This window comes from Muscardinus avellanarius (genome assembly GCF_963383645.1).
Source record: "Muscardinus avellanarius genome assembly, chromosome: 20".
Taxonomy (NCBI): domain Eukaryota; kingdom Metazoa; phylum Chordata; class Mammalia; order Rodentia; family Gliridae; genus Muscardinus; species Muscardinus avellanarius.
Window position 1 is genome coordinate 13,989,668 of NC_137806.1, and position 72,089 is coordinate 14,061,756.

The 72,089-nt window shown below is 40.5% G+C and overlaps 2 protein-coding genes and 1 pseudogene across 3 annotated transcripts; 1 reads left to right on the plus strand and 2 right to left on the minus strand.

Moving 5' to 3' along the window:
- Positions 1-27,117: 27,117 nt before the first annotated feature.
- On the minus strand, positions 27,118-28,050 carry LOC308277803 (vomeronasal type-1 receptor 90-like; the record flags this gene model as incomplete). The annotated part of the gene is made up of 1 exon (XM_080717197.1): positions 27,118-28,050. One exon carries the CDS (start codon positions 28,048-28,050, stop codon positions 27,118-27,120), a length of 933 nt encoding a protein of 310 aa, XP_080573323.1.
- Positions 28,051-41,614: 13,564 nt separating this feature from the next.
- On the plus strand, positions 41,615-42,544 carry LOC308277804 (vomeronasal type-1 receptor 90-like; annotated as a pseudogene). Its single transcript has one exon. The product of its transcript is annotated as a vomeronasal type-1 receptor 90-like (transcript).
- Positions 42,545-69,600: 27,056 nt separating this feature from the next.
- Positions 69,601-70,623, minus strand: LOC308277805 (vomeronasal type-1 receptor 90-like; the record flags this gene model as incomplete). Its single annotated transcript, XM_080717198.1, has 1 exon — positions 69,601-70,623. One exon carries the CDS (start codon positions 70,621-70,623, stop codon positions 69,601-69,603), a length of 1,023 nt encoding a protein of 340 aa, XP_080573324.1.
- Positions 70,624-72,089: the final 1,466 nt, after the last annotated feature.

Genomic DNA, 72,089 nt, shown 5'->3' on the forward strand with positions numbered 1-72,089 from the left:
GCTTGCCTTCTCTCACCTTTGCACACCTTCCCCAATTCAATGAAGCTAGAGAAACCAGTACTCAACAGGGCACCTAGCTCCTGGGAGGCTCTCTGGAGTCAGCAGTTGTATGAAAACAATGTCAAAGAACACTGCTTTTCCCCACCCTGAAACTCAGAGAGGGGACTCCCTTCACAAGGAGCTCTTGAGGTCCCACACATCTTCCCTCTGTGGCTCTCGGGGAGGCATAGCAGGAGGCCCTTTCCTGGGGCAACTTGCCTTGGCAAAAGAGGAGGCTGCTCTGCTGACACAAGAACCATGACACCTGGCCACTGAGAGTTCACTGATGGAGGGGCCACTCCAAGCTACATGGGTAGTAAAACCACGGGCATCAATGAGATGCAGAATGGAGTGCCAGCTGGTGGAGAGGGTGGAAAACCTTCTCAAAGGGCAAAATACAGGATGCCATCTAGGCAATGGCTCAGAGCCTCTCTTTAATGCTGGACTGGACTTAATTCTGGATGTAGAGAGCCAGCTAAGGTGCATTTTAATTTATCAGTTAATTTTGTTGGTGGTACTGAGGATGAATCTCAGTGGCATTCTTCCTCTGAGATTCAGCCCCTATCCTAATTTATTTATTAATTAATTTATTCATTCATTTATTTTTGTGCTACTGGGGACAAAACCTAGGGGCATTCCATCTCCACGCTATACTCCCAGACCTATTTCTTATTCTTTTTGAAACAGGGTCTTGCTGAGTTGCAAAGGGCCTCACTAAGTAACTTAGGCTGTCTGAAAACCCCAATTCTCCTGTCTCAGCCTCCCAAATGCTGGGATTACAAGCTTGTGCCACATGCCCAACTTTGGTTTACATTTGCTTAACATGATCATCAGGCTTATGTCTTCCTGATTAGAGGTCATTAAATTATAAATGATGCACCAGATGGAGCCACAGATGATGGCCCTGGAAAAGTCTCCCAGCCCCTTTGAACTTCTGAGCCCTGACAGCCTGTTTACTGGACCCTAGCTGTCCTTTCTCCTCATTGAGCCTTCTCGGAAGCAGCTGGAGCAGCCATTACTCCTATTTCCTACAGGCAGTTAGGAATACCAGTACAATTTGGGTGGTACTGATAAAGGTTGAAGGGTGGTCAGAGCAGGAGTAAGGCTGGGGCCACAGCTCCCCTGACTTCTAGGACAAGACTAAGTGGGGGTTCCAAAAAGAGATTGAAAATGGACCAATTAGAGTCCAGCTCTAAGGTCCAAACAGAGCCCAGATCTAATGACCAATCAGGAAAGTTGCCAGGCTATATAAGAGAGCCTCCTACCTGCCACTTAGAAACAGGAGAGAAGTAAAGCAGTAGCACCCAGGAGGACTGAAGCAGAGCCTGCACTACCTGCTGGGTGGGAGAGGAAAGGCAGTGTTGGCTGAAAACACTAGCACATGCAGAGTTGTGGCACTGGAAAACACAGTTCACAATCGATTTGACTGTGCCTTCTTGTAGTAGTGGTGGCCCAGGCCTACCATGAGCTCCTGGACACAGCGACTCTCTCAGACCTTCTCAGGCTCCTCCACATGCACAAGATCTCTGAGGCACCAGAGATCATGGTGTGACACCAGGCTAGGTTTCTGCATGTCCCTTTGAGTTGTCCATGTTTCCCTACGTGAAGCTTGCTTACACACCGCCCCCCAGTCCCATGAGGCCAGAGAACCCAGGATGCAACAGAGCACTTACTTAGCTTCTGGAAGGATGTCCTTACTAGCAGTTGTATGAAAAAAAATACTTCAAAAGTACTGCTTTTTCCCATCCTGAAACTCAGAGAGGGGATTCCCTTCCCCGAAAGGTCTGGAGGTCCCCCATCTCTGCCCACTGTAGCTCTCAGGGTGGCAGAGCAGGAGGCCCTCACCTAGGGCACACCACTTTGGCAAAAGAGGAGGCTGCTCTGCAGACACAGAGGCCAAGAAGCCTGTGCACTGCAATAGCTCGCTGAGGGAGAGTCTGCTCCAGGCTACAGTAGCAGTGAAGCTATGAACAGTGAAAAGAGGCAGAATGGAGTGCCAGTTGGTGAAGAGAACAGAAAACCTCAAAGGGCAAAATACGGGATGCCATCCAAACAATGGCTCTCAGGGCCACTCTTTTTTATTTATTTATTTATTTATTTATTTATTTATTTATTTATTTGCATGTCTGGGGATGGAACCCAGGGGCATTCGACCTCTGAGCTACACCCCCTGCCCTATTTTTTAATTATTTATTATGAAACAGGGTCTCACTGAGTTGCAAAGGGCTTCACTAATTAACTTAGGCTGTCTTTGAACCCTGATCCTCCTGTCTTAGCCTCATAAATGCTGGGATTACAAACGTGTGCCACACACCAAGCTGTGGTTCATCTTGCCTTAACATGATTGTCAGGCTTATGTCTTTCCACTTAGATGTGATTAAATTATAAATGATGTGCCAGAAGGAGCCACACATGACAGCCCCAGACAAGTCTCTCAGCCCCCTTGAACTTCTGAGCCCTTACAGCCTGTCTATTGACCCTAGCTGTCCTTCCACCTCATCAAACTTTCTCAGAAGGAAACAGCTGAAGCAGCCATTGCTCCTGTTCCCTATGGGCAGTTAGGAATACCAGTACAATTTGGGGAGTGCTGATAAAAGATGAAGGGTGGTAGGGGCAGGAGTAAGGCTGTGGCTACAGCTCCCCTGACCTCTAGAACAAGACTAAGTAAGGATTCCAAAAAGAGATTGAAAATGGACCAATCAGTACCCAGCTCGATGTATCAATCAGAGCCCAGCTCTAAGGACCAATAAAGAGAGTTACCAGGCTATATAAGACAGTTTCCTGCCTGCAAATTAGATGTAGGAGGGATGTAGGACAGTAGCGCCCAGAAGACTGAAGCAGTACCTGGACTAGCTACTGGTGGGAGAAGAAAGGAAGGGGTGGCTGAAGATGCCGACAAATGCAGAGTCATGGCACTGGAAAGAACTCGCAATGGATTTGACTGTTCGTCCTCTGCAGTGGTGGCAGCACAGGCCCACCATGAGCTCCAGGACACAGCTACCCTGTCAGACTTTCTCAGGTTCCTCCACATGTACAGGATTTTGGAGCCACCAGAGATCATGATGAACTACCAGGTTCATCTTCTACATGTTCCTTTGAATTGTTCATCTTTTCCTGCTGCAGACTGGCTCAGCCAGGAATAATAAATCCGGCACTGAATAAGGCCACTGAGTCCACTCGAGATCGATTTTCTCAGAAAGATGGGTAAGGATTCAGGTGCAGTTCTGCAGTCACTTATCTGCAGCGATTTTTTCCCTTTTTATGAAATAAATTGCCTTAAGTTCCTGTTTACAGAATGGAAAAAATCTGACATGGACCAATGCTTCTTGTGCAATCAACGACTTTATTCTAGACACAAGATTTTTTATATTTTCCTATTTCCCCGTGATTCCCTAGTAAAAAAAAAGTAAGTGCGAACACCCAAAATACAATAGTGAGATAAACATGTAAATCACCAACCCTGAACAAGACAAAAGTAAGGCCTGTGACATCACAGGTCCTTGTGATTGAAATCAATTCCATGACCCTACAGGTGGGTCTTGTGCTTCGAGTAAGCCCCTTTGGCCTTGCAGCTGCAGAGGCTTTTAGTGGGCAAATTCCAGAAGAACAAAAGTTACACCCAAAATCACTTGAAGAATCCAGTTTTTAAGAGTTTTCTTTAACCCTTTCGGAGCTTTTCATTCCTAGGGCTTAGTCCATATGGCAGGCATGGGGAGATATGGCGATCCAGGGGGATGTGATGGAGGTCTCCCAGGTTTCATCTGCATTATCTTCTAAAGTCTGAAAGCTTAAGCAAGCTCATAACACAGTTTAGCAGGTAAACACCAAGAAATACATGAAGTTTTTAGATTTAGTTGTCAGATGTAGTTCTCTAGCAGCTGAGCACTTTTCCTCAAATGATAGGCTTATTAGAAGCCTATTCCTCTTTTAATAATCTATTTCCACACCACTATCCTTCTGCAACCTGCTTTTAATCTTTCTAATTCCTTTCTTTCCCATTTGGGACAATCTTAGAATAAGCTTCTCTTCATACAAAAATGCTTTCTTATTCTCACCATATTTCCTTTCTTTCACACTTACACATCGATTATATCTGTCCTTTGTTCTGACAAAGCTATTTTAACCAGGTGGTGTCGCACTGTCTCCAGGCAGCGCTATCACTAGGTGCAAAGGTCGAGATTCCTTCTAGCCCTTGGCTCTATTGTAATGATTAGAATGAGGGTCAATAGGGAGGAATTCTGCATTTGTAATTGCAGTAGCAGGAATGCTTCCACAATATCTGAATTCTGACTAGATTTACATCTTTGAGCAAAGCCAAGGGTGTTTAGAGGCTTAGACAAATTACTAGAAAAAAAAATTTTTTTGTTTGTTCTTAGCTTATCTTTTTTTTTTTTTAAAGGGGTTCTTTTTTTTTTTTTTTTTTTTTTTTTGGAACCGGGGATCGAACCCAGAGCGCTACACCTGCAAAGCAGGCACTTTGCCACTGAGCTACATCCCGGCCCCTACTAGAAAATTTTCCACAGACTCAGTCCACAGTCCTAATCTTACATCACCAGAGCAATTCGTGTGGAAAGTTGAAAGAATCATTACCAAAAGAATAATAGTTATGAAAGAATATCTAAGAGTGGGGGAGTACTTTGGCCAGAGGCAAGGCTCCCTCGGCTTCTCCTTGAAATGCTACTCAGTCATGCGTGGAAGCACATGCAGACATCAAGGAAAGTGGGCCGTGGCATTTTCCCAAACAAGGCTTGCTTCCTCCAGAGTCCTTTGAGACCAGAAAACCCAGGACTCAATAGGCACCTGGCTTCCATGAGGATCCCCAGAGTCAGCAGTTGTATGAAAAAAGTTAAGTCAAAGAGCCCCACTTCTCCCCACCCTGAAACTTAGAGTGGGAACTCCCTTCCCTGAGAGCCCTTAAGGTCCTCCACCTCTCCGCACTGTGGCTCTCAGGGGGGCAGACCATGAGGCCCTCACCAGGACACCCTGCTTTGGCAAAGGAGGAGGCTGCTCTGCAGACACAGAGACCATGAAGCGTGACCACTGGCAGAACTCACTCCAGGTTACAGGGGCGGTGAATCCATGAGCAGCAAATTTGTGCAGAATGAAATGCCACTGAGTGGAGAGTGTAGAAAACCTTCTCAAAGGGCAAAATATGGGATGCCATCCAGACAACAGCTCTCAGGGCCTCACTTTAATACCCAACTGGACTTTTTCTGGACTTGGAGAGGTAGTAAGATGCATTTTAATTAATTAGGTTTATTTGTGGTACTGGGGATGGATCCCAGTGGCATGCTAAATATGAGCTTAACCCCCAATCCTGAATGTTGGGTGTGGTGGCACACAATTTAATCCTGGTGCTTGGGAAGCTGAGACAGGAGGGTCACACAGATTCAATATCAGCCTCAGCTAATTAGGCTCTCAGCAACTTAGTGAAACTCTGTTTCCAAGTTAAAATATAAAATAGGTCTGGGAGTATAGTCCAGAGGTAGAAAACCCCCCTGGGTTCCACCACAAGTACCATAAAAATAAAAAAATAAAAAATAACCCCACAATCCTAATTTATTACTTATTTATTCATTTATTTATTTATTTTTCTACTACTGGTGGTGAAACCCAGGGATATTCTGCCTTGCGCTACACCCTCAGCTGTATTTTTCATTCTTTATTTTGTTTTTTTTATTTTTTATTTTTATTTATGTTATTTTTTTCTATTAACAATTTTTTATTGAACATAAATAGTATACATTTAAACTATATTTGGTGCGCTCTCCCTCCCACCCCCATTTTCCCTTCCCCCCTCCCACCAATGGTTGTCCAGGTTAACCATGTCTTATGCATAATTTTACACATGCTCCAATGTAGACCCTCATTAATCAAGATAGGCCTTCCTCCTCTCCTATCTTTCCATTCAAACGTGGCTGGTATTTCCTCTCCATTATCTGGAGTCCCACTGGTATCCTTTGTGTTTCCTAGTTTGGGCATATTAGAGGAAACATATGTACCTTCTTCTGTGCTTGGCTGATCTCACTTAATATAATGTTCTCCAGGGCTTTCCATCTTCTTGCAAATGATATAATTTTGTTTTTCTTTATGGCTGAATAGAATTCCATTGTGTGTATTTCCCACAGTTTTGCTATCCATTCATCTGTTGATGGTGATCTGGGTTGGTTCCATATTTTGGCTATTACAAATTGTGCTGCTATGAACATAGGTATGCATATGTTGCTGTATTTCTCTGAATTCAACCTCTTTGGAAAGATACCCAGGAGTGGTATAGCTGGATCATATGGTGGATCTATTCCCACCTTTCTTAGGAATCTCCACACAGATCTCCATAGTGGCTGAACTAGTTTGCACTCCCACCAAAAGTGTAAAAGAGTTGCTCTTTCCCCACATCCTCGCCAGCATTTGTTGTTGTTTGATTTCCTTATGCTTGCCATTCTGACTGGGTTTAGATGGAATCTCAGTGTAGTTTTGATTTGCATCTCCCTGATGGCCAGTGATGTAGAACATCTTTTCATGTATCTATTGGCCCTTTGTATCTCTTCTTTTGTGAAGTGTCTATTTAGTTCATTTGCCCATTTCTTGATTGGGTTGTTTGTTTTGCTAGTGTAGAGTTTTTTGAGCTCTTTGTATATTCTGGATATTAGCCCCCTATCAGAATGGTGGCTGGTAAAGATCCTTTCCCATTCTGTAGGCTTCCTCTTTAGGTTATTGATAGTTTCCTTTGATGAGAAGAAACTTTTTAGTTTGATGTTATCCCACTTGTTTATTCTTGCTTTAATTTCCTGAGCTTTGGGGGTTTTGTTGAGAAAGTTACTGCCTGTGCCAATATTTTGTAGTGTTGAACCTATGCTCTCCTCTACTAACTTCACAGTCTCACGTCTAATTTCTAAGTCTTTGATCCATCTTGAGTTGATTCCTGTGTTTGTTGAGATATAGGGGTTTAGATTCAACTTTTTACAAATGGTTAGCCAGTTCTCCCAGCACCACTTGTTGAAAAGGCTGTCCTTTCTCCAGCATATGTGTTTGGCCCCTTTGTCAAAGATTAATTGACTAAAGATGTGTGGGTTTGTTTCTGTATCTTCTATTCTAATCCACTGGTCAGTATATCTGTTATTGTGCCAGTACCATGCTGTTTTTACTACTATTGCTCTATAGTATAGTTTGAAGTCTGGGATTGTAATGCCTCCTGCATGTTTCTTATTGCTGAGAATTGCTTTGGCTATTCTGGGTCTTTTCTTTCTCCATATGAAGTTCATGATTGATTTTTCTAGGTCTCTGAAGAATGTCACTGGTATTTTAATGGGAATTGCATTGAACCTATAGATCATTTTTGGCAGAATGGCCATTTTGATGATATTTATTCTGCCTATCCATGAGCATGGGAGATCTTTCCATCTTCCAAGGTCTTCTTCAATTTCTTTCTTTAATGTTTTATAGTTTTTGTTGTAGAGGTCTTTTACATCTTTGGATAAGTTTATTCCAAGGTATTTTATTGGTTTTGAGGTTATAGTCAATGGAATTGTTTTCTTTGTTTCTTTCATTGTGGATTAGTTGTTGGCATAAAGAAAAGCCACTGATTTCTTTAGGTTGATTTTGTAACCTGCGACTTTGCTGAATTTGTCAATCAGCTCCAGAACCCTTTTGGTTGAGTTCTTTGGGTCTTCCAGATAAAGGATCATGTTATCCGTGAATAAGGATAATTTTAATTCCTCTCTTCTGATGTGAATTCCTTTGATTTCCTTCTCTTGTCTGATTGCTGCAGCAAGAGTCTCAAGGACTATATTAAAAAGGAGTGGTGATAGTGGGCATCCTTGTCTTGTTCCCGACTTTAGCGGAAATTCTTGCAGTTTTTCCCCATTCAATATAATGTTGGCTTTGGGTTTACAGTATATTGCCTTAATGATGTTGAAGTACTTTCCTTCTATCCCAATTTTTTGCAGTATTTTTAACATAAATGGGTGTTGGATTTTGTCGAATGCTTTTTCAGCATCTATTGCTATGATGATGTGGTTTTTGTTCTTGGTTCTATTTATGTGGTGAATAACATGTATTGATTTGCATATGTTGAACCAGCCTTGTTTTTCTGGGATGAAACCGACTTGGTCATGATGTATTATTCTCTTGATATAATTTTGAATGTGTATAACTAGTATTTTGTTTAGAATTTTTGCATCTATGTTCATTAAGGATATTGGTCTGTAGTTTTCCTTTTTTGAGGTGTCTTTATTTGGTTTGGGGATTAATGTGATACTGGCCTCATAGAAAGAATTTGGGAGAGTTCCATCTCTTTCAATTTCCCGGAACATGTTATGAAGTATTGGTATTAGTTGTTCACTGAAGGATTTGTAGAATTCAGCTGGGAACCCATCTGGGCCTGGGCTTTTCTTTGGTGGAAGACTTTTTATTGCCATTTGTATTTCTTTGGTTGGTTTAGGCTTGCTATGTCCTCTTGGCTGAGTGTAGGAAGGTTAACTGTGCTTAGAAATCTATCAATTTCTTCCAGATTTTAAAGTCTCTTGGAGTATAAATTTTTAAAGTAGTTTCTGATAATCTTTTGAATTTCTTCGCTATCTGTGGTGATATCTCCTTTTTCATTTCTAATTTTGATAATTTGAGTTGATTCTCTTTTTCTTTTGTTTAGGTTTTCCAGGGGTTTATCAATTTTATTAATCTTTTCAAAGAACCAACTTTTTGTTTTATTGATTCTTTGAATTGTTTTTTTGTTCTCTATTTCATTTATTTCTGCTCTAATTTCAATAATTTCTTGCCTTCTGCTGGCTTTGGGAATAGACTGTTGCAGAATGTCTAGTCCTTGAGTTGTGGCATTAGGTTCTATAATTGTTGGTTCTCTATCCTTCTTATGTGGGCACTCAATGCAATAAACTTTCCTCTTAATACTGCCTTCATGGTGTCCCATAGGTTTTGGTAGGTTGTATCTCTGTTTTCGTTTGTTTCCATAAATTTCTTTATTTCTTCCCTAATTTCTGCTCTTACCCATTCATGATTCAATAGTGTATCATTCATTCTCCATGAATTTGAATACTTTCTTTTGAGTTTCCTGTTGTTGATTTCTACTTTTATTCTGTTGTGGTCTGAAAAGATGTAAGGAATTATATTACGTTTTTTGAATTTGCTGGGGTTTTTTTTTTTGTGTCCCAGGATATGGTCTATTTTGGAGAAGGTTCCATGGGCTGCTGAGAAGAATGTGTATTCTGTACTTCCTGGTTGAAATAATCTGAAAATGTCTATTAGGTCCATTTGGTTTATGGTTTCCTTTAGGTCTAAAGCGTCTTTACTCATCATTTGCTTTTGATCCAGTGGTGTGAGAGGCATATTAAAGTCTCCCAGAATTATTGTATTTGGGTCTACTTGGGATCTTATGTCCAGGAGGGTTTATTTTACAAATGTGCTTGCACCCACATTTGGGGCATAAATATTTACTATCATTATATCTTCTTGGTGTATTGTTCCTTTTAATAAAAGGAAGTGCCCTGATTTGTCTCTTTTGATGTGTTTTAGTTTAAAGTCTGTTTTGTTGGAAATCAGGGTTGCTACCCCTGCTCTTTTTTGGTCACCGTTGGCATGGTATGTGTTTTTCCATCCTTTCACTTTCAGCCTGTGAATGTCTTTGGCTGTGAGGTGAGTTTCTTGCAGACAGTATATATTTGGATTATGTTTCCTAATCCACATTGCCAGTCTATGTCTTTTGATTGGTGAGTTAAGTCCTGTGACATTAAGAGATATTATTGAAATATGATTTTTGTTTTCTGCCATTTTGTGTTCTGTCTACTCTTGGGTGGTGTGATCTTTCCTCTTTACTTAAATGGCTCACTTATTAACTTACTCTCTTCTCTGATTCTGAAGTCTGCTTCATTTTTCTTCCCTATGGTTTATTTCTTTAAGAATTTTCTCTAGTGTTGGCTTTGAATTCATGAATTTTTTGAGATTCTGTTTATCCTGAAAGACTTTGGTTTCACTATTGATCTTGAATAGTAGTTTTGCTGCATAGATTAGTTGGGGCTGGAAGTTATTTTCTTCCAGGATCTGAATCACGTCGTAGCAGTCTCTCCTAGCATTCATGACCTGGGTTGTATAGTCTGGGGTGATTCTTATTGTTTTGCCTCTATATGTCACCCATCCTTTTGTTCTCACTGCTTTTAAGATTTCTTCCTTAGCCTCTATATTGGTCATTATGGTTATTATGTGATGTGGAGTGGTCTTTCTTTGGTCCTGTCTCAGTGGAGTTCTATATACCTCCTGGACATGAAGGTCCAAGTCTCTTTCCATATTTGGTAATTCTCTGAGATTATTTCCTTGAAGATATTAGAGATGCCCTTGGTCTGTACCTCTATCCCTTCTTCAATGCCTATTATCTGTAATTTAGGATGCTTCATATTATCCCATATTTGCTGGATGTTTAGGTCTTATTGCTGTAAAGATTTCTGTATATCGCTGACTGTGTTTTCGGTTTGGGATACTGTCTTCTAATATTGATATTCTGTTTTCCATTTCATCTAATCTTCCAGAATTTCTTTCTACTGCTGTCTTCATTTCACGTATTGATTCTTTCATTTCATTCCAGACCTCTTTCTGATTCTTTTTTAGTGTTTCTAACTCACCTTTAACCTCCTCTATACTTGTTTTAAATCCTTTCATCATATTGAGCATCAAGATTCTGAACTCCCCTTCTTGCATTTCTAGGAGGTTAGTATTCGTGATTTCTGCTGTCTCTTCATAATTCCTGGTTCTCATATTTATAGTGTTCTCTGTCCTGTTTTTCTGATTTCTACCCATTGTTCATGAGTATTATGCTTAGTCCAATCTTAATATTAGAAGTTTAGGGGTATCAGCAAGTCAGCAGAGCTTTTCCAGTGTTGAGGGTGGGTGATGTGGGAGGAGCTGGGGTGATGGGTAAAGGAGTCGGATTAGGTAGAGGATATGTTTAGGTTGAGAAAGACTTTAAGTATAATAAGGTAATATCTTGCTAAGAATGAGAGAGAGTTAACTAGTAGGACTCTTGTCATTAGTAGAGTAAGTATGGATATATGAAATACTTTGAGTATTAAACCAGGAGGTATATTATGGGGAAAAGTTTTGGGGGAGAAGAGTATGTAGGTTAGTGTGGGAAAGTTTGTAAATAGGAATGATGGAAGGAGCAGACAATCCTAAAAAAGAATCCACACAAGATACCATGACTATTATGTAATCCAAGAAAAAGAAAGGAAAAACCAATCAAAGGAGGAGAACAAAAGAAGGAAAGAGGAAGAAAGAGGAAAAAAGGACAAGAATAAAAATAAAAGGAACTAGCAGCTGTGTGACATCAGAAAATAAGGCAAACTATCAAATATATATATATTAAAAAAACAACAAGTTAAAGTAAAAGAAGGGTGGGTTAAGAAAAAAATATAAAACAGCAATAACCATACCAAAACAAAAGCACTGTAAAAGCAAAACAAAACAAAGCATCCACAATAAAAGTAAAACAAACAGTCCAACTTATTTACGAATATGGGGTCAGGTCCATATAATATGTGCATATCTTATTGCTTTGGTAGCTTTCAGAATATAATCCAATGTCTCTTAGTTTTCTTTGTACTCTATTTTTATCTTCTTAGGTCACTCTGGGTGTTTGGACACCTTTCTTTCCTTTAACTTCTTTGGGTTTATGTGTCAGGATGTCTGGTTTAACTGTTATTAGATTCCGTACCATTCACAGGTTCTGCGAAGTTCCAACCTGTAGTCAGCACCTCTGAACTCACCACCCTAGACTCCTGCCTGTGCTTCCCTACAGCAGGGGTGGAGGATGTCCAAAGTATACTTGGAACCTCCCCCTGAGGTCCTGTGCAGATATTGTGTCTCGATGGATTTTCCTGTGTTTCTGGAAATTCCAACTGGGCTAGCTGGTGTGGTCCCAAGATGTACCCTGGACAAAGGGATGCCGGTTCCTGGATGCCCACACTTACTGCCAGAGCTCTGCCTATTCCAAGAGTGCAGGCTGGGTGCGCTGCTATTACTGGACCCAGGTGTAAGTGGGTACAGCTGCCTATTGCTGCTGCTATGCTCTTCCAAGGTGTATTGAGCTGTGTTCTCGATTAGAACTAAGCCTCGGGCTACCGGGGGGGTGGGAACTCCCAGTGGTGGGCCAGGGGTGCAGGATAGGTTCTCAAGGGTCTGGGTGCACAGGCAGTGCACGGTGTCCAGCAATGATCTCTGCCTCCCTTGGGACATAGAAGCTGGGGGGGGGGCTCAAGGAGAGTTCTGGGGTACACAGAGCTTTCGCCGCCTGGAAGGCAGGCCTCTGGCAAGGTGGATGTCTGGGCTCCAGTGGGGGGCGGGGGCTAGACACACAAGGTAGGCTCCGATTTAGGGGTGGCAGTGGCGCAGGAACTGACTACTAGCAGGGGTCCGGGGTGCAGACAGGGTGCACGAGGACAATGCTGGGTTCTGAGGCATGGGACAGATGCCCCAGGCCAGTGCTGGGGTTGGGGCTGGGGTGCATGCTAGGACCCGCACTTTCCCTGGATGCACTCAGGTACCTGGCTTCCTTGGTTCAGGCTTCCGTGGGAGTCCCTGTGCTGTTGTGATCCAGTCGCTGGTGAGCACACAGAATTCTGACGTGGGTGCTGCTCCCTGCTTAAGATGAGGTCCTATGTCCGTTTTCAGTCCCGGATTATCTTGCCGTGGTGATTTCAGGCAGGCAGTCGCGCAGGCAGCCTGCCGGCGGTTGTTCCGATTTTATCTGCAGCAGGTCTGTGTCTGATCTTTGTTCTTCTTCTTCTTCGAGTTCAGGGTTCCGCCGAGGTACCTGGATCTGTTTTGGTTCCTGGTATGTATTTATTTTGTTGATTAAGACACTGCTTTCTAAGTAGTTGAACTTTATTTGTTTCAGCTACTGAGAAGTGCTGTGTCCCTCAGTCGCCATTTTGAAAAACTCCTCATTCTTTATTTTGAAACAGGGTTTCACTGACTTTCAAAGGTCCTCACTAACTAGTAGAGCCTGGCCATGACAGACCATATTAGGCCCTCCTCAAACAAAAGTAGTGGTGGCACATTCCTGCAATTCCACCTAGTAGAGGGGTTGAGACAGGAAGTTTGCAGGTTCAAGAAAAGCCTGGGAAACTTAGTCTCAAAATAAAAAAAATAAGAATGTCTAGGGAAACCAGATATGGTGGCTCATGCTTGTAATGCCAGTACTTGGGAGGCTGAGACAGGAGGATTTTATTAACTGTGTGGCCAGCCTCAGCTACTACTAAGTGAGGCCCTCTGCAACTTAGTGAGACTCTGTTTCAAAAAAAAAAAAAAAAAAGAACAACACAATAGGGCTTTAGGTGTATCTTGGATGGAGAATGAATGCCCCTTGGTTCCAATGCCAGTACCAAAAAAAAAAAAAAAAAAAAAGTACCAAGGACACCAAGCCCAAGGTGAAGTCAGCCCCATTTTTTATTTTTTATTTTGCAACAGAGTCTTAGTAAGTTGCAGAGGGCCTCACAAGTAACTGAGACTGGCCATAAATCATCAATCCTCCTGCCTCAGCTTCCCAAGTACTGGGATTACAAGCTTGTGCCACCATGCCCTGCTGTACTGACATTTTAAATGCTAACTACAGGGAGCCCTGCATGGTGGCACAGGTCTGTAATCTCAGTCCTTGGGAGGTTGAGACAGAGTATCACACAGGTTTGAAGCCAGCCTCAGCTACTTAGTGAGGCTTTTAGCAACTGGAAGTTTATTTTAAGTTGGGGAATGATGGGGGGGGGCATCCTAGAAAGTGACCTCTTGGGAAGTGGGTTTTTTAGCCTTCCTGAGATTTCTATTTGTTCCTTTATGATTGGTCAGAATTGGGTTTTGAGGACCCAATGACTTTCGTACAATTTTGATTCTTAATTGGAATTGCTATCTTGTAGGCTGGTTAGGGCCTTGATTTTCTGGGACTCAGCAATCTTTCACTTTTCTGCTTACCTTATCCAATCTCATAGAAAGGGCATGCAAATGGTCTTTTATTTTCTCTTTCCATATCTTCTGCCTTGCCTCAATACATTTTTATTTATTTAATTAATTAATTTTTTACTTTATTTTTGCAGGTCTGAGAATAAAACCCAGGGGAATTCAACCTCCGAGCCAGACCCTTGCCATATTTTGTATTCTTTATTTTGAAACGGGGTCTCACTAAGTTAGGGAGGGCATCAGTAAGTAGCTGGGGCTGTCTGTGAACCATGATCCTCTGGTGTCAGCCTCAGGAATGATGGGATTACAAGCATGCACCACCATGCCCCGCTAATAAGTTTTTAAATATTTTAATTTTCTTTTTTAAATTTAGAAGTCAACACCTGGGCTTTAGCCCCGGCACCCTCCCCTTTTTTTGCTTTTACTTTAAAACATTTTTTTTCCTTGTGTGTCTAGGGATGGAAACCAGGACATTCGACCTCCAAACTACAACCCCCCTTCCTATTTTGTATTTTTTAATTTGAAACAGGATCTCACTTAGCTTTGGAGGGCCTCACTAAAGAGCTGAGGCTGTCTGCAATCCCTGATTCTCCAGTCTCAGCCTCCGTAATGCTGGGATTACAACTCAGCTCCCTAATGCTGGGATTACAAGCATGCACTACCACGCCTGGCGTTAAAACATTTTTTTCTTTTTTTTTAGTAGTAGGGTTTGAACCCAGGGGCACTTGACCTATGAGCTATACCACCAACACTGTTTTTTGGGGGGGGGGAATCCAGGGGCATTTTACCTCTGAGCTACACCCCCAGTATCAGTGTCTAGTGCACTGGAGACCTAAGGGTAAAGCTGATTCACAGGACACAGGGGATGCAGGTTTCATGTACACTGCATGTTTTATTTATTTATTTTATTATTTATTTTTATTGGTGCATTATATTCATACATCATATTGGGGTAAAGAACTTGTGTATACATACATGTACACATCACTGGTTTAACCCCTACACATTTCCCACCCCATTTTCTCCCATCCCTCCTTCCCTTGCACAGCTTAGTGGTCGACTTCGATATGTTTAAGTACAAAGTGTGTTTTAGAGATTTTCCTCTTCCCCACTCCTTTCTCCTCCTTTAGGATGTCTTGCTTGCTCCTCTATAGGATTTCCTTTTTCATCTAGAGTTCCTCCTATGACCCATTTCTCCCTAACTCTCACATTTTAGGGAAAGCATCTGATTTCTTATTTTTAGTGACTGACTAATCTCACTTAGCATAATGTCCTCCAGTTCCATCCATTTCCCTGAAAATGATGTAATTGAGGTTTTCTTAAATTGCTGAGTACAATTCCATTGTGTACATATCCCACAGTTTTGTAATCCATTCATCTGTTGATGGACATCTTGGCTGATTCCATAGTTTGGCTATGGTGAATTGTGCAGCTATGAACATAGATACACATGCATTAATTTGGTAGTTTGGTTTCCTTCCTTTTGGGTAGATACCTGGAAGTGGTATTGCTGGATCAAGTGGTAGATTTGTTCCCATTCTTCTGAGGATTCTTCATACTGTTTTCCACAGTGGTTGCACTAATTTGCAATCCCACCAAAAATGTTTTAGAGTTCCCACTTCTCCACATCCTTGCCAGCATCTGTTGTTGTTTGTGTTTTGAATGATTGCCATTCTAGTTGGAGTTAGGAGAAATCTCAGGGTAGTTTTGAATTGCATCTCTCTGATTGCCAGTGATGTTGAGCATTTTTTCATACATTTATTGGCCATTTTAATTTCTTCTTTTGTAAAGTGTCTATTTAGTTCACTTGCCCATTTTGTTAGTGGATACTTTGTTTTCTTAGTGTTGAGTTTCTTGAGTTCTCTCTATAGTCTAGATATCAGTCCTCTATCAGAGGTGTAGGTGGCAAAAATCTTCTCCCATTCTGTTGGCTCTTAATTGAGGTTCTTGTCAGTTTCCTTTGCTTAACAGAAGCTCTAAAGTTTAATGCAATCCCACGTATTGAATCTCCTTTTAATTTGTTGTGCCTTTGGGGTCTTGTTGAGAAAGTGTTTATCTGTGCCTATGTGTTGCAGTGTTGGACCTAGGCCCTCTTCAAGGAGCTTTAAGGTCTTTGGTTTAATTTCCAAGTCTTTGATCCATCTTGAATTGACTTTTATACAGGGTGAGAAAGTGGGATTAATTTCCAATTTTCTGCATAGGGTTAACCAGTTTTGCCAACACCATTTGTTGAAGAGGCTATCTTTTTTCCAGTGTATGTTTTTGATCCCTTTGTCAAAAATTAATTGGCCGAAAGTGTGCAGACTTGTTTCTGGGTCTTCTATTCTGCTCCATTGGTCTATGTATTTTTTTTTTGCCAGTACTGAGCTGTTTTTATTACAATGGCTTTGTAGTGTACTTTAAAGTCAGGTATTGTGATTCCTCCTGCATGGTTATTGTTGCTGAGAACTACCTTGGCTATTCTGGGCTTTTTGTTATTCCTGATAAATTGAAGGACTGATTTTTCTATGTCTCTGAGGAATGATCTTGATAGTTTAATGTGCATTGTGTTAAATCTGTAGATCACTTTTGGAAGGATGGCCATTTTAATGATATTTATTCTGCCAATCCATGAACATGGAAGAATCTTCCATCTTCTAAGAGCTTCTTTGATTTCTTTTTTCAGTGTTTTAAATTTTCTTTGTAGAGGTCTTCTACCTCCTTGGTCATGTTTATTCCTTGGTGTCTCTCTCTCTCTCTCTCTCTCTCTCTCTCTCTCTCTCTCTCTCTCTCCCTCCCTCCCTCCCTCCCTCCCTCCCTCCCTCTCCATATATATTATATTTATTTTTTCTGGAACTGAGGATTGAACCCAGGGTTATTCTAAATCTGATCTACAGCTACAGCCCTATTTTTTATTCTTTATTTTGAAACAGGATCTCACTAAGTTGCAGAGGGCCTCACTAAGTGGATGAGGCTGGTGGCGAACCTGTGATCCTTATACTTCATATATGAACAGAGTAAATGTTGATCAGCGTGTGCACTGAGTTCAGACTTGCTGTGATCTATGATATACCCTTTATAAGGTCTGTGATTTTGAGTTTTCTACCCTCATTAGCTGGAGTCATCTAATCTATAAAATACATACAGATATATTTTATATACTAAATATGTTATGTAATAAAGTTTACATATATGCACCAAACATGGAAGTGGTTTTGGCACACTTTGATCTCTACAGAAATGGTTGCTATCATTTTTATTATTATGCAGTTCATCATACATGTGGCTTGGAACACCTAATGCAGTTTTTTAATAACTGATCAGCTCTGTCTCTGCAAAAAGAGAGAAAATAAATGAATTACCAAAATAAGATATGTTTACCAATTGTGTTGAGATTACTTACTTTAGTATAACTGTAAACTCACTTCTTCAAGATAACTGTATCTCATGTGTTTTCTGTCTTTATGTCAGGATAACTAGTCCATGTGAGCAAAATTTCATTATCAATTAGCATAAGCGTATGCTATTTTTTATCCTCTTAGGCATGTGGAATCAGAGTTTTAAATATAACCATAATTAAAATTCAATCAAGCTGGGCATGGTGTCACATGTTTGTAACCCAGGAGGCTGAAACCGGAGGATCACAGTGCACAGACAGCCTCAGCTACTTAGCAAGGCCCTTTTCAACTCGGTGAGACTCTGTTTTAAAATAAAAATAGGTCTGTGGTTATAGCTCAGGGGTAAAATGCCCCTAGGTTCCATCCCCAGTAACCCCCCCCCCCCACACACACACATGAATAAAGCCCAATGTGGTGGTGTACCTAGGATTCCAGTATTTAGGAGGCTGAGATAGTAGGATCACAGGTTATAGGACAGACAAAACAAAAAATAAAAAAGGCTAGGGATGTACTCCTAAGTAAAAAATCTCTCTCTCTCTCTCTCTCTCTCTCTCTCTCTCTCTCTCTCTCACACACACACACACACACACACACACACACACACACACACACCAGAATTAAGGTCATATTATATTTTTTTATTTCAAAGGCAAGTATCCTACACTACCCTGAAAACTGGAACTTCATACGATTTTTAAACTGTCATGGGTCCTCCAAGTTAAAAAGAAAAAAAGATATTTCTTCAGTCTCATGAGGCCCCAGTATATAAATTGTACAAAAAATTGCTAATATTTATCTGCAAAATATATATAATCTTATTGATTCAAGCCTTATATTTAATAGAGGCATAATATATAATATGTTTCCAGTCACATATTCAAACAATTATCATCTGAAGATTGAGGGTATAAGAATATTTTACCTCTGAGGTACACCTCCAAGCCTATTTTTTAAATTTTGAAACAGTCTCACTAGGTTACTGGGGACCTCACTAAATTACTGAGGATAGTGGGTTCCATTCCTCGTATCAAAAAAAGAGCACAGAAGTTTATGTTTTTATAGAGAAGTAAAGAAAGTGGTACATTTTGATGCATTCATGAGTATCCAGTCTATTAGTACCCATGGAATGCCAAGAGAGGCCACAGAAAACATGGCCATAATCACCTGACAGTTCCCAAACTTTGTGGACCATGAATAACTGTCAGTGAAACAAATACACGAATTATCTCTGTTTAGCATTTATGTGTAAGTATTATAAGTGAAAGTGTGTAGCAGTATCTCTTTTAATAAATTATTATATAAGAAAGCACATTCTAATCCAGGCATTGTATTTTTTTCTTATGTATTTATTATTTTTTGGTGGTACTGGGGTTCCTGGAAGCCCTTCTACCTCCAGGCTACACTCCCAGACCTCGTTTTTATATTTTTATTTGGAAACAGAGTCTCTTAAGCCAGCGAGGCTGGCTCTGAACCAGAGCAATCCTCCTGTCTCTGCCTCCCAAGCGAGGGGATTACAAGCGTGCGCCACCACGCCTGGCCAGGCATTGTATTTTAAAATTTATAAAATAAAACAAAAAGGACACTAGGGAGCATAGCTCAGGGTTGGAATGCCCCTGGGTTCAGTCCTCAATACTACAGAAAAAGAAGAAAGAAAGAGAGAAAGAAAGGAAGGAAGGAAGGAAGCAAGCAAGCAAGCAAGCATGCAGCTGGGCATTATGACGCACGCTTGTAATCCCAGCATTTGGTACGCTAAGATGGGAGGATTGTGGTTTTCAGACAGCCTCAGCTACTTAGTGAGGCCCTTTGCCACTCAGTGAGACCCTGTTTCATAATAAAGAATAAAAAAAAGGGCTAGGGCTGTAGCTCAGAGCTAGGATGCCCCTGGGTTTTATCCACAGTACCATAAATAAATAAATGAATGAATAAATAAATAAATAAATAAATGGAGGAAGGGAAAAAGAAAAATAAATGAAAGAGAGAGAGAGAGAGAGAGAGAGAGAGAGAGAGAGAGAGAGAGAGAGAGAGAGAGAAGAGGGAGGGAGAGAACGAACACATATTCTGAGGTTGTGAACAATGAACAACCCTGGAGGAACAGAAGCTGAGAGATGTTCTGTTAGTTCTGTCTTCTCTCCTCCTGCACTTCATCCTGATGTCCCTGCCTGGCACAGCATGGTCTAGCAGATCAGGGCAGAACAGAGGTGCTGTGCCAGCAGCACGGTAATGAGTGAGACCCTCTTTAACTGTATCCCTTAGAGTGACACCTGCATTGTTGGCAGGCCCACCTAGTGTTCTAAGAACTTAAGTCACAGAGCACTAGGGAAAGCAAGCTGCCTCAGAGAGTCTCAACCTTCTATAAATAAAGTCACAGAGAAGCTGGTAGCAGTGATACACACCTGTATTACCAGTGCATTGGGAGCCAAGACTGAAGGATCATATGTTCAAGGCCAGCCTCAACCACCTAGTGAGACTCTGCTTCAAAATAAAAAATAAAATAGGGCTGGTGTGATGCTCAGAGGTAGAATGTCCCTAAATTCAATTCCTACTACCCTCTCCACCCAAAAAAAATCAATAAGAAAGAAACATGAATGTCTGAAATAGATCACATTTTCAGAGGGTACCTTGAGAAGGAGGAAGGACAGGGTATTGGAGAACATTAGGAAAATAAAACACATTCATAGCAAGAAATGTTACAAAGAAATCTGAGTCTTCCTTGATAAGAGCCAATAGCGATGTCCTGGGTACTCTCAGAAGAAGGCCATCACAGTTAGGTATCTTTATTATGTGACTCAAGGAAGCACTCACTTGAAACATCCTGTATTCTACTGTGTGTGTGTGTGTGTGTGTGTGTGTGTGTGTGTGTGTGTGTGTGTTACTAAGGATGGAACCCAGGAACTTTTCTACCTCTGGGCTATACTCCCAGACCTATTTTATAATTTATTTGGAATCAGGGTCTCACTAAGTTGCTGAGAGCCTCACTAAGTAGCTGTGCAATCCTTCTGTCTCAGCCTCCCAAGCGCTGGGATTACAAGTGTGCATTACCACACCCAGCTATTCTACTATTCTTGAACTAAAGGACAATCCTGTGCGACCAGCATGATCCAATGGGACAAAAGAGCCAGGTGTCATGACACACACCTGTGATCCAAGTACTTGGAAAACAGAGGCAGGAGGATCTCAGGTTTGAAGCCAGCCTCAGTAACTTGGAAAAGATCACTGGGAACCAATATCAATAGTCTTTCTTCCAAATTAGTGGAATTATATTGATGGGATAAATAACCATAATTACTTGTTTTGGAAAATAATGTATTTGCAACTTTTTCAGCACTATATTATTTCTCTCTCTCTCTCTCTCTCTCTCTCTCTCTCTCTCTCTCTCTCTCTCTCTCTCTCTCTCTCTCTCTCTCTCTCCCTGTCTCTTATTTTTGGCACCAGGGATTAAAACCCAGGGTAGTTTTGTCTATAAGCTACATCCCAGACCCTTTTATCATAGATAAAATTTATGATAAGTGTGTGCTAAATTAACACACTGTGGCCTTAAACCTGCATCCCTCCTGCATCAGCCTCCCAGATACTAGGATTACAGGCATGTGTCACCATGCCTGGCTTGTAACTGTTTTTTCATTGCTCAAACTATAGAAGTCACATACCATTACTAGCTCTGCTTAATTTATGAAGATGACAGGAGCAAATCTGAGCATAAAATTGTGAAAATGAAATTCAACAATTCCCTGATCATATGTAAAGGATTTAAAGCTGGTTAAAATCTCTAGAAAACATATTACAATTAACTTGAGGACTGATTTGTCCAATGACAGGTATTTGATTCAGAAAAATAAGTACAACACATAAGTTTTTTTTACCCCAATATGATGTATGAATATAATGCACCAATAAAAATATTTAAAAAAAGAAAAAGAAGTACAAACCTGAAGTCAGTTCATATTTTCTATAAAAATAACTAATTTTAATATCTAGATATCCAAGGAAAAGCATCCTCATTGCCCTAAACAGAGCCCAATCCTCTGCACTGGGCACAACTTGTTAGAGCTGGGTGTCTCTTCCATAGCTGCTGAGACCTCGCTAATGAGCCCCATCTTTCTCCTTCTTCTACCCAGGACCCCAGGTTCCCCCTCATTCTGCACTATGGATGCAGAGCCCGTCACGCAGACAGATGAGGCAGGAGGACTCCAAGCACCTGAGATGAATCTGCAGATTCACAGAAAGCGTGTCTTGAGCTCATCTCTCTTTAGGCCTGTGATTTTATTGTCTAGGAAATGACAGAAAGGTCCCTGGGGAGCCTAGATCCAGGGAGTCCTCAGTAACCATGTCACCCCCTTCTTATTTTTACCTGATTCTCTCTGGAGATCGTGACCTAGAGAGACAGTATTATCATTTAGACACATGTGGAAAACAAATAAGTTAAAACTAAGCCACTCTTAAGTTTAAGGCAAGCTCAGCAACTGAGTGTTACCCTGTTTCAAAATTAAAAATATATATATATATTTTAAAAACCAGTTAGAGGGCTGCGGGATTTGCTTAAAGTAAAATACCATTGGTTCAGTATTCAGTATTTCAGCATTAACAAGGAAATATATAAAAATTAAACAGTATCAAGCACTACTGTAGGCAGCTGGGATTATAGATATGAACAACTTTTCAGGAGTCCCTGCTTCTGTTTCAGTGGTAAGCTGCTGTTCTACTAGTCTGGTCTGGGAATCCAGGCAATAAGTGTAGAACACGGAACACTGAACACTTTACCCATCTTATCTAATATCATCATCATCCACAGTTATGTTTCCACTGATGAATTGCTATCACTGTTATTATTATCACTGGCATTGGTTCTGGCATGGGGAACCAAACCAAGAGTAATCCTACCCCAAAGTTACATGCCCAGCCCTTTTATATTTTGTTTTGTTTTGAAAGAGTCTTGTTAGGTTGCTGATAGGCTCAGTTGCTGAGGCCAGCCTCAAACCTCCAATCCTCTTGTCTCAGTACTGAGATTATAGGTGTGGGGCACCACAACACCAGGCTCCTGCTCAAAAAATTTTTAAAACACATTGTTCATCATGTTGATGCTTAGCTGTCAAAATCCCTCTCCTGCCTATGAGATAAGGACTCCTTCAAGAGTTGGCCCTAACCTCCTTAGTTCTGCAGTTATATCTCCTCATCCCTCCTCCAGAATTTCTAGAACACCTGACTACTGTCACTGTCTCTATCTATCATTATCTATCTATCTATCTATCATCTATTTATCTATCTATCATCTATCTATCTACCTATCATCTATCTATCATCTATATCTATCTATCTATCTATCTATCTATCTATCATCTATCTATCTATCTTTCTACCTACCTACCTACCTACCTATCTATCTATCTAATCACCAATGCACACCTCTGTTTGATGATCCTTCCTTGTTTCCAGTACTGAGCTTCACACTTGACACCAGACAGCACCAGATCCATACCTAAGACTTCTGTAATGTTTTCCTGCCTCCAGAGTCTTGACCTATCTGCTGACATAGTTTCTAGAACTTTTAGAAAGCTACTTAACATTTGTTTTATTGTATTCTTTAAATTTTATTTATTTTGGCAGTGCTTGGGATGGAAATCATTGGGCATTCTACCTCTGAGCTACACCCTCAGCCCTACTTTTTATTTTGTGGGTCTGGGGATGGAACACAGGGGCATTTGACCACAGATCTACACCCCCTGCCCTATTTTTTATTATTTGTTTTAAACAAGGTCTCACTAAGTTGTAGAGGGCCTCACTAAGTAGCTGAGGCTGTCTGTGAACTGTGATCCTCCTGTCTCAGCCTCCGAAATGCTGGATTACAAGTGTAAGCCACCATAACTGGCAAGTAGCAAGGTTTTTAAAAATGTTATTAATATAGAAAAATTATAATAATGATAGAAATAATGATAGAAATATTATAATAATGATAGAAATAAAATGATAAAATGATAGCATTACATTTTAAAATGTATGTTTGTAATGTAATGTCCACAGTAAGCCACTTGTACATGTCAACCCTGTGTTTCTTTGGATGAAGAAGATCTTGTAGTGCCAAGCATGGTGGCACACATCTGTAATCTCAATTCTTGGATGGCAGGTTTGCAGCCAGCCTTGGCAACCTAGCAAGACTCTTTTTTTTAATACTGGGGATGGAACCCAGGCACATTGTACCTCTGAGCTACACCCCCAGCTCTATTTATTTATTCTTTATTTTGAAACAGGGTTTCAAAGGGCCTCAGTAAGTATCTGAGGTGTCAGTAAGTATCTGAGGCTGGCCACGAATGGTGATCCTCCTGTCTCAGCCTCCCAAAAGCTGGGATTACAAGCATGTACCACCACACCTGGCTAAGACCTTATTTTAAAAAAATAAAAAAAAATAGGGTTGGGGTGTGGCTAAGATGTAGAATGCCCCTGAGTTCAATCACCAATATAACAAAATAAGAAAATAAGGAGATTGTCACAGGCCAAATGTTCAATAATCCTGTTGGGTTCTTCTAGCCCTGGCCCTTGAGGAGTTCTCTTTTCTCATTTCTTCATCTGTAATATGATGCTCACAATCCCTAGTTCATGAAGCTGCAAGAATTTTGTGAGATCTATGTGAAAATAGTTTCTATAGGGGATAGAAAGGGCTCCTGTTAGACCACATGGCACCTTGGGTGCTTTGGGGAAGGTGCTCCTTCCTCCTGTAAAAAACCTATGTTTGGGTGCCTGGCTTGGTGAGCTGAGTTTAATTGTATCTCAGCCCCAGTTTCATCTTTGTCTAGGCCTCCTAGGTTGCAGGATATACAAGGATCATGGCAGCTGTGTGGATAAATTCCATAGTCATACAAAGAAGCCCATCCTGACTGCCCCTTCCTTGCACAAACTCTGTCTCTAGTTAAGGTAGGGAGGCAAAAGATCACTTGAAGAGCTGGACCTGGTACCACATGCCAGTGAGACACAAGGATCACAGGATTGAGGCCAGCCTGAGCAACACAGGGAGACGCTCAGCAAACTTTTAAGACACTGTTTCAAAAAACATAATAAATAAAATGTTTGGGGTTGTAGCTCAGTGGTAGAATTCTCTTCAGTTCAATCCCCAGTAACACACACACACACACACACACACACACACACACACACACACGCACACGCACAACACACTCTGTCACTTTCTTTTCTGTGTGATGTGGATACAAGTGTGGGCACCTCTGGTTTTCCTGGATTGTGGGTGCTCTTGGTAAACTCCTACTCAGCCATTGAACCCACCTTAACCAAATATTCCAGATTTGACTATTTTGCCTTTGTGTCCCCTTAAGCGACCAGTAGAGCTCACACTGCCATCTAAGCCATGATACACTGAGCTGTTCTATTTCTGCCAGCTTTGGATACGATCAAAGCAACTGATACTCAGCGAAGTGCCTGGGACCACACATTAGTTCATTTGCAACATGTGCGCTTCAAAGGCAGCATGGTCCTCTCTCACTCTGTGAAGAATGGCCAGAGAGCACAGATCACTCGCTTCCCAGTTCCTGGCATGCGGAACTCTTAGGTGCTGGTAAATGTCTGTTAATTGACTTACTGTGTTTCAGGGTGTTCCAGCAGCAAGGAGTGGGGGCTATTCAGGGATTATCTTATTCATTTAATTGTTATCTATAGCTAAAATATGTAAGTTCCTTAACCTTGCATAATATAAAAACATTGGCGATTAGGCTGAAGTTCATGTGTCTGACCCATCCAGTTGAAGGACCTTCAGAGACTTGCCTCCTGTTTTAGTCGGTAAGTCTCTGCATGTGGTTTATTCTCATTTCTATTCAAGTACCTTCTGGCTGCAAGACAAGAAAAGCTTGCAAATTTCAGTTGCTTAACATGCAACAGTTCATTTCTCAATTGCTGCTCAATATGAGATGTGGGAGAAAGGTTACTCTGGAGAGCTGGCTCTAATGATGTCTAAGGGCCGGGAGTCGGAGGGCTCATGGCTCTGTCAATCCTCATTCCCTGCTTCTGGCTCATGAGAGGAATTTTGAGTGGCACATTTTGGGGGACTCGGCAGGAAGTAGTAACAGAGAGACCACTTGCATACTTCAACAGCTAGAACTCAGTCTCATGACTTCTAAGACATGGCAAGGGAGGCTGAGAAAAGTCATCTCTTGTGAGGAGGATTTGGGGACATTGAACAGTACTTGACTTCAACAGAAATGAGTATCAATAAAATGGAAATTGTATAACACAATGTTATGAGTAGGTCACAGGAGATCATTTTGTACAAAGACAAAAGTCTATGGGAAACTGGGCGTGGTGGCGCACGCTTGTAATCCCCGCGCTTGGGAGGCTGAGACAGGAGCATTGCGCAGGTTCAAAGCCAACCTCAGCCACTTAGTGAGGCTCTCAGCAACTCAGTGAGACCCTGTTTCCAAATAAAGTATAAAATATAACTGGGAGTATAGCCTGGAGGTAGGAAAGCCCCTGGGTTCCATCCCCAGTACTACACACACAAAAATAGGCAAGTGAACTAATTAGACACTTCACAAAAGAAATGCAAATGCCCAATAAATGTAAGAAAAAAATGTTCAACACCATTAGCAGAGAGATACAAATCAAAATTACCTTGAGATTTTACCTAACCCCAATTATAATGGCAATCATTAAAAACACAAACAACAAGCCAGGTATGCTGGTGAATGCTTGTAATCTTAGCATTTGGGAGGCTGAGACAGGAGGATCATGTTTTGCTTATAGCCTCAGCTACTTAGTGAGGCCTCTGCAGCTTAGTGATATCTTATTTCAAGATAAAGAATAAAAAATAGGACTGGGGGTATAACTTGGAGGTTGAATGCCCCTGGGTTACATCACACACACACACACACACACACACACACACACACACACACACACGCGCTGGATGTGGAGAAGTAGGAACTCTGATACATTGTTGGTGGGGTTGCAAATTAGTAGAACCACTTTGGAAAACTGTGGAGGATCCTCAGAAGGATGAGAATGAACCTACTATATTACCCAGCAATACCACTTCTGGGTATCTACCCAAAATAATAAAAATCAAACTACCAGAGTAATGTCTGCTTATATATGCTTACATCTGTACAATTTCCAATTGCCAAATGATGTTTTCATTATGAAACCGTGAACCTCGATCCTCCTGACTCAACCTCCCAAATGCTGGGATTACAAGGGTGCAACACCAGCCCAGCCCTTCTTTTCCTTCTCTTTTTTCTTCCTTTTTTGTTTTTGGTATTGGGAGTGAACACAGGTGCATTATACCTCTAAGCTGCATGCCAAGTTCTTTTCATTTATTTATGCATTTTATTTGGAGTATCACTAAGTTGATGAGTGTCTTGCTTGGTTGCTAAGGTTGCCCTTGAACCTGCAATTCTTGTTTCACCCTCCCAAGTACTGGTGTTACAGGTGTATGCCACCATGTCTGGATTAAAATACGCCTTATTGGTGCATTGTAACCATATATCATATTGAGGTGTAGTGTGTATTTCTTATGTGCTATGATAAATTGTTGTAATTCTGTGCATTGGTTCATTAACAGTTTTTCTCTTAGTTGTATGTATGGGTTGCAGGGCTTTCTACCTCCAAGCTATACCCCCAGCCCATTTTATTCTTTCTTTATTTTGCTGAGGCGGGCCTCAAATCTGTAATCCTCATGTCTCGGCCTCTGAAGTGTTGAGTTATAGGGATACAACACTACATGTGTCTTCACTAAGAGAATTTCTCCATCATGTAATAATTAAGCATTCACTGTCTTCCCATAGAAAGATTTGAAAAAGTTAAGAATTTGTTTTTCAGTACTAATGAAAATCAAAGGACTAAATGTGGCATAGCCATTGGCCACCATGATCTGCAGAGAACGACAAATTGGGTCATTTTTCCACATAATTCTCGAGGAGGAGACAATGCAGTCCAAACAGTACATAAACACGAAGAAACTCATGAGCAGAAGAATATTCCGGGTGGCCCTTTGCTCTGGGGATGCTTTTGGAGAAAGGCTGTTGCTGTGAAGATGCTGGAACTGTCTCTTATGCCTGAACAAGAAAGCCACCATATACCCACTTGAGAGCACCATGAGCCCTATAATGGTCACATCCCGAAATATGCCTAACATGGAGAATAATCGCCCAAGGAAGTAACTCACGGGTAAAATAGCACAGGATTCAGTGAGAAGTGTTAGACTCTGTGTGGTCACATTGAGATTGGCCACAATGGAGATTGCGAAGTGAGCACTGAAACACATATAGAAAACCCAGAGCAAAAGAAGGGAACTCAGGCTGTGGTGTGGGGATTTGTGTTTGAACTTTGCCAAACAGGAGCTTCTGGGGCTGAGGGTGATGGCCTGGAGGACACTCAGTAGGCAGGTGGCACAAATGGACAGACCCCTCAGAAACCTGTACAAGTAGGCAAGTGATTTGCATTTGAGGTCATCCCAAAAGTCCCGAGACTCAAACATGTCTGCAGCTATGATGCCCATGTTGAGCAGCATCAGCAGGTGGATTAGGGGCAAAAGAGCAATGATCACATCTGTGGGCTTGAGCCGGAGCTTGGAAAGGAACTTGACAATGTGGAATAGAAGAAGGATGGCATTGCCCAACATCCCAATTCCAACTTCAGAGAAAAAGGTATGCCTTAAGTTAATGATACCATGCTGTTTGTTGGCTGTTTGCATCTTATGAAGCAAAGAGTCATGTGGTAAATGTCTTGGAAGAAAAGCAAAAAAAATAACATCAATATTAATGCTTTGATTTCTTTCTTTCTTTCTTTCTTTCTTTCTTTCTTTCTTTCTTTCTTTCTTTCTTTCTTTCTTTCTTTCTTTTTTCCTTTCTTTTTTGTGGTACTGGGGTTCCTGGAAACCCTTCTACTTCTGGACTTCACTCCCAGATCTATTTTATACTTTTTTTAAAACTTGGAAACAGGGTCTCTTAAGCCAGTGCGGCTGGCTTCGAACCTGCACAATCCTCCTGTCTCTGCCTCCCAAGCACAGGGATTACAAGCGTGCGCCACCACGCCCAGTGTTGCTTTGATCAATTTCAATCAACACTGCTGCCACCAGGAGCATTTGTGGATTCATCTCAATGGACTTTTTTCCCTTCACGCCTCAAACTTCCCTAATACCCTCTGGAAGCCCTCTCTCCCTTTCCATTTAGCTATCACATCCAAATCATGACAAGATTATATATATATCATTGCTGGTATCCCAAAGTAACTTTTTCCTGTACTTAAAAATTTATAATTTAAGACACACAGGTGCACACTTGTAACCCCAGCAAGTTGGGAAGGTGAGGCAAGAGGACTGCAAGTTTGAGTTCATCTTGGAAAACATAGTGTGATCCTGTATCAAAATAAAAAATAAAAGAAGGACTGAAGCTATATCTTAGAGACAGAGTACACCTGGATTTAATTAACAGGACACATGTACACATCACCACCACCACTTCCTCCACCACCATCACCACCACCACCAACAACAACAAAATGTATATTATAGAAAAGTTTCATCCTGAATTTTTAGGGGCTAGGGTGATAAAAATAAAATAATTATAATTATTTTCATCTGTCATTTTAATTAATTGTCAGGAATATACAAAGAGCTCTAGACTTTTTGGTGAATTCAATCTAGGAACATTGTATTAAAAGGAAAAACATGGGCCAGATATGGTGGCACATGCTTGTAATTTCTGTACTTGGGGGGCTGATACATGAGGATCTCAGGTTTTGAGACCAGTCTCATGAACTGTATGAGACCCTCACTAACTTTGTGAATCCTTGTTTTAAATAAAATATAAAATGGATCTGGGGGTGTGGCTCCAAGGTAGAAATTTCTGGGTTCAATCTAAGGTACCCCCTATCAACAAAGAAAAAACAGACCTGGAAAACAGGAAATCTTAATAGGTTTGACAGTATTCAGTTAACTTATTTTTATTTATTCTGGAATATTTGCTACCAGACTAATTATGCAGATCTTAGTCAAAGGTAATTCCAAGGCTATAGTTCACACCTGGTCAGAAGTCCAAAGCCGTGTTACTCTGTAAGATGCCACATGTCATACGCCTGGTATGATTTATTATTTCAATCAAGATAAAATATATGGTGTTGAAGTTTTCAAAGAGCAACTTTAAACAAGAAACATAGCATTTATAAATAACATTTAGTAGGCCCGGAAGTTACCTTCTCTCGTGCCATTTCAGTAAAATTGAGACTTTGCTTTAATTATGTTTCATTCATTTAAAAAAAAAAAAAAACTGAGGCCGGGCGTGGTGGCGCACACTTGTAATCCCCGCGCTTGGGAGGCGGAGACAGGAGGATCGCGCAGGTTCGAAGCCAGCCGTGCTGGCGTAAGAGACCCTGTTTCAAAAATATAAAATAGGTCTGGGAGTATAGCCCGGAGGAAGAAGGGCTTCCAGGAACCCCAGTACCACAAAAAAATAAATAAAAAATAAATTTAAAAAAACTGGAGCAAACAAAAGTGTAGTATAGAAAATTGGTCAAGCAATATGTTTCAATCAGTTAAATGAGAGTCTTGAATGACATTATTTTCAAATCTACTTCTTTTGTGGTACTGGGGTTACTGAAAATCCTATTTCCTCCAGGCAACACTCCCAGACACCTATTTTTTGTTTTTATTTGGAAACAGGATCTCTTACGCCAGTGAGGCTGGCTTCAAACCTGCACGATTCTCTTGCCTCTGCCTCCCAAGCACGGGGATTACAAGCATGTGCCACCATGCCCAGCTCAAATCTACTTTAATAACAGCAACTCTGTAAGTCTACATATTTTTGGAAAAGCAGGTTTATGGAGGAGTCATGAATTTGGAATGATATTCAGAAAATCATGGATTCAATGCAACATTAGTTCAAAACACTGAAAAAAAATCTTATTTTTCTGAAGATAAAATGCTGTAGTAGAACCACTAACAAATGAACTCCTTTCTCCAGATTGGAGATAAGAGAGCAGTGTGTTCAGTGGCAAAAAAGTCCACAGCAAACACATCTACAGCGATCAGTCTATGTCTTTACTTTGGATCCCACACCACTGTGTCAGTAAATCATACGTAGCAAACACATATGACTTAAATATTATGCTACATGTTCTACAAAGAAAGGTATGAAACCATTTCTGTGATGATGGCCCATGTTTATTAGAATGCATTTTGATGAATAGGAACCCTTCAAAAAGAAATAATAGAAGAAATTGCCCAGAATGTCACTTCATAACAAAGATTCCTCCTGCTCACCATAACACAGTCTAGGAGACTGGAGGATGAAACAGAACGTCTCTGCCAATAGCAGGGTGATCTTATAGTTTCCCCAAATATTGCTCTCAAGAGTAAGGATGCAAAGATGATGCCTGTTGCTCCAAACCAAAAAGAAGTTTATACGCAGTTTCTATACTAGAGAAAATAAGTCACCCTCAAAGAGACTTGACACAAACTAAAAAATAGCTGGGAGAATAACTCAGAGGTAGAATGTCCCTGGGTTCAATCCCCAATACAAGACACACGAAATAAGAAAGAATAAGCTGTAGGTTTACATTTTCTGCACATGCATGTTCATGAAAAGCTGTAATTTGAATAAATAAAAAAAAACCAGCACACAGATCAGGGCAGGATGCAGTTCATCTTCCCTACCTTTTTCTCTTATAAAAAATGACTTTCAGGCATATCCATTATTAGAGTAATGGGAATGAGCATTTTAAAATTAACCATGCACAGAGATAAAATTACTGCACAGAAATGCCTTTTTTTCTATGCACCTGTTGGAAATTAGATTTCTGTATATTTTGATGTGAGACACAGGAAACCACTGGCACGTTCACTTATTTATTTACTTTGGGGTGGTACTAGAAATTTAACCCAAAGGCCTTTTTCCTTTGAGCTACACCCACAGCCCTATTTTACTTCTTTATTTAGTAGGAGCATCTCGCTAAATCGTTCCACTCCAGCCTCAAAACTGTCTTATTCATGTTCTTCCCTCACCCCGTATTTTTAGTATTTGAATTGAAGCCAAGTACATTCTACCTCTGAAATATAGACCACAAGTCCTATTTTAATTTTTCTTTTCAGGGTCTTGTGAAGTTACTGAGGATCTTGCTAACTTGCTGAGGCTGACCTCAAACTTGTGATCCTCCTGTCTCATCCTCCCAAGTGCTGAGATTACAGTTGTGCCTCACAAAGTTGACTTTATGTTTGTTTTTTATATTCAATATAGGCAGATGTTCTGGCCCATGGCTTAGCACTTAGAAGGCTGATACAGGAGGACCTCAAATTTGAGGCCAGCCTCAGCAACTTAGCAAGAGTCAGCTAACTTAGCAAGACCTTGTTTTCAAATAAAAAGAGCTGGGAATGTAGCTCAGAGGAAGAAATCGAACCTTAGATTTAGTCAATCATCAATACTGAAGAAAAAAAAGTAATGACAGTCTCATCATCTTTGGTTTCTATTTTAAATTTTCTAACTGGCAGAGTACAGGTTATCAGCCTACAGCATTCATTCTTAATCTGTAAAATTAAATATGGGACAAGAAAGGTTTCAGGAGGAAATGCTTCAGATACTTGGCAGTAATGTGAGGGTCCACTCTCTCTGAGATGTGGTGTGCAGCATTTTTTCCTAGTGTATTTTTTTCATTGTATCTGGGTTTGAACCTCTGGGCATTCTATAGCTATACACCTTGCTTGATTTTATTTTTATTTTTAAAATAGGTCTCACTGGCTAGGCATGGTGGCACACACTTGTAATCTCAGCATTTGGGAGGCTGAATCAAGAGTATCGTGTCTCGAGGACAGCCTCAGCTACTACTTAGTGAGGCCCTTTGCAACTCAGTGAGTTTATTATTTCAAAATAAAGAATAAAAAATAGGACTGGGGGTGTAGGTCGGAGGTCAAATGCCCCTGGGTTCCATCCCCAGTACAGAAAAAAAATGGGTCTCACTAAGTTACCAAAGCTGTCCTTGAGCTTGTGATCCTCCTGTTTCAGCCACAGTTACTGATATTACAAATGTGCTCTGTAATGCTAGGCTCAAGTGTATCTAAAATTATTTTTTATTCATTAAATTATATGTCATATATATATATATATATATATATATATATATGGGTTACATTTGCTTTATGGAGATGAGAACCAAATCTGAGCATACTTTAAAAAATCTGATATTGAAAGTTATCAATTTTTTTATTTATACATAGGAATAAAAGACATAGAAAATAATTCAATAGTATGTAACTTGAGTACTGAGATAGCTAGTCAATGAATGTTGTTTAATCCAGAAAAATAAATGCAACCTTAAAAATAGCTGGTATTTCCTGGGGATAGAAATGGCTAGTTTTTAAGGATCAATAGTAAAAGAGTACACATCCTAAGAAATTTTCTGATCTCAGTAACAGTTATCTGGGTTGTATAGAGTTAGAGCTGGACCTCTCTTCTGAAGCCACAAAAACCCTCACTCAAAGGGTTGAGTGATTCACCCTGATTCGCCTCCTCCCATTCCATGCTAGAAGCCCCACCCGCCCACCCATTGCATCCGTAGAATAGAGTATCACTTACCAGATGAACCGAAGGCACTGGATGTCACCTGTGAATCACCGGCACAGTTTTAAAGAAAGGGTGCTGTGAGCTCATCTTTCTACACACCTGCAATTGTCTTTTTGGAAAGGTGACAAGAAACCACTGGGGAGGTATGAAACTTGGAGTCCCCAGTGGGACATTTAACCTGTCCCATGATTTTTTTTATGCGATTCCTGGATAATAGTGATCTGGGGAGAGATAGGAACAAAACTTTCCTCTAAGTTCTCTTGACACATAAGTGTGAAGACCGGAAAGTTCTCAATCATATAAATAATAAACATTTCGGTTTTGATCCTAAGTTCAAATTAGCCCCATTGGCTGTATGTGCTCTGGGGTGAGAGATCCCTGGCACTTTGTGAAATCCTGGGGTCTGTGGGTTCGTCCCTCCTATGTGTGTCAGGCACTTTGTTGCCTGGTACAGTTTCACACGGAACACCTGGCTTGCTGATATTACTGGTCATCCATTCCTTGATTTCCATCCTCAACATTTTAGGATTTTCACCTAAGTCAAATAAAAGGTGTTTTCGAAGCCTGATGTGATGGTTCACACCTGTATTCCTAGTATTTTGGAGGCCGAGACAGAAGAACCACAGGTTGGAAGACAGCCCCAGAAATTTAGCATGGTCCTCGGCAACTTCGTGAGACCCAGTTTGCAAATAAAAATAAAAAGGGTACCGGGCGGGGTGGCGCACACTTGTAATTCCTGCACTTGGGAGGCGGAGACAGGAGGATCCCGCAGGTTTGAAGCCTACCGCGCTGGCTTAAGAGACCCTGTTTCCAAATTTAAAAAAGTATAAAAATAGGTCTGTGAGTGTAGACCGGAAGTAGAAGGGTTTCCAAGAACCCCAGTAACACCAAAAATAAAAATAAAAAATAAATAAATAAAAAGGGCTGGGGCTTTGTTCAGTGATTAAATACTCCTAGGTATAATCCTCAGCACAAAAGAAATTTCTTTAAGTAATTGGAATTTTTAAAATATTTTTTTCTGTACCTATTAATATTATGTGTTTTCCCTTTGTTTTCTGGTATGTTGCTACTTAAGCTCCAAATGTTGCTATATCACAAAAGTACTGTTTCACTCTGGCATTTAAAATTATTTAGACTGGGTATAAATCCACAGAATAAAAGGTTTTGCTTTGTGTCTTCATTTTTTGATATTTTTTTCTTATTGGTGCTTTATAATCATGATGTTCAAAGCGATGGAGGAATATACGCACACAGCACTCAGTGAGCCCTCCCCAGCACCCACTCCATTCCTTCACCCTCCCTGAGCATGACGTTCTGGTTGGCACTGATAACGTTGCATATGTATATCATATCCATTGAAGTGTTTCCTTAACCAAGTCTCCCTTCCCCCTCCCGCTTCCCTTTTAGGTCCCCTTCATCACACCACTAGGTTTCTCCTTCTTTTTCTGAACTCTTTCCTGTTTACCAATTTCTCCCTAGCTTCCACACATGCGGGAGAACTGACCGTTTACTTTCTGTGACTGACTAATCTCAGCATCATATTCTCCAGTTCTATCCATTCACTGGCAAATGACCTAATTTTGTTATTTTTATGCCTTTAAGGAAGAAGAGGTTTATTTCACACACTGCTCTATGATGTATTAAACTACTTCCCCTAGTGCCAATAGTAATTGTGGTTTTTTAAATTTTTTATTGGTGCACTGTAGTCATACATCTTAATGGGGTACAAGATTGTAGAGGCATACATGCACACATCACTCAATTACCCCTTCCCTTCCTCCCACCCCATTCTCTCCCCCTCGCTCCTTCTCATGTTTGGCTTCATGACTGACTTTGATCTTTTTGTGAATACATATCATGTATATTAAGGAATTTCCCTCCTCTCCCTTTCCAATCCCCTCAGGTCACCTTATTTGCTCATCTATAGTTTATCCTTCCTCGTTTGGAGTTCCTCCTATGGCCCTTTTCCTCCCTAGCATCTGCATATTAGGGAGAACATCTGATTTCTTACTTTTTATTACTGACTAATCTCAGTATAATGTTCTCCAGTTCCATTCCATTTCCTCAAAAATGATGTAATTTTGATCTTTTTTATGGCTGAGTAGAAGTCTATTCTGTGCCTACCCCACAGTATTGTAGTCTATTCTCTTTTGGTGGACACCTAGTCTGGTTCTATATTTTGGCTATTATAAATTATGCTGCTATAAACAGAGATATCTATGCATTACTATGATAGTCTGATTTCAGTTCTTTTGGGTAGGTAACCAGGAGTGATACAACTGGGTCATATGGAAGGTTCATTTCCATTCTTCTAATAAACCTCCATCCCAATTTCCAAAGTGCTTGCATTAATTTGTAATACCACTAAAAATATATCAGAATTCCTACTCCACAACCATACCAGCATTTATTATTATTTATTATTCATTTTATGGGGGGGGCAGTACTGGGCATTCTATCTCTAAACTACATCCCCAGCCCTATTATTTACTCTTTATTTTGAAACAGGGTCTCACTGAGTTGTAAAGGGCCTCACTAAGTAGCTGAGGCTGGCCGTGAGCCACAATTCTCCTGTTTCAACCTCCCAAATTATTGGATTGCAAACATGTGCCACCATACCTGGAGGGAGAAGGGCTTCCAGGAACCCCAGGACCACAAAAAAAAAAAGAAATTTAAACATCATATCTCCATAAATCAATTAAAATATTATTGAATAAGTCTCTCTGTATATTTGGGTAAGTAACTAAAATTATATGCACAAAAACAGTTTAAAACTAATCAGATTAAGCCAGGTGTGGTGATGCACATTGCACATTTGTAATCTCAGCATTTAGGAGGCCGAGACAAGAGGATCTTAGTTTGTGGACAGCCTCAGCTGCTTAGTGAGGCCCTTCGTGACTCAGTGAGACTCTGTTTCAAAATAAAGAATATAAATAGGGCTGAGGATATAGCTCAGAGGTAGAATGCCCCTAGGTTCCATTCCCAGTACCACACACACACAAAAAGAAACACTGAAACACATGGAGGCAGGCGTTTTAGGACAACTTGGACAAGCAATCTATCTAAAAGTTAATTAAAATTTAGGTTTTAAAATAATTTAGATAGATTGCTTGTCCAACTTTTAAGTGTTTATGTATTTTACCTTTAAACCCAACTTGTAAAGCCTGTATTTCTAAAAGCAACACGATAAGAAGGAATCTTATAATGATTTTTATTTACTTTTTAAAGAACTATATAAAATGCTAGTTATACAAGTAGTTCACAGTATTATTATTAGGATTGAATCCAGGAGCATTTTGACCTCTGAGGTACACCCCTATTTTATTTTTGTTGTTTAAAAACAGGGTCTTGCTAAGTTTCAGAGGGCCTCAGTAAGTTTCTGGGGCTGAACAACAACCTTGTGATCCTCCTGTGTCAGCTTCCCAACTACTGGGATTATAGGTGTGCACTCCCACACCTGGCTAGTTTAAATAATTTTAAATACTTTTTTTGTCAGAGACAAAGACTTATATTTAGGAAAGTGGGGGATACATATACATCGAGGTCAAGAAGTACTATGTGCTTAGTAATAACAAGGTTGGACCTATAACATTGCAGGCTAATGGGCCATTATTAGATTATTTGCTATTGTTTCTTCTGAGAAGCAAATATTTGCTGAAGGTATGATTTGAGATTTTTTAAATAACAGTTTAAAAAAAGTGAATGTTTTTAGATTCTACTACAGAATTTCTACTTTATTTATTTATTTTTTTAATTTTATTTTATTGGTGCACTGTATTCATACATCATAGTGGGATACAAACTTTTGTAGACATACATGCACACATCGCCCAGTCAGCCCCCACCCGATCCCCACCCCATTCCCTCCCCATCCCTCCTTCCCATGCTTGGCTTAGTGGTTGACATCTAGTATTATAGCAATTTATCCAAAATTAAAAATGTTAATCTCACATAACAGTTTCATTTGTCTGCTACCAAGCTTTTGATGACTTAAAGATAACATTTCAATATTTCTTTTTGCTTTCTTTCTTACCAGAGCATATTTTTTCTGTTTTTTTAGGTGAAACTATCATATATTCATATATTTATTTTTCAGAAAAAATCTATCCTATTATGGAATATGAATTCTAGATACCCAAAACGATCTTGAAAAAGAACAAAGCTAGCAGATATATATTTTCTGATTTCAAACCATATAAAGCTACAATAATTGAAACAGTGTAATACTGTTCTAAAGGCAGATATATAAACCATTGGAGTTAAATACAAGCCTAGAGCTAAATTCTTCCCTATATTGTCAAGTTATTTTTGACAAGGTTTCCACGAACATTTGGTGGTGGAAATAATAATCTTTTAATTAAATATTGTTGAAAAATAATAATTACATGGAAAAGAATAAAATTGGACCCTTACCTAATCCCACATACAAGTATTAACTCAAAATAGATAAAAGACCTAAATATAAATCTTAAGACTATAAACTTTTAGAAGAAAATCTGGGTCATAAAACCTCGCAACATTGAAATTGGCAGTGATTTCTTGGTTATGATTTCAATGGCACAGGCAACAGAAGAATATACAAACTCCCTAAAAAATAAAAAAAAATTGTATATTCAAAGACAATGTAAACAGAGTTAAAAGTTACTAATAGAATTGGATAAAATATTTCCAAATGCTATATCTGAAGATATATTAATATTCCAACTAGAAATCCTAAAAATTAACAACAATAAAGGCAAACAGTACCATTTAGAGATAGGTAAAAGACTAACATAAATAATGAATCTCCACAGATAACCAATCTTAGTTGTCTGTTGGATGGAAAATCTTGTTTCTCTGGTTCTGGTGAGTGTTACCTATTTCTTCTTTGTAGTTAATCTCTGAGTATTTTCTCTAGCGCTGGTTTTGAAGACATAAATTCCTTCAGTTTCTGTTTGTCATGGAAGCTTCTTATTTCTCCATCTTATTTGATAGAAAGTTTTGCTGGATAGGAAATTTTTGGCTGGAAGTTGTTTTCTTTCAGAGTTTGGAATATGTTACTCCAAGCCCTTCTGGCTCTCATGACTTGGTTTGGGAAGTCTGGAGTGATTCTAATTGGTTTGCCTCTGAATATCACTTTGCCCTTTGTTTTTGTTGCATTTAAGATTCTCTGCTTGGCTTCCACATTGGTCATTTTGACAATTATGTGGCGTGGGGATCCTCTTCTCTGATCCTGTCTAAAGGGAGTTCTATAAGTTTCCTGGATCTGTTTATCAACCTCTTGCTCTATATTTGGAAAATTTTCTGCTATTACTTCCTTGAAGAGATTGTTGATCCCTTTGGTTTCACTTTCTTTTCCCTCCTCTATTCCAATTATTCTTAGGTTAGCTCTCTTAAAATGGGCCCATATTTCTTCAATGTCAGATTCCTGTTGTTGGATATTTTTTTCTAAATTAAAACTATGCGTTCATTTTTGGATTGCTCATCTTCTAAGAGCGAGATTCTGTTCTCCATGTGGTCTAATCGGTTGTTTGTGCTTTGAATTGAGGCCTTTACTTCATTAATTGCATCCTTTATCTCTTTTTGGCTCTCTCTGAGTTCTTTTTGAAGCACCTCTATTATTTCTACAGTTATTTTCCTGATTTGATCTTCTAGAAATCTCTGATTTTCTGTTTTATCGGGTTCTGATGTTGTGGGGTTGTGCGCATTCATTACTCCAGTGTTATTCCTCTTTCCCATGATTTCAGAGGTTTGTGCCTTCTCTGGGTTCTTCCCTTGGGTCACTATGGCTTCACTTAAGGTGCTCTGGATCTCGAGTCTGTATTATCTCAGACCCCACTACTCCTTTACTGGGTTGTATCACAGAGTCTCTGACCCAGGGAGTCGATAGAGGCTGCTTTAAACTATGGGGAGTGCCAGGTTGCACGTTCTCCTATGGTGTGATATCTCTGCCACCACCACTCCCTCACTGGGTCAAGTCCCAGGAGGTACAGTACTGGGATTTCTCCTCTGTGGCCCGCAATTTGACTCACTGTTCTTGAGTACGCAGATGTAGCTGTACTGGACTCGGTGAATTCACTGCTGCTGCCACCACCGGTGGCAATATGGCGCCTCTGCCACGCCCTCGGCCATGAGGCTGGCGTATTTTTTCTTCTCTGGTTTTGATTTCCACTCTGAATCCCTGCAGCGTGTGCTGAGCTCGGCCACTGGGAGCTTTAAATGCTCTCTGCGCTGAAAGATCCCTCCTGGCTGTTCCGTAGCGGCTCACCTCGGCTTGCTGTAGCCGTCCGTTGAGTTCGCCGCTGCCGCCGGCAGTATGGCGCTGCTGCCGCGTCCTCGGGCGCGTGTGTCTCCTCTGTGACCCTGAGCTCTGTTCTCAGTCCGCTTTCTCTCTGGAGCCTGGTGGTTTTTTTTTGTTTTTCTGGTGATGGTGTTTTCTGGCTATGAAAGGCACTGGTTTTGTGGTAATGGAGATTGGTTGTTAGCGGGGCTCTTAAGCCCCGCTTTTCTCGGTCGCCATCTTCCCGGAAGTCCCAGAATTTCTACTTTAGACTATGAAACATTTTCAAAAGATTTCAGGCCAATTATCCAACTAGACCTGAAATATTTAAATTTTCTTGACCCCCTTATTTAGGCTTGGTGGCCAAAAGTATCTATAACTTATAATATACTATCTGTAATCTTATTAAACTAGACTCCAAGTAGTGGGAGGCTGAGACAGGATGGCAAAATAGAAGCCTACCTTGGCAAATTAGTGAGTTCTCATTTAAAAAAAATAAAAATAAAAAAGGCTGAGGGTGTATAAAAAGTTCAGGAAAAAAGGAGACAGGAGATGGCTCAATGGCAGAACAGATTTTATTGGAATAAAACCTATGGAACGGGTCTCCAGGGAAAAGAGCCCAAGTCCACTTAGAGACTAGAAGATTATATAGGTTGTTTAAGGACAGATTTTTCAGGGAGGGGAATGAGGGTTATCTATTGCCAAGGGGAAGGGATCAGGTAGAGATACTACATAGTTAAGGAATGTTGGTTAACTATTGCCAAGGGGGGGGGGTGTTACATCAGGATAAGTAGGATTATAGGGCTTTCCTGTAAGCAGAGGGGTGCAATAAGCAAGGGGCTTACAGGCAAATCTTAGGCAGGATGGTGGAGATTTCTCCAGAATCTGGAGGTAAGGATATATTGAGCAAGACTTGGAGGCTAAGATGAAGTCACTTTTGTTTGAGGCCCTAACAGTGTAGCTCAGTGGTAAAACACTCAGATTCAATCACCATTACCTACCTCCATCCAGACATTCAGTTATAATTTTTTCATAACTCTTGAACATTTTGTAACTCATAAAACAAACTTCTCTAAGGAGCTATAAAAATAACAAACTTATGCACATGATTTTGAGGAGACAAAACTGTGGGAAAGATAAATCCTGTAGGATTCAGAGGAAAACACTAAAATTCTACCAGAGCCTTATGAACATATATTGTTAGGAATCTGTGCTTTTTGTAAGGGTTTCTCCTCTCTCACTGAGGCAGGGACACCCAGAAAATTCATCAAAGACATGTACTGAATCTTAATCCATGCCAATGAGAAATCATGTAATAAACATAATAGCTAACATAGCTATCAAAATCAGTATGTATCAGAAATGCCACATGTTTAGCACATTTATTTAATCTTTTTATACTCATCAGATCTTTAGAATGTAATAAACTCAACTGTATTTAGTCAAGAAACAGATGCATTACAGATTTAAGAAATTGCTAAAGTTCTCATTTGTAGTAAATTACAGATCATGAATTCATATTTATTTATTTTTATTTACTTATTTATTTATTTTTGTGGTGCTGGGGATTAAACCCAGGGGCATTCTGTTTCCGAGCTATGCCCCAGCCCGATTTTCTATTCTTTATTTTGTAAGCAGGTTCTCACTAAGTTGCAGAAGGCCTTACTAAGTAGCTGAGGCTGGCCACAAACCTGGATCCTCCTATCTCAGCCTCCGAAGTACTGGGATTACAAGTGTGTGCTACCATGCCTGGCTAGATCATGAGTTTAAATTGAAGCATTTTAGGCAGGCATGATGATGTACACTCTGTAATCATAGTAAATGGGAGGCTAAATAGGGCAATTTCAGTTTCAAGGCCAGTGTTAGCAATTTAGCATGACCTTCAGGAACTTAGTGACACCTGTCTCAAATTAAAATAGAACTAGGTAGAGTACTCTTGGGTTCCATCTCAGTACAAAAAAAAAGAGAAAAAAAGTAAGCATTCTGTCTTCAGAGTCAACATTTATCAATAGTTTCTTTCTTAATTCCCAATATATTATTAAGAATAATGCTGGCACAGAAAGATATAACTGTGTGCAGGGTTGTCTGTGGACATTCTGCATGAGAATCTTCTCTTTCTTTAAAAATTTTTATTTGTGCATTGATGTCAAATATCTTAATAGGATACGAGATGGTGGAGACACTTTTTATTTCTTCTTACCAAGTATTTTATCAGGTTGCTGCAGACACAAAGATAAGTAAATCATTGCCCTATCCATGAAAAACAAAAGAGTGAAATAGAAATACTTTAGTATCAAAGGGGTAAAACTGTGCATTAGGATGAACCCACAAATTTTAATGCTGGCAATAGTGTTAGTTAAGATTGATGAAGTTGTTAATATCTAAGGTAAAGAGAATTTGTCTTCGTTTCCTTCTCAGACAATTACTATGAACTGTTCACTAGAAAAATGAGTGAAAACATCACCATTTATACTTTTATTGCCACTAGAAATACCTTTTTCTCCCAAATTTGCATTGGGATATCAGCCAACACCATTTTGCTTCTCTTCCACCTCCTCGTGTCCCTTTTCTAACATAGGTCCAAGAATACTGACCTGATGGTTGGCCTCTTGGCACTAATTCATCTAGTGATGCTAATAGCCAGGGTGTCCATGGACATAGACAAGTTTGGATCTTGGAACTTCTGGGATGATATCACATGCAAATCAGTTATCTACTTGTACAGGTTGATGAAGAGCCTCTCTCTTTGCACCACCTGCCTGCTGAGTGTCCTCCAGGCCATCATCCTCAGCCCCAGAAGCTCCTGCTTGGCAAATTTCAAACATAAGTCTTCACAACACAGCCTGTGTTGCTTTCTCATTCTCTGTGTTTCCAGTATATTTATAAATGCTCATTTTTTAATCTCCATTTCTGGCCCAACCAATAAGACAGCCCTTCGGTTTGTCTCAGAATCCTGTTTTGTTTCACCCAAGGGTTACTTCTACAAGAACTATTTTACTGCAATGGGGGTATTTCAAGACATCTTGATTATAGGACTCATGGCCCTTTCAAGTGGGTATATGGTGGGTCTCTTGTGCAGGCATAAGCGGCAGTCCCAGCATCTCCACAGCACCAGTGTTTCCTCAAAAGCATCCGCAGAACAAAGGGCCACCTGGACCATTCTGCTGCTCATGAGTTTCTTTGTTATCATGTACTTTTTGGACTGCATTGTCTGCTCTTTCTATGAAGTATTGCTGAAGGATGATCCAGCTCGCCTGTGGCTCCAGATGCTGGTGGGCAATGGCTATGCCACAATCAATTCTTTGTTGCTGATCAGTACTGAAAAACAAATAATCAAGGCTATAAAGGTTGTATTGGGGAAGGAGAGTAAATGTTAAAATATATGGTGATGGAGAACTTTTGTCATTGTTTCATCTTATAATTTGTTCTAAAATTGAAAATAATTTGTCAGAAAAACCAAGTAAGAATGAAGGTGGTGTAATTTAAATATTTGGGTTTTTTGGTAACACTACTAAATTACAGATTGACTATTCTTGTACAGCTTATCTCTAAAGCAATGTGTGTGTGTGTGTGTGTGTGTGTGTGTGTGTGCATGTGTTTTGCAGGGCCCAGTGACATTCTACCTCTAAATGTTAGTCCTATTTGATTTCTGTTTTTGAAAAGTGAGTCTTGCTAAATTGTTGAGAGCCTTGTTAATTTACTAAGGCTGACTTTAAACTACAAACCTCATTTCTCAGCATCCCATGTACTGAGATTTCAGGATTGCACCACCATGCCCAGCTCATATCAACTCTTTTTATTGAAGTTGCATTTTAAATAAATTAATATTATCATGTCCATTTACCAGAGGCAGAAACTAAGGTCCAGAGAAATTTGGATGAGTCAAGATTACATAGGAAACAAATGAAGAGATCCAGGATTTCAACCCCAGAAATAATACTTTAGGATCTGTGCTTGTAGAACTTAGCACACAATCCATGATGACCTTTGTTTTATAGGTGATATATAGGAATGACATGCCCCTTCAAAATGTAGCATCAATGGTCACCTTTGTCATGTCTTCTTTCTGTCAGGATGAAACATCCATGGAAGGTTATCCAATGTTCATCTATGGGAAGGTGTCTTGTGGCACTGAATATCTGTGTGTGGAGGTACTTTCAAGTACCTTGATCATAATCAAGGTCACTGATTTTAATGTCTGATGTGGTTATTTCATTAGAGATTCTAGGTGTTGCTCATAAATAAGGCAATTAGTGAAACTATGAAACTCTGGAGCCTCATTGTGGTGATTTCTTCCTGTGTGTTACATGTATCAGTTTCTCTGTCATTCCATTACCTCCTCTATTCCTTCCTTCCTCTCTCTCCCTTCTCCCTGGCCCTCTCCTGTCCTCTGCTTCTCCAGTAGCTGGGACAACAGTAAACACCATCACATCTGGCTCTAGATTATGCTTTTTAATACTTTCATTGGTCCATTATAGCATCACATAATAATGTATAAATGATAATTATGATGAGTGTGGCATATACGCACACAGAACTTGGTGGTCTTTCCCCAGCTCTCTCCACATTACCCCCTTCCCCAAATGGAAACTTGAGATTGGCATTGGTATCCTCACATATGCACATGATGTCCACGGAAGTGTTTCCTTCATCGATTCTCCCTCTCCCCATTTTTTTCTCTTAGACCACCTTGTTTACTCCACTGAAGTTTATCCTCCATTTTATGAGGTCTTTCTAGTATCTGGATTATTCTCTATCTTACTTCCTAGTTATGCAAGAGTAATATAGCTGAATCATATAGTCTCTCCATTCCCAGTCTTCTGAGAAATCTCTACACTGATCTCCATAGCAATTGCAATAATTTGCAATTCCACTAACAGTGTAGAACAGTTTCTTTTTCCCCAAATTCTCAACAGCATTTATTGTTGTTTTCCTGATGATTGCCATTCTTATTGGGGTTAGATGGAATCTCAGTGTAGTCTTTATTTGCATCTTCCTGATTGCTAATGATGTTGAACATTTTTAATGTACTTATTTGCCATTTGTATTTCATCTTTTGTAAAGTGTCTAATTTTCCATTTAATGATTTAGTTGTACGTCTTTTAAAAACTTTGTTTATTTTCAACCTGTGAATATATTTTAGAATGCTAGACTTATGCCCTCCTCTAGTATTTTTAAAGCCTTTGGTCTTAGAAAACTGAGAATAGATCCACCATATGATCTGGCTATATGTCTCCTGGGTATTTGTCCAAACTGGTTGAATTCAGAGAACTACAGTAACATATGCATACCCATGTTCATAGCAGCACAATTCACAATAGCCAAAATATAGAACCAACCTAGGACTCCATCAACAGATGAATGGATTGGAAAATTATGGGAAATACACACAATGGAATTCTACTCAGCTACAAAGAAGAACAAAACTATGTCATTCACAAGAAGTTGTAAAGACTTGGAGAACATTATTCTAAGTGAGATCAGCCAAGCACAGAAAGAGAAGGGACTTATGTTCCTCTAATATGCCCAAAGTAAGGAGTATTAGGGATACCAGAGGGACTTCAGCCAATGGAGGAAAAATATCAGGAAAGCTAGAATGGAAGGGTATGGGAGGAAGAAGGGTGAGTTTGATTAATGAAGGAGCTACATCCAAATTTGTGTAAAAATATAAATATAATATGGTTGACCTGGACACTCATTGTTGGGAGGGAGGGAAGGGGATTTGGGGGGAGAGGCCACCAAGCACAGTCTGAATATATGCCATTTTCAATATGTTCTACATAAAAATAAAAAATAAATAAGTAATATAAAAAGTCTCTGGTCTAATTTCCAGGTCTTTTTTCCATCTGGAGTAGACTCTTGTGCAAGATTAAAGGTGGGGATTTCATTTTTCTACAAATGGAAAACCATTTTTTCCAACAATGTTTGTTTAAAAGGCTCTCTTTTCTCCAACATATGTTTTTAGCATCTTTGTGGAAAATCAATTGCTCTTGCAATTCTGGGTCTTTTATTTATATACAGTCTAAAACTGACTTTGCTAGGTCTGTGAAGAATGACATTAGTATTGAATAGAGATTGCATTAACTGTGTAGATTATGTTGGTAGAATGTGCATTTTTTTTCTTTTGTTTTATTGGTGCACTGTATTCATACATCATAATGGGATAAAAAAAAAAAAAAAACTTTTGTAGACATACATGCATGCATCGCCCAGTTAGCCCCTACCCAATCCCCAAATCCATTCCCTCCCCATCCCTCCTGCCCATGCTTGGCTTAGTGGTTGACATCTAGTATTATAGCACTTTATCCAAAATTAACAATGATAATATCACATAACAGTTTCATTTGTCTGATACCAAGCTTTTGATGACTTAAAGATAACATTTCAATATTTCTTTTTTGCTTTCTTTCTTACCAGAGAATATTTTTCCTTTTTTTTTTAGGTGAAACTATCATACATTTATTTATTTATTTTTCTGAAAAAATCTATTCTAATATAAAATATGGATTCTAGGTACACAAAACAATCTCGAAAAAGAAAAAAGCTAGAAGATGTATATTTTCTGATTTCAAACCATATAAAGCTACAATAATTGAAACAGTATAGTACAGTTATAAAGTCAGATATATAAACAATTGGAGTTAAATAAAAGCCTAGAGATAAATTCTTCCATATATTGTCAAGTTATTTTTGTCAAGGTTTCCACGAGCATTTGGTGGAGGAAATAATAATCTTTTAACAAAATATTGTTGAAAAATAATAATTACATAAAAAAGAATAAAATTGGACCCTTACGTAACACTATATACAAATATTAACTCAAAATAGATAAAAGACCTAAATATAAATCAAAAGACTATAAACTTTTAGAAGAAAATCTGGGTCATAAAACCTCACAACATTGAAATTGTCAGTGATTTCTTGGATATGATTTCAATGGCACAGGCAACAGAAGAGTATACAAACTCCCTAAAAAATAGAAAAAATATTGTATATCCAAAGACAATGTAAACAGAGTTAAAAGTTACTAATAGAATGGGATAAAATATTTCCAAATGCTATATCTGAAGGTATATTCATATTCCAACTAGAAATCCTAAAAATGAGCAACAATAAAAGCAAACAATACAATTTAGAGATAGGTAAAAGACTAACATAAATAATGAATCTCCACAGATAACCAATCTTAGTTGTCTGTTGGATGGAAAATCTTGTTTCTCTGGTTCTGGTGTGTGTTACCTATTTCTTCTTTGTAGTTAATCTCTTTGAGTATTTTCTCTAGCGCTGGTTTTGAAGACATAAATTCCTTCAGTTTCTGTTTGTCGTGGAAGCTTCTTATTTCCCCATTTATTTTGATAGAAAGTTTTGCTGGGTAGGAAATTTTTAGCTGGAAATTGTTTTCTTTCAGAGTTTGGAATATGTTACTCCAAGCCCTTCTGGCTCTCATGACCTGGTTTGGGAAGTCTGGAGTGATTCTAATTGGTTTGCCTCTGAATGTCACTTGGCCCTTTGTTTTTGTTGCCTTTAAGATTCTCTGCTTGGCTTCCACATTAGTCATTTTGACAATTATGTGGCGCGGGGATCCTCTTCTCCGATCCCGTCTAAAGGGAGTTCTATAAGTTTCCTGGACCTGTATATCAACCTCTTGCTCTATGTTTGGAAAATTTTCTGCTATTCTTTAAAGAGATTGTTGATCCCTTTGGTTTCACCTTCTTTTCCCTCCTCTATTCCAATTATTCTTAGGTTAGCTCTCTTAAAATGGGCCCATATTTCTTCAATGTCAAATTCCTGCTGTTGGATATTTTTTTTCTAAATTAGAATCTATGTGTTCATTTTTGTTTTTTTTTAATTTTTTATTGGTGCTCTGTATTTATAGATCATAGTGGGATACAAAAAAACTTTTGTAGACATACATGCAGTCAACCCCCACCCGATCCCCACCCCATTCCTTCCCTATCCCTCCTTCCCATGCTTGGCTTAGTGGTTGACATCTAGTATTATAGCAATTTATCCAAAATTAAAAATGTTAATCTCACATAACAGTTTCATTTGTCTGATACCAAGCTTTTGATGACTAAAAGATAGCAGTTCAATATTTTTTTGCTTTCTTTCTTAGATGAAACTATCATATATTTATATATTTATTTTTCAGAAAAAAATCTATCCTAATATGGAATATGGACTCTAGATACCCAAAACGATCTCGAAAAAGAACAAAGCTAGAAGATGTATATTTTCTGATTTCAAACCATATAAAACTACAATAATTGAAACAATGTGGTGCTGTTCTAAAGGCAGATATATAAACCATTGGAGTTAAATAAAAGCCTAGAGATAAATTCTTCCATATATTGTCAAGTTATTTTTGACAAGGTTTCCACAAACATTTGGTGGAGGAAATAATAATCTTTTAATTAAATATTGTTGAAAAATAGTAATTACATGAAAAAGAATAAAATTTGACCCTTGCCTAATCCCACATACAAGTATTAACTCAAAATAGATAAAAGACCTAAATATAAATCTGAAGACTATAAACTTTTAGAAGAAAATCTGGGTCATAAAACCTCACAACATTGAAATTGGCAGTGATTTCTTGGATATGATTTCAATGGCACAGGCAACAGAAGGGTAAACAAACTCCCTAAAAAATAAAATTGTATATCCAAAGACAATGTAAACAGAGTTAAAAGTTACTAATAGAATGGGATAAAATATTTCCAAATGCTATATCTGAAGGTATATTCATATTCCAACTAGAAATCCTAAAAATTAGAAACAATAAAACAAACATTACAATTTAGAGATAGGTAAGAGACTAACATAAATAATGAATCTCCACAGATAACTAATCTTAGTTGTCATTTGGATGGAAAATCTTGTTTCTCTCCCTCCCCTTCCCTCCCTCCCTTGCTTGGCTTAGTGATTGACTTCGATATGTTTAAGTACATTATGTGTTTTAGAGATTTTCCTCTTCCCCCCTCATTTCTCCTCCTTTAGGTTGTCTTGTTTGTTCCTCTATAGGATTTTCTCTTTCAAGAGTTCCTCCTATGACCCATTTCTCTCTAACTCTCACATATTAGGGAAAGCATCTGATTTCTTATTTTTTGTGACAGACTAATCTCACTTAGCATAATGTCCTCCAGTTCCATCCATTTCCCTGAAAATGATGTAATAGAGGGTTTTTTTTTTGATGGCTGAGTAAAATTTCATTGTGTACATATCCCACAGTTTTGTAATCCATTCATCTGTTGATGGGCATCTTGGCTGGTTCCATAGTTTGGCTATGGTGAATTGTGCAGCTATGAACATAGATACACATGCATTAGTTTGGTAGTTTGGTTTCTTATCTTTTGGGTAAATACCCAACAGTGGTATTGCTGGATCAAATAGTAGGTTTGTTCCCATTCTTCTGAGGATTCTCCATACTGTTTTCCAAAGTGGTTGCACTAATTTGCAATCCCACCAACAACGTTTTAGAGTTTCCACATCTCCACATCCCTGCCAGCATCTGTTTTTGTTTATGTTTTGAATGATTGCCATTCTAGTTGGAGTTAGGTGAAATCTCAGGGTAGTTTTGATTTGTATCTCTCTGACTGCCAGTGAGGTTGAGCATTTTTTCATGCATTTATTGGCCATTTGAATTTCTTCTTTTGTGAAGTGTCTATTTAGTTCATTTGCCCAATTTGTTATGGATACTTTGTTTTCTTAGTGTTGAGTTTCTTGAGTTCTCTTTATATTATAGATATTAGTCCTCTATAGGTGGTGTAGGTGGCAAAATCTTCTCCCATTCTTTTGGCTATCGATTGAGGTTCTTGGCAGTTTCCATTGCTGAACAGAAGCTCTTCAGTTTCATCCAATCGCACATATTGATTCACCTTTTAATTTTTTGTGCCTTTGGGGTCTTGTTGAGGAAATGTTTGTCTGAGCCTATGTGTTGTAGTGTTGGACCTATGCCCTCTTCAAGGAGCTTCAAGGTCTCTGGTTTAATTTCCAAGTCTTTGATCCATCGTGAGTTGACTTTCATACAGGGTGAAAAAGTGGGATTAATATCCAATTTTCTGCATATGGTTAACCAGTTTTGCCAACACCATTTGTTGAAGAGGCTATCTTTTTCCAGTGTATGTTTTTGGCCTCTTTGTCAAAAATCAATTGGCTAAAGTGTGTGGACTTGTTTCTGGGTCTTCTATTCTGCTCCATTGGTCTATATATCTGTTCTTTTGCCAGTACATGCTGTTTTTATTACAATGGCTTTGTAGTATAGTTTAAAGTCAGGTATTGTAATTCCTCCTGCGTGGTTTTTGTTGCTGAGAACTACCTTGGCTATTCTGGGCTTTTTGTTATTCCAGATAAATTTAAGGACTGATTTGTCTATGTCTGTGAGGAATGATCTTGGTAGTTTAATGGGCATTGCATTAAAACTGTAGATCACTTTTGGGAGGATGGCCATTTTAATGATATTTATTCTGCCAATCCATGAACATGGAAGATCTTTCCATCTTCTAAGATGTTTTTGATTTCTTTTTTCAGTGTTTTTAATTTTCTTTGTAGAGATCTTTTACCTCCTTGGTCAAGTTAATTCCTAGGTATTTTATTTTCTTGTGGGAGATCCTGAGTAGGAGTGTTTTCTGAATTTCTTTTTCAGTGGATTTATGGTTGGTGTACAGGAAAGCTTCTGATTTTTTAAGACTGATTTTGTATCCAGATACCTTGCTGAATTTGTTGATCAGTTCTATAAGTGTTTTAGTTGAGTTTTTGGGTTTTCTAAATATAGTATCATGTCGTCTGCAAATAGTGAAAGCTTAAGTTCTTCTTTTCCTATTTGTACTCCTTTGATTTCCTTTTCTTGCCTTATTGCTCTGGCTAGAGTCTCTAGTACTATATTGAAGAGAAGTGGTGATAGTGGAAATCCTTGTCTTGTTCCAGTTTTTAGGGGGAATTCTTGAAGTTTTTCCCCATTTAATATAATGTTGGCAGTGGGCTTATTGTAGATTGCCTTAACAATGTTGAGATATGTTCCTTCTATTCCAATTATCTGCAGTGTTTTTATCATAATTGGATCTTAAATTTTATCAAATGCTTTTTCAGTGTCTATTGAGATGATCATGTGGTTTTTGTCTTTGATTCTGTTTATATGATGAATTACATGGATTGATTTTTGTATATTGAACCAGCCTTGCATCACTGGGATGAACCCTACCTGGTCATGGTGAATGATTTTCTTGATGTGGTTTTGAATGCGTGTTGCTAGTATTTTGTTTAATCGTTTTGCATCCAAGTTCATCAGAGATATAGGTCTGTAGTTTTCCTTCCTTGAACTGTCTTTATTCGGTTTGGGTATTAGTGTGATGTTGGCTTCATAGAATGTATTTGGGAGAGTCCCGGTTTTTTCTATTTCCCGAAATAGTTTGAGTAGTATTGGGATTAGCTCTTCTATAAAGGTTTTATAGAATTCACTTGGGAAACCATCTGGTCCTGGGCTTTTTTTTATGGTAAGCTCTTTATTTTTGTTTCAATCTCTTTGATTTTTATTGGTTGGTTTAAGTGTTCTATATCTTCTTGACTCAGTTTAGGAAGGTTGCATGTATCTAGGAAGTTGTCGATTTCCTCCAGATTTTCCATTTTGTTGGAGTATAGTTTTTCAAAGGAGTTTCTGATAATCCTCTGGATTTCTATGCTGTCAGTAGTAATGTCTCCTTTTTCATCCCTTATCTTCATAACTTGGGTTGATTCTCTCTTTTTTTTAGTTAGGTTGGCTAGTGGTTTATCAATCTTGTTAACTTTTTCAAGAAACCAGCTTTTGGTTTTGTTGATTTTCTGTATTGTTTTTTTATTCTCTATTTTGTTAATTTCTGCTCTAATTTTAATAACTTCCCATCTTCTGCTGGCTTTGGGGTTCAATTGTTCCTGCTTTTCAAGGGCTTTGAGGTGTGTCGTAAGGCTATTTATTTGAAGATTTTCTCTTCTTATGTGAGCACTCAGTGCTATAAATTTTCCTCTTAATACTGCCTTCAAAGTGTACCAGAGGTTTTGATATGTTGTTTCTTTATTTTCATTTGTTTCTAGAAATTTCTTGATTTCACCTCTTACATCTTCTATGACCCATTCTTCATTCAGAAGTGTGGTGTTCAGTCTCCACATGTTTATGTTGTTTCTCTGGGTCTTCTTATAGTTGATTTCTAGTTTCATTCCATTATGGTCTGAAATGACACAGGGAAGTATGTAACATTTTTTAAATTTGCTAGTGCTCATTTTGTGTCCCAGGATGTGATCTATTTTGGAGAAGGTTCTGTGAGCAGCTGAGAAAAATGTAAACTCCGCTGTAGTTGGGTGAAATATTCTATGTGTCCAACAGGTCCATTTGGTTAATGGTGTTCTTTAGTTCTAAGACATCTTTACTGACCCTCTGTCTGGAAGATTGGTCTAGTATTGTGAGAGGTGTGTTGAAGTCTCCCAGTATTATTTTGTTGGGATGAGTTTGATTTATGAAAGTAGCTGCCCCTATGTTTGGGGCATAGATGTTGATTATTGTTATTTCCTCTTGCTGGGCTATTCCTTTTACCAGTAAAATGTGACCTTCTTTGTCTCTTCTAATCAGTTTGGGTTTGAAGTCTAACTTGTCTGATATCATAGTTGCTACTCCTGCTTGTTTTCGAGTACCATTAGCATGGATTACCTTGTTCCAGCCCTTTACCTTGAGTTTGTTCCTATCTTTACTTGTAAGGTGTGTTTCTTGTAAGCAGCAGATGGATGGATTCTGGCTCTTAATCCATTTTGCTACTTTATGTCTTTTTATTGGGGAGTTGAGGCCGTTTACATTCAGTGTGATAATAGAGAGATAATTTTTAATTCCCAACATGTTAAGATCTTATTTCTGTTTGAGATACTGTTTATTCTTCTTTGCTTAGTTGTCTGCTGGATGGGAATTCTTGTTTCTTTGATTCTGGCGTGTATTATCCATTTCTTCTTTGCAATTAATCTCCTTGAGTATTTTCTCTAGCGCTGGTTTTGAAGACATAAATTCCTTCAATTGCTGTTTGTCATTGAAGCTTCTTATTTCCCCATCTAATTTGATGGATAGTTTTGCTGGGTAGGAAATTTTTGGCTGGAAGTTGTTTTCTTTCAGAGTTTGGAATATGTTACTCCATGCCCTTCTGGCTTTCATAACTTGGTTTGGGAAGTCTGGAGTGATTCTAATTGGTTTGCCTCTGAATGTCACGTGGCCTTTTGTTTTTGTTGCCTTTAAGATTCTCTCCTTGGCTTCCACATTAGTCATTTTGACAATTATGTGGCGTGGGGATCCTCTTCTCTGATCCTGTCTAAAGGGAGTTCTATAAGTTTCCTGGACCTGTGTATCGACCTCTTGCTCTATGTTTGGAAAATTTTTTGCTATTACTTCCTTGAAGAGATTGTTGATCCCTTTGGTTACACCTTCTTTTCCCTCCTCTATTCCAATTATTCTTAGGTTAACTCTCTTGAAATGGGCCCATATTTCTTCAATGTCAGATTCCTGCTGTCTGGTTTTTTTTTTCTTTTCTAAATTAGAAACTATGCGTTCAATTTTGGAATGATCATCTTCAAGAAGTGAGATTCTATTCTCCATGTGGTCTAATCTGTTGTTTATACTTTGAATTGAGGCCTGTATTTCAATGATTGCATCCTTTATCTCTTTTTGACTCTCTCTGAATTCTTTTCGAAAGTCCTCTATTATTTCTAAAGTTATTTTCCTGATTTGATCTTCTAGAGATCTTTAGATTTCTGTGTTATTAGATTCTGATGTGGGGTTTTGGGCATTCACTGCTCCATTGTTATTTCTCTTTCCCATGATTTTGGAAGTTTGTGCCTTCTCTGTGTTCTTCCCTGGATCACTACGAGTTCACTTAAGATGCTCTGGATCTCGAGTCTGTGGTATCTCAGTCACCACTACTTCTTTACTGGGTTGTATCACAAGGTCTCAGACCCAGGGAGTCAATCGAGGCTGCTTAGACCGTGTGGGGTGCCAAGTTGGGCGTTCTCCAGTGGGGAGTTGTCACTATGTTATGATATCTCTGCCACTCCCACTCCCCCACTGGGCTGCACTGCTAAAATCTCTGACCCAGGGAGACTATCTGCGCAAGTCCCTGGGAGTGCAGTACTAGGATTTCTCCACTAGGGGCCGCAATTTGACTCACGGTTGTTGAGGGCGCTGATGGAGCTGTAGTGAACTCGGTGGATTCACTGCTGCCACCACTGGCAGTATGGCACCACTGCCATGCCCTCAGCCATGATGCGCGTATTTCTTCTTTGGTTTTGAGCTCTGCTCTGAGTCCCTGCCAGGTGTGCTGTGCCCGGCCCTTGGGAAATTTAGATGTTCCCTACGCCAACAAAACTGCTGACTGCCACCTGGCTGTTCAGCACTTGCTCACCTCGGCTCACTGTCCACCCCTCCTCTCTGGAGCCTGGTAGCTGGTTGAGTGCGTTGGTCTTCAGCTATTCAGTGAACTTGCCGCTGCTGCTGGCAGTAAAGCACTGCTGTTGCATCCTCGACCATGAGGTTGGCATAGTTCTTCTCTGGTGTTTGAGCTCCGCTGATTCCCTGCGGGGTGTGCTGATCCCGGCCCCTGGGAGCTTAAGATGTTCCTTGCGCTGAAGAAACTGCTGACTGCTGCCCGGCTATTCAGCAGCGGCTCACCTCGTCTCGCTGTCCACTCCTCCTCTCTGGTGCCTGGTGGCTGGTTGAGTGCATTGGTCTAGGGCCGTCCGGTGAACTCGCCGCTGCCGCCAGCACTAAGGCACTGCTTCTGTGTCCTACACTACAAGGCCGACATACCTCCTCTCTGGATTTGAGCTCCCTTCTGAGTTTCCCTCCTCTCTGGAGCCTGGTGCTGCTAGGGAAGATGCACGCCGCACCGCTCCTCGCTGCAGCTCCTATGCATTCATTTTTGGAGTGCTCATCTTCTAAGAGCAAGATTCTATTCTCCATGTGGTCTAATCGGGTGTGTGTACTTTGAATTGAGGCCTTTACTTCATTAATTGCATGCTTTATCTCTTTTTGGCTCTCTCTGAATTGTTTTCGAAACACCTCTATTATTTCTACAGTTATTTTCCTGATTTGATCTTCTAGAAATCTCTGAATTTCTGTTTTATCAGGTTCTGATGTTGTGGGGTTGTGGGCATTCACAGCTCCATTGTTATTCCTCTTTCCCATGATTTTGGAAGTTTGTGCCTTCTCTGGTTTCTTCCCTTGGGTCGCTACGACTTCACTTAAGGTGGTCTGGATCTCGAGTCTGTGGTATCTCAGTCCCCACTACTTCTTTATTGGGTAGAATCGCAGAGTCTCAGACCTTTTGTTGAGTGTGCTAATGGAGCTGTAGTGGACTCAGTGGGTTCGCTGCTGCTTCCGCCGGTGGCAATATGGCGCCGCTGCCACGCCCTTGGCCGTGAGGCTGGCGTATTTCTTCTCTGGGTTTGAGCTTTGATCTGAGTCCCTGTAGGGTGTGCTGAGCCCAGCCCCTGGGAGCCTTAGATGCTCCCTGCACCGAGAAATCTGCCGAATTCCTCCCGGCTGATCCGCAGTGGCTCACCTCGACTCGCTGTCCGCCGCTCCTCTCTGGAGCCTGGTGGGCTGTTGAGTGTGTTGGTCTGGAGCCCCCCGGTGAACTCGCCGCTGCTGCCGGCAGTATGGCGCTGCTAACACATCCTCAGCCATGAGGCAGGAGTATCTTCTCTGTGGCTCTGAGCTCTGTTCTGAGTCCCCCTCCTCTCTGGGGCCTGGTGCTGCAAGGAAAATGGTGCCCGCCGCTTTACGCCACAGCTCCAGCCGCAGCACTGTGGTCTGATTTCTTTCTGGTGTCTTGTTTTTCCAGCCCTCCTTTTCTCTGTCTCTTGTAATTACATTTCTTATTTCTCTGCTGATGATGTTTTCTGGCTATGTAAGGCACTGATTTTGTGGTAATAGAGATTGGTTGTTAGCAGGGCTTGTAAGCCCCGCTTTTCTCTGTCGCCATCTTCCCAGAACAAGCTAGAATGGGCATTTTGATAATGTTCATTCTCCCTACGTAGGTGTATGGGAGCTCTTTCTATCTTCTAAGGTGTTCAATTTCTTTCTTTAATGTTATATAATTTTTATCATAGAGGTCTCATCCCTTCTGCCATTTGTTCTATTGTTTATCCATAGTAAGAATGTAAGGGCAATTAAAGTCTTAGGCCTTAAAAATACATAGAAACAATTAAAAACCCTGAGATCACAGTGACTCTGTCTTGCTCTTTGAGATTACGCATAACTACATTGTCTCTAATCAGTGCCTCTGTTTCTCGCCTACTCTTTAGGACCCAACCCTATTTTATTTTTTTATTTTGAAATAGGGTCTCATGAAGTTTTAGAGAGCCTTGCTAAATTGTGGGGCTGGTCTCAAATCTGCTATCTTCCTGTCTTAGCCTCCCAAGTGCTGGGACTGTAGGCACGCACCACTATCCTTGGCTAAAGACAAAAATAGTCTCGTTCAGAAATTAATATCCATTAGGGGGGACCCTAAGGGTGAACCCAGAGAGACTCGGGATGAACTCAGGGGCATTCTACCTCCAAGTTACACACTCAGCTCTTTTTTTGTGTGTGTGATACTGGGGATGGGGCCCAGGGACATTCTACCTCCAAGCTACACACACAGGCCTATCTTTTGGTCTTTTTATTTTTTGAAACAGGGTCTCACTGAGTTGCAAAATGCCTTGCTAAGTAGCTGAAGCTCTCTGCGAACCTCCCGTCTCAGTCTCCTGAATGCTGGGATTGCAAACCTGTGCCACCATGCTCAGCAGCCCTTACATCTTTTATTTTGAAACAGGATCTTGCTAAATTGATGTGGCTTACCTTAAAACTGCAATCCTCCTGTCTCACCCTCACTATCTCTGCTCCTCCAAAGAAAAAGATCTGAGCCATGGTACAGAGACAGCAGATAAAGCACCTGCACACAGAACAGTGTGCCAAGAGGGCCTTAAAAGGGGGTTTAGCCTCAAGGCCAACTGATAAGCCCCAGCTTCCAATTTACTGAACGTTTTCTTCAGACTTTATTTTGTGACCTCTCCATTGTTCTTCCAATATATTGTTCTTATTTAAAGTAGCTAAGTTGGGCATGGAGTTGCATGCTTGTAATCTCAGTACTGGGAAAGTTAAGACAGGAGGACTACAAGTTAAGGCAAGCCACAGCAACTTAGTGAGAATGTTTCAGAATAAAAAGTAGAGGAGGGCTCTATTCCCAGTACCACCAAAAATAAGTATAACCAAGTCAGTTCTAGTTTGCAGCCCAAGTACAAAACAGCAGCCCTGTAGCCACAGTTGAGTTTCAGGCTGAGATTTGTGGAAAGAATCTGTTACACTCACATCATTATAAAAGGCCATCTTGTGACCTGACATGGAGAGGGAATGGTCAGACACCGTGCAGCCTTATTTGGCAATGTTGGGGCTGGAGTCAGGGTGGGCACAGATATTTCTTGCTTAGCAGGGAAAGGCTGGCCTACAGACAGGATGGAGCCCACAAAGCTAAGTAAACACAGAAGGCCAGGCCCTGGGCCTGAAGAGAATCTTCTAAAGGGTGCCTTAGAGTCTGGGTGGAGCCAAGTAGATCCAAAGAAAAGGGCGGAGCAGCTGGCCAGGGGAAGAGAAGTGTGGGCTGAACCAGAGGGTAGAAGCCCAGAGGATACTGGAAACAAATGGGTGTGGAAAATCTATGGTGATCCTGGCCCAAGTGGAGCCAAAGGGATGGTTGGGCAGGGCAGGGGATGGACAGGGCTAGGGCGGGGCCTATCAGTGTGGGAGGAGCTACTTGGTAGGAAGAGCCCGTGGGGTGGATCTGGAGGAATGGGATCGAGAAGACCAGATGGAGCCAACCAGGAGGGGAACAGGTGGCCGGGGCTGGAGGATGGGGTGGAGCCTGGATGGGCCAGTAGCAACCAGGGGGAGGGTCAGAGCCAAGTGATGGACTGAACCAGTTGGGAAAGCCAAAGGATTCCAAGAGGAGCTGGGAGAGTGGCCCCAAGGGGTAGGAGTGGTTGGGACGGAGCTGAATGCATGGAGCTGAGTGAGGTGAGTGATCCAAACTGCCGGGGTCCAGCCCTAGCACAGTCGAGGTTCATGTGTTGATGAGGGGAAGCCGAGGTGGATGAGAGAAGATGATCACACAAATTAGATTTGACCTTCTTCATTTTATTCAGGATTTGTTATAATTTTTATACTTTACTTTTTGGCAGAAAAACAAGGGCATAGCAATGCAAGCAGGTTTGCCAAGGACAGTAAAAGTTATTATTTTCTATAAAGTTTAGGGCAAAGGTGCCAGACATTTAAATAATCATAGTATATTTTGTTTCACTTCACAAGGCTGACTCAAACTTAATCTGATACAGTGGCTCTAACTAAGGTCAGTTTGAACTTACTGTTTGGCCCAATAACTTTATCCTTGGGAAAAAATCTTTGTTGCCTGAGTCTCTCACAAGCTGCTGCCCATCAGTTTTAGTTATAATGTTTATACATAAAATTTCAATTATACATATTAATCCAATTAGTCCTAAAATAATTTTATGAAGAAAGGAATGCTAGACATTCTTCATGGGGGATCTACGCCGTTGCGGATTCCCTGATCAAGCTTTCTCAAGATCTGCAAGAGATGCAGTAGCACCCAACCAGTAGAAGTAGTTGAGGCAGAGGCATTGGGCAGGGCTGAGTGGGCAGGACCTAACAGGCAAATGGAGCCAACGCTAGGAGGAGCAGTTAGTGCAGGACCAGGTGAGCGGGACCTAACAGGTGAATGGAGCCAACTGGTCGGAGGAACAGTTGGGGCAGAACTAAGCATTTGGGGTGGAGTTAAGTGGTTGTGTTGCAGCTGAATGGGTGGGACAGAGCAGGTGAGTGGAGCCAATTAGTAGGATGGGTGGCTAGGGTGGAGCTGAGCAGTGGGTGGAGCTGAGCAGTAGGTGGGGCTAAGTAGTGGGCAGAGCTAGGAAGTTGGGACAGAGCTGCGGCAGTACCTGCTGGAGACCACCCAGGCAGAGGCAGCTGTGGAAACCCTGTCACAGACCTCATGGACCAGGGCCTTTCATACTTATAGGACATCAGGGCCGAGATATATTCTCAAACTTTTTCTCAGGGACTCAGATTCCTCATTTACGTAATGGGGATGGGGAAGGTGGTGGAAGAGGCTTGTGCATGGCCTCCATCCACCTCATCACTGACATCAAGAAATCTGCTGCTCAGGGTTGTGGCGGGCGCTGGTCCCCCTGAGGCCCCTGGGCGACACTGACTCTGGGACGTGTGCTGAGAATGTCGCTTTGGGGACTTGGCCTTTCCCACACCCTCTGCAGCCTGCTGTGTAGATGGTGTCACCTGGGGGCACAGAGAGGGGATGCGTGTGAGCAGATGACTCTACTGAACCCTGGTGGGTCCCACTGTCCCTGTATGGACATCCACGGGCAGCTAAAGAGGAGAAATGAGGAGGGAACTTCGGGAGCCTCCTGCCTCCATAAACGGGGAAAGAGGCCAGGGACTCCAGGCTCTCAGGCTATTGTGAAACTAAGTCCACCCTGCTAATTCTCCAAAAGACAGGTTGGCATTGGATGGGCAGGACATCGGTGTTATAATTGGACTATTTAGTCCTTGATTGTGTGTGTGGCTACTGGGCATTGAACCCAGTGTCTTGCTACCTCTGAGTTATACTCAGAACTTATATTTTAGTTTGGAACAGAGCCTCACTCAGTTGCTGAGGCTGGCCTCAAACCTGTAATTCTCCTATCTCTACCTCTCAAGTACTGGAATTACAGGCATGTTCTAACATGCCCCACTCCATAAAGTGTGTATATGTATGTTGCCCAAGTGTAGTTCTGGGGATGGAACCCAGTGTCATCCTACCTCCAAGGCACACCTCCAAGATTTTTTTTTTTTTGTGCACTGGAAATGGAACCCTCAGATCAATTTTATTTTTTACTTGGAAACAGGGTCTTGCTAGGTTGATGAGAGTCTCAGTACTTCCTGAGGCTGTCCTCAATCAGAAATCTTCCTGCCTCTGAATCCCAAGTACTGAGATTACAGGCATGTGCCACAATGCCCCTCTTCTTTTAGACTTTTATATGGAAAAAATATCCTGGGTGTTGTTTTTTTTTTTTTTGTGTGTGTGTGTGTGTGTGTGTGGTACTGGGGATTAAATTTAAATTCAGGGGCATTCTACCTCTGAGCTATACTCCCAGCCCATTTTTTATTTTTTATTTTATTTCATATTTTTATTTTATTTTGTTTTATTTTTTTGGTGGTACTGGGGGTGGAACCCAGAGGCTTTCTACCTCCGGGCTATACTCCCTGACCTACTTTATATTTTATTTGGAAACAGGGTCTCACTAAGTTGCTGAGAGCCTCACTAAGTAGCTGAGGCTGGCTTCGAACCTGCGTGATCCTTCTGTCTCAGCCTCCCAAGTGCGGAGATTACAAGCGTGCGACACCACGCCCATCTTTTTTAAATTTTATTTTGAAACAGGGTCTCACTAAGTTGCAGAGGGCCTCACTAAGTATCTGAGATTGGCCTTGAACCTATGATCCTCCTGTCTCAGCCTCTGAAGTACTGGGCACACAAGTATGCACCACCATGCCCAGCCCTCCCATTGTACTTTTTATGTGTATGTGCGTGGTACTGCCCATTAGCCCAAGTAGATTATTCTACTTCTCATGTGCACATCCAGAACCTTCCAATTTTATTTTGAAACTGTGTGTGGCTATGTTGCCTATGCTGGCCTCAAACTTGCACTCTTCCTGCCTCAGCCTCCCAGGCACTGGGATTACAGGCCTGTGCCACAGCATCAGAATACACCCTTATGTTTTCAAATAGAAACAACCAGGAACCAGGCACAGTTGTAGTCAGTAGGGACAACTGAGGAGAACAAATTGCTAGAAATCCCCATTCCCTCCAGCAGGAGTCTTCTGCTCCAGTATCTGGCTCAGGAATTCAGGCTGTAAGCATAGGCTTGGAGCACTGACAACTTGGGTCTCTGATCCCATGTAACCATTCATGGCTGTTTGCACCCTTAAGTGATTCTAAAGCACAAGTCAAACCTTCAGTGTCTCTGAGGTAAAGGCCTATCTCAGGAGCTGGCCCCTGTCTGTCCCTTCAGTTGAATTTCTCCATCCATCCCCCAAATTTCCAACACCTGGAGGGCTCCAGGCCCTCCCATCTGCTGTAAGTGGGGTTTTAAATTCGTTGAGGTCCTAAGCTTGTATTAGACACCAGATGGAGCCAGAACTCTACTTAAAATTTCGCTATTTCCCCTTCCCTTGCCCTATCTTTTCCTTTTTTTTTTTTTTTACATTTCATGTGTTTCTTTTTTTCTTTTTTTTCTTTTATTTTTTATTGGTGCAATGTATTCATACATCATAATGGTATAAAGAAAATACTTTTGTAGACATCCATGCACACATCGCCCAGTTAGCCCCTACCTGATCCCCACCCCGTTCCCTCCCCATCCCTCCTTCCCATGCTTGGCTTAGTGGTTGACATCTAGTTTTATAGCAATTTATCCAATATTAAAAATGATAATCTCACAAAACAGTTTCATTTGTCTGATACCAAGCTTTTGATGACTAAAAGATAACAGTTCAATATTTCTTTTTGCTTCCTTTCTTACCAGAGAATATTTTTTTCTTTTCTTTTTATTTTGGGTGAAGCTATCATACATTTATTTATTTATTTTTCAGAAAAAATCTATCCTGATATGGAATATGGACTCTAGATACCCAAAACAATCTCAAAGAAGAAAAAAGCTAGAAGATATATATTTTCTGATTTCAAATCATATAATGCTACAATAAATGAAACAGTGTAGTACTGTTCCAGAGGCAGATATATAAACCATTGGAATTAAATAAAAGCCTAGAGATAAATTCTTTCATATATTTTCAAGTTATTTTTGACAAGGTTTCCACGAACATTTGGTGGAGGAAATAATAATCTTTTAACAAAATATTGTTGAAAAATAATAATTACATGAAAAAGAATAAAATTGGACCCTTTTGAGTTAATATTTATAAATATTAACTCAAAATAGATAAAAGACCGAAATATAAATCTTAATACTATAAACTTTTAGAAGAAAATCTGGGTCATAAAACCTCACAACATTGAAATTGGCAGTGATTTCTTGGATATGATTTCAATGACGCAGGCAACAAAAGGGCAAATAAACTCCCTAAAAAATTTAAAAAAATATTGTATATCCAATGACAATGTAAACAGAGTTAAAAGTTACTGATAGAATGGGATACAATATTTCCAAATGTTATATCTGAAGATATATTCATATTCCAAATAGAAATCCTAAAAATTAGCAACAATAAAAGCAAACAATACAATTTAGAGATAGGTAAAAGACAAACATAAATAATGAATCTCCACAGATAACCAATCTTAGTTGTCTGTTGGATGGAAAATCTTGTTTCTCTGGTTCTGGTGTGTGTTACCTATTTCTTCTTTGTAGTTAATCTCTTTGAGTATTTTCTCTAGCGCTGGTTTTGAAGACATAAATTCCTTCAGTTTCTGTTTGTCGTGGAAGCTTCTTATTTCCCCATCTAATTTGATAGAAGGTTTTGCTGGGTAGGAAATTTTTGGCTGGAAGTTGTTTTCTTTCAGAGTTTGGAATATGTTACTCCAAGCCCTTCTGGCTCTCATGACCTGGTTTGGGAAGTCTGGAGTGATTCTAATTGGTTTGCCTCTGAATGTCACCTGGCCCTTTGTTTTTGTTGCCTTTAAGATTCTCTGCTTGGCTTCCACATTGGTCATTTTGACAATTATGTGGCGTGGGGATCCTCTTCTCTGATCCTCTCTAACGGGAGTTCTATAAGTTTCCTGGACCTGTGTATCGACCTCTTGCTCTATGTTTGGAAAATTTTCTGCTATTATTTCCTTGAAAAGATTGTTAATCCCTTTGGTTTCACCTTCTTTTCTCTCCTCTATTCCAATTATTCTTAGGTTAGCTCTCTTAAAATGGGCCCATATTTATTCAAGTCAGATTTCTGCTGTCGGATTTTTTTTTCTAAATTAGAAACTATGCGTTCATTTTTTGAATGATCATCTTCTAGGAGCGAGATTCTATTCTCCATGTGGTCTAATCGGTTGTTTGTACTTTGAATTGAGGCCTTTACTTCATTAATTGCATCCTTTATCTCTCTTTGGCTCTCTTGAATTCTTTTCGAAACACCTCTATTATTTCTACAGTTATTTTCCTGATTTGACCTTCTATAAATCTCTGCATTTCTGTTTTATCAGGTTCTGATGTTGTGGGGTTGTGGGCATTCATTGCTCCATTGTGATTCTTATTTCCCATGATTTAGGAAGTTTGTGCCTTCTCTGGGTTCTTCCCTGGGTCACTACGATTTCACTTAAGGTGCTGTGGATCTCAAGTCTATGGTATCTCAGTCCCCACTACTCCTCTACTGGGTTGTATCACAGAATCTCAGACCCTGGGAGTCAATCGAGGCTGCTTTAGACCTTGGGGGATGCCAGGTTGGGTGTTCTCCTATGGTGTGATATCTCTGCCACCACCACTCCCCCACTGGGTCAAGTCCCTGGGAGTACAGTACTGGGATTTCCCTCTAGGGGCCGCAATTTGACTCACTGTTGACTGCACAGATGGAGCTGTCATGGACTCGGTGAATTCGCTGCTACTGCATCCGGTAGCAATATTGAGCCCCTGCCACGCCCTCGGCCATGAGGCTGGCGTATTTCTTTTCTGTTTTTGAACTCCACTCTGAGTCCCTGCAGGGTGCGTTGAGCCCAGCCCCTAGGAGCTTTAGATGCTCTCTGCGCGGAGAAATCTGCCGAATCCCGCCCGGATGTTCCGCAGTGGCTCACCTTGGCTCGCTGTCCGCCGCTCCTCTCTGAAGCTTGGTAGGCTGTTGAGTGTGTTGGTCTGGTGCAGTCCGGTGAACTCGCCGCTGTCACCAGCAGTAAGGCGCTGCTGCCGCGTTCTCGGCCGTGAGGCCGGTGTATCTCCTCCCTGGTTTCTGAGCTCCATTATGAGTTCCCTTCCTCTCTGGAGCTGGTGCTGCAAGGCAAAATGGCACCCGCCGCTTTACGCCGTGGCTCTGGCTGTAGCACTGCAGTCTGGTTTCTGGTGTCTCGTTTTTCCAGCCCTCTTTTTCTCTGTCCCTTAAAATTACATTTTTTGTTTCTCTGCTGATGGTGTTTTCTGGCTATGAAAGGTGTTGATTTTGTGGTAATAGAGATTGGTTGTTAGCGGGGCTTGTAAGTCCCGTTTTGCTCCGTCGCCATCTTCCCAGAAGTCTTTTCCCTTGCCCTATCTGTTCACTCACTTGTTTATTAGAACTTCTAGGAAGTCCTTTAATACTTGCTTTATAAGCAGACTATAGTTTCAGATATCATATATATTAGAGGACTAGTATCTAGAATATACAAAGAACTTTAAACTCTATTAAAAACAACCAAAAACACCCTGTAAGACAGTCAATTGCATTGAATGTGCACTGTCTGGAAGAAAAAACACAAATGGCCAATAGATGTGAATGAATGCTTAACATCATTAGCAATCGGGGAAATGCAAATCCAAACCCTCCTGAGATGTATTCATCTGGCTCCAGTCAGATGGGCAATCCTCAAAATACAGACAATAATCAAAGTTTCTCATTTTCTCCAGTCCCACAGGGGCGGGGGCAGCAGGACTTTCAGCTGGTCTTCATCCACTACCTGGTCACCACAGTCACCATCAAACAAGTGATGACCACCAGCAGTGACACTGGGCTCAGTGTGATCAAGGTGTATGATCAAAATCTACCCCACTCTGGTGAGAGGAAGGTGAGATAACCAGCTGTGAGGCCAGGGCTGGGACTCAGAGACCCTGTCACTAGCCCTCAGGCCTCACCTGAGTCACCCTTCTGTGCTTAGGCCTGTGCCCAGTGTCAGGGGCACATGAGAGGGAGTGTTTCAGCCCCAGCCCTGGCCTTGAGGATCCCATGGCCCCACTGCAGAGGTGGACACAGGACCAGATGGGCAGTGCCCACAGATCAGGGGGTTCTGGAGGGGAGCCCAGAGCACAGAAGATGCAAGAGAATCATAGTTCAGTTCAGAAAGCCCAGCCTCAGCCCCAGAGATAGGATCTTTGAGCTGCAGGGTCACTGAGAGCTGGATTGTACATTCACAGTGAAAGAAGACCTGAAGCTTCCAGCAACCAGCCGGTTTCCCCACCCTTTTCCCTATACTGGGGCACAGTTGTCCTGCACTAGCTCGCCCCTGGCTTTTAACCCCATGTGATATGGGACTTTCTCTCTTAGCAGTGGCACAGGTGTGTTGTCAGCTGCCGCTGATCATCACACCTGCTCAACTGTGGCCGCTGACCCCAAGCCAGGCCTGCCCACTGCTCAGCCTCCCCTTATCACCTGATCTAAGGCAGAGATCAGAGCTGCATGTCACAGCCACTCACAGCCTTCTTGTGTGCTTTTGGCACATGGAACAAGATATTCTGGTCTTTTTTTTTTTTCCTTGTGATATTGGGGATTAAACCCTCGGTCATTCTATCTCTAAGATATACCCCAGCCCTATTTTTTTGCTATGTTTTGTTAAGTTACTGAGGGCCTTGTTAAGTTACTAAGGCTAGCCTTAAACCTGTGATCCTCCTGTTGCAGCCTCCCAAATACTGAGTTTACAATATCTTATGCATCTTGCAGAAGAGAAAACTGAGTCTCAGCTAGGAGAGTGGCGGGGATGCATACTAGCAGATTCTGAGTGCTCACCTGTCCCCCAAGTCATTGCCCTCTGGGTGGGACACCAGTCCAGCCCCAACAACCCCTGCTCTGCTGTGTAGCCCACCATGGTGAAGCTCATGTGTGCCCACCACTCAGGTTGACCCTAATGCCTGTCTATGCCAGAACCCAACTGGGCCTCTTCTATCCCTGCTGTAGTAGAACAAGCTGGTGGTGAGTCTGGGCCACTCTCAGTGAGAGAGGGATATCGTAATCTTGACAGCCAGCCCTGGGAGGCACTGCTATTACCCTTGTCTTACCAGGCCTGGAGAGATAGGGTGGCTAGCCAGAATACAGCTAGTACAGAAGGTCCCCGACTTACGATGGTTCTACCTAACAGCCTACTTTGCAGTGGTGTGCATTCATGGGAAGCCACACTTGGAATTTGGAATTTTGATCTTTGCCTGGCTAGTGATAAGAGAGTAGGATCCCCCTGATGCTGGACCCTGGTGGTTTCCTAGCTTTAGGCTCTAGACTATCAGCTATAGGCTGATGTTAGTGTCTGAGCCCGCTTAAGGTAGAGCTGTGGTATTGGGTTGCTTGGTTGTAGGGAATCCATTTTGAGTCAAGTGCAGTGGAGTATTTCTTTAATCCCAGCCACTTGGGAGGCAGGGGCTCAGCCAGGTGCATTACAGTTGGGAGCCAGCCTGAGTAACTTAGCAAGACATTGTCCCAAATAAAAATTAAAAGATTTGAGGAAGTACCTTAGTGGTAGAGTGCCCCAGGTTAGACCTCCAGGACCCTCCCCCAACACACACATGCAAAAACCAATAGAGCTGGGTCATAGCAAAAGAGTCTAATTTCACTCTTCTACATGTGGGTTTCCATTATCCTCAGCACCACTTCTTGAAGCAACGGCCTCTTGCCCATTACATGTTTTTGGTGACCTTTTTAAAGATCAGCACACTGTGTATGTCCCCATGAATCCTGGCTGTCTTTTTTGTGTTGTTTCTCTATTTCCTATTATTTCTAGCCTGCAGTGTTTTAAGTACTATAGCTTTGGAATATGTTTTGAAATCAGAAAGTGTGATGCTTCTAGCTTTGTTCTGTCTCAAGATTGAATTGGCTATTCAGGGTCTGTCTTAGTCCATATTTGCTGCTATACCAGAAGGCAATAAACTGGGTAATTTACAAAGAACAAAATCAATTAAGAAAAATCAATAGCATTTCTACATACCAACCATGTATCCACTGAAAATGAAGTCACAAAAACAATTGCATTTTTCAGCATTTTGGAGGCTGAGACCAGAGGATCGCGGTTCACGGACAGCCTCAGCTACTTAGTGAGGCCCTTTGCAACCCAGTGAGACCCTGTTTCAAAATAAAGAAATAAAAAAAATTGGGCAGTGGGTGTAGCTCGGATGTCAAATGCCTCTGGGTTCCATCCTCCAGATCTGCAAAAAGAAAAAAAAATTCCATTCATAATAGCCTCAAAAAATTACTTAGAAATAAATCTAACAAAGGAGGGATCAATACAATAAAAATTATAGAACCCTAAAGAAAGAAATAAAACAATATCTCAGAAGCTGGCAAGACCTCCAGTGTAATTGTATAGACAGAATTAATAGCACTAAAATGGCTACACACCAAAAGTGATCTACAGTTTCAATGTGATCGCTATGGAAATATCAATGTCATCCTAGAATAAACATTCCTAAAATTCATATGGAAGAACGCAGACCCAGAAAGGTCAAAGCAATTCCAAACAACAAGTAGCATGCTAGAGGCAACAGAATACCTGACTTCAAACTATACTTCAAAGCTATAATAACAGAAACAGCATGGTATTAACACAAAAACAGACAAGGAAACCAGTGAAATAGGATAGAGAGACCAGTTCTCATACTCACAGCCAGTTGGTTTTTGCCAAAGAAATAAAAAAAAAAAACCCACTGGATCAAAGACAGCCTTTTCAGCAAATGGTGCTGGAAAACTGGACATGCATACATAGAAATGAAATTAGACCCAAGTTTTCTACCCTGCACAAAACTCAATTCAAGATGGATCAAATGCAAAGAAATTAGTTGATAAAATGTGTAACATGGTATGGCTGTGTGCTTGTAATACAAATATTTGCGAAGATGAGAAAGGAGAACTGTAGGCTCAAGGAGAGAGAGGGAGAGAGAGAGAGAGAGAGAGAGAGAGAGAGAGAGAGAGAGAGAGAGAGAGAGAGAGCGTGCCTGGGCATGGGGATTGAACCAAGAGACATACTACCTAGCCCTATTCTATTTTTACTTTGAAACAGGGTCTTTTTACATTTCTCAGAGTCATTATTACTGCGGCTGTCCTCAAACCTGTGATCCTCCTATCTCAGCATCCCAAGCACTAGGATTGTGGTGTGCACCATCATGGTTGGAATTAAGTACGTGTTTAGAAAGAAAAAAAAATAAAAAAAGGCCTGGGGGCATAGTTCAGGAATGGAATGCTCCAATTAAAATCCCCAGCTACAAGAAAAAACTAAAAAACTGCTCTAAAGTGTTATGTATATATAGTTGTGTTGACTACACCAGGCCATTAAGAGAGATCCATCGCATAAGTTTTGTTTCTGAACATAATCAAAATATAAATCACTAAATTGGAGGAGAGCATAGGCTCAAAACTACAACATATTGGCACAGGCAGTAACTTTCTCAACAAAACCTCCAAAGCTCAGGAAATTAAAGCAAGAATTAACAAGTGGGATAGCATCAAACTAAAATATTTCTTCTTATCAAAGGAAATTATCAATGACCTAAAGAGGAAGCCTACAGAATGAGAAAAGATCTTCACCAGCCACCACTCTGATAGGGGGCTAATATCCAGAATATACAAAGAGCTCAAAAGACTCTACACTAGCAAAACAAACAACCCAATCAAGAAATGGGCAAATAAACTAAAGAGACACTTCACAAAAGAACAGATACAAAGGGCCAATAGATACATGAAAAGATGTTCTACATCATTGCCCATCAGGGAAATGCAAATCAAAACTACACTGAGATTCCATCTAACCCCAGTCAGAGTGGCAAGCATAAAGAAAGCAAATAACAACAAATGCTGGCCAGGATGTGAGGAAAGAGGAACTCTTTTACACTGTTGGTGGGAGTGCAAACTAGTTCAGCCACTATGGAGATCTCTGTGGAGATTCCTAAGAAATCTAGGAATAGATCCACCATACCATCCAGCTCCACCACTCCTGGGTATTTTTCCAAAAGGGTTGAACCCAGACAATTATAGCAACATATGCATACCTATGTTCATAGCAGCACAATTTGTAATAGCCAAAATATGGAACCAACCCAGGTCTCCATCAACAGATGAATGGATTGCAAAACTCTGTGAAATATACACAATGGAATTCTACTCACCCATAAAGAAGAACAAAATCATACCATTTTCAAGAAGATGGAAAGTCCTGGAGAGCATTATGTTAAGTGAGACCAGCCAAGCACAGAAGGAGAAGGTACATATGTTCCCTCTAATATGCCCAAACTAGGGAATGTAGAGGACACCAGTGGTACTCCAGATAATGGAGGGGAAATACCAGCAAAGCTGAATGGAAAGACAGAGAAGGAGGAAGACTGAACTTGATTAATGAGGGTCTACATCCGAATATGTGTAAAATTATGAATATGGCATGGTTACCCTGGACAATCATTGGTGGGAGGGGGAAGGGAAAATGGGCAGGGGGGGAGAGGGCACCAAGTATGTATACCATTTATGTTCAATAAAAAATTAAAAAAAATAAATCACTAAATTTCCTCAGCATGGTATAGAAATTAATGTTTTATTATGTATTTGCCTTACACATTTCATTTGTCAGTTTTACCTAGAGGAAAAAAAACAAAGAACACACATGGATGCATAATTATGAAGAGGGATTACTAGATTGGCTTACATGGTAGGAACTAGAAGACCCACAAGTCCACCTGCACCCTGGTACAATAGAGGAAACAGTCGTGGCTCAGTCCAAAAAGATGGAGCCTCAGAATAAGAGGAGCCCATGAAGTAGCCCAAGTCCATGGTTGGTTTGAAGCCATTGAAGCCCATGGGAGAATCTCTGCTGAAGGTCCATGATGGAAGTCTAAAAAAACTGTAGTTTGATACCTATAGGAATAGCAAAAGAAAACCCACTAGAGAAGGATCTGCCTTCCATAACGTGAGCTTTCTTCCTTCATCCATTGTGAGTTGTATCTGGGGCCACAGCCTGTGCTCAGTGCTGCCCATGTTCAGAGTGGTCTTACCCTCAGTGTGCTTTCCTGTGTGCCACTACCCTCTGGAAATCACTCTCCCAGACACACCCAGAAGTTTCTTTATCCTAAGCATCTCTCCATCTGATCATGTTGACAGTCCAAATTAACCAGCAGACACTATCAAATAAATAGGTTTAGGAGAGAAAGCAAATGTTTGGAACAGATGTGATGGTGTACACCTGCAATCCCAGTACTGGGGAGACTGACACAGGAGAATCACAGGTTCAAAGCCAGCCGCAGCGACTTAGAAATACCTTGTTTCCAAATAAAACATAAAATAGAGATGAAAGTATATCTTGCACAGAATATGCTGGGTTCACTTCCCAGCACCACCACATACACACACATAAAAAGTACATGTTCATGTTTCTGTGTAAACCAGAGGTCAGATATGTTATGCTATGGAATATAACTCTGAGGGCAACTCATTGGCACTTAAGAAAGCTTACCTAGGACCAGATAATCTAACATTTAGTGTCCTCCCCAACACAGATTGTAGAATGTTAATGATATGTTTCTCAGTACTGATGAACACCAAAGGACTAATGGTGGCATAGCCATTGGATATGAGCATATGGACACCATGGTGAATTGAGTCATTCCTTAACATACTTCTTGAAGATGAGATGCTGGAATCCAAACAGTACATGAACAGAAAGACAGTCACCAGCAGCAGGATGATATGGGAGGCCCTTTGTTCTGGGGATGCCTTTGAAGAAAGGCTGGTGCTGCGAAGGTGCTGGGACTGCCTCTTATGCCTGCACAAGAGAGCCACCATGTACCCACTAGAGAGGACCATGAGCCCAATGAAGGCTATATCCCGGAACATCCCTATTAAGGAAAACAAGAGCCTGATGATGTGGTCCATGGGCAAGACACTGCAGGATTTAGAGATGAGCAGCTCAGTTGAGGTCTCATTGGTGGTGCCAGCAATGGCAATTATGAAACGAGCAGTAATGAATATATTAGACACCCAGAGAATGAGAAAGCAACACAGGCTGTGACGTGGGGATTTATGTTTGAACTTTGCCAACCAGGAGCTTCTGGGGCAGAGGGTGATGGCCTGGTGCACACTCAGCAGGCAGGTGGTACAAATGGAGAGGCTCCTCAACAGCCTGTACAAGTAAATAGCTGATTTACATGAGATGTCATCCCCAAGCCCTGGAGACCTTGAAATGTCTTCAGCTATGAAGGCCCTGGTCAGCAGCATCATTATGTGGATTAAAGCCAAGAGGCCAATGATCAGTTCTGTGGGCTTGGACCTGGACTCCAGAAAGAACAAGAGGATGTGGAAGAGAAGAAGGATGGTGTTGGCTGAGATCCCAATGACAGTTTCCACAAAGAAGGCATTTCTTATGTCAATATTAATGTGCAATTCATTGTCTTTATTCATCTTACAGGGGGAAGAGGCATATACTGAATACCTGAAGGTAAGATCGGAAAAAGTCATCATCACAAATGTTGCCATCTTCATTCTCAGCCACCACACCATGAGCACATGCATGTATCACAGCGCTCCCCGTCCTGTGCTCCTTCAATGCCCCATCTCCCCTGCCTCCTTGGAAGCCACACCCACTCTTCACTCCTTCCCTCCCTTTCTAGGTATGGCTGGGCGCTGTGTCCATCCCACCAAGGGTCTCCCAGAGTACTCAGCTTTCTTATGCAAAAAAATGTTTCTGTATAGAAAACATAGTATCATCACCTCACTTTTCATTCTTTGGGAGCAATATGAATGTGTTATTTGGTTTTGATCTGTATCATATTGATTAAATTTTAGGTGGATAGTAACATTTCTAGAATTTGTGGTCAATTTTAACAAGGAAAATTGCATAAAATTGGAAATAAGATACTCCCAACAGGAGAATCACAATGTATTACACATATACAGAATTATATTATTCCAGAGCTATCATTATTTTTATTGCTTTATTGCCAAACCAAATATTCTAATTTTTTTTTTAGGTACTGGGGTTTAAATACAGGGGCATTGTACTTCCAAGCCTCAAGACCTATTTTTTCTTTTGAAACTAGGTCTTGCTAAGTTGCTGAGGCTGGATTGAGCCTGGAATATCATGTCTAAGCCTTCCAAATATTAGTATTATAGGCAAAATATTCTCTATATATTAACAGGACAAATATTGGCCAATATGGACATTGAATTCAGAGTTTGCTGTGATCTGTGATCTGCCATTTACCTGGTGTTTAATCTTGAGTTGTGTACCCCATGAGCTTTAGTCATCTTTTCTGTGAAAGATGCACAGAAATATTTTATTTTATTTTCTATTTTTATTTTTATATAATGTGCTTTTATTGGTGCATTATTGTCTCATGTCATAAACACACATATTTTAGATAGTAGATATTGTTATGTGATTTTTTAAAGTTTACCTATATGTACCAAAATGAGAGTGTTCCTGGCACACTCTGATCTCTACAGAAATGTTGGCTATCATTTTTATTATTATGCAGTTCCTCATATATGTGTCTTGGGACAATTAGAACAACTCTTTTAATAATTGATGAACTCTGTCTCTGCCAAAATAAGATAAAATGTTACCAAGCTAAGATATGTTCACTATCTCTGTTAAGAGAGTTCCAATGGAATTTTAAGTCTTTATCACACTTCTTCAAGACAGCTGTATAGCTCATGGTTTTTCTTTTTATATTCTAAAAGCCAGAATAACTAGCTATGTTGGCATGTTATCAATTAGTAGAACCAAATACCATTTTTTCTTTAGGCATGTGGAATCAAGATTCTAAATATAATTACACCTAAAATAGAGTCAAACTTCCAGGCATGGTGGTGCATGCTTTTAATCCCAGGATTTGGGAGGCTGAGAAAGGAGGATCACAGGTTCACAGCCAGCCCCAGATACTTAGTGAGGCCCTCTGCTTATAGTGAGGCCCTGTTTAAAAATAAAGAACAAAATATAG